This window comes from Cornus florida, unplaced genomic scaffold (genome assembly GCF_030987335.1).
Source record: "Cornus florida cultivar Cherokee Brave unplaced genomic scaffold, ASM3098733v1 CherokeeBrave_3.0.0_Hap2_Chr11, whole genome shotgun sequence".
Lineage (NCBI taxonomy): Eukaryota > Viridiplantae > Streptophyta > Magnoliopsida > Cornales > Cornaceae > Cornus > Cornus florida.
Window position 1 is genome coordinate 66,424,766 of NW_026775581.1, and position 72,089 is coordinate 66,496,854.

At 37.4% G+C, this 72,089-nt stretch overlaps 1 protein-coding gene and 1 pseudogene across 1 annotated transcript; both read left to right on the forward strand.

Moving 5' to 3' along the window:
- The first annotated feature begins 6,820 nt into the window (after window positions 1–6,820).
- On the forward strand, window positions 6,821–9,131 carry LOC132285027 (L-type lectin-domain containing receptor kinase S.1-like). Its single transcript, XM_059787186.1, has one exon. It carries the CDS (start codon window positions 6,925–6,927, stop codon window positions 8,914–8,916), a length of 1,992 nt encoding a protein of 663 aa, XP_059643169.1. The 5' UTR covers window positions 6,821–6,924; the 3' UTR covers window positions 8,917–9,131.
- A 3,223-nt stretch (window positions 9,132–12,354) lies between these two features.
- On the forward strand, window positions 12,355–26,583 carry LOC132285685 (L-type lectin-domain containing receptor kinase S.1-like; annotated as a pseudogene).
- Window positions 26,584–72,089: the final 45,506 nt, after the last annotated feature.

The following is a 72,089-nucleotide window of genomic DNA, read 5'->3' on the forward strand; positions in this document are numbered from 1 at the left end:
AAGGTGTGACAAATTGAGACTCTTGATTTATGAAATTTTAGTTAGCTTATTTTTTTACCTCCCCCTTAAATAAATAAATAATCACTATTTAGAGTATTTAGATTGGCACTTGAAAATGAAGATCAAAGATAGAAATAAATCTCAAAACTGAACTTTTAACCTAGCTTGTACAGGTACTTTTAATTCTTTTTATAAAAAAAACAATTTCCCTTTCTTATAATTAGTCAACCACTTATGCTAATAATATATGTCGGCATTAATCAGTTTTGCTAGGTTAGGTTAAGTAGGCATGTGATGTTTAGAAAAGAGGCTATAAAGAGCATATCAATTAATAGAATTAGAAACATCAACTGTAAAAAGTAATGAAAAAATGATGAGATTAGCTACTTTGTTAGGCACCAAATGCTTAACTAGAAATCAAAATCCATTTAAAGCAAAAGATAGTTGGCCCTGTAAGTATAATTAATAGTACCAATCATCTTCTCCATTAGTTGATTTCTTTGCCAAAAAAATACGTGACGTTTAATTAAGCTCTGTTTAGTTCGCGATTTATTTTTGACTTTTTATTTTAACTCGAAACAAAATAAGTGTTCCATTATAGAATGTTTTGAATAGTAATCGATATTTGGTAACATTCATTTATTGCAAAATTTCTGGAAGCAAAAACATGAAAGCCATGTTTTAAAATGTCATTTAAGAATTTTTTATTTTTTTATTGTTCATCACTACAATATCCGTTGTTACAGTACTGAAACACGTAAAAATATTCAATTAGTGTTTCGGCCACTATTCACGAAACGTTTCGACACGGTGTAAAATAAAACATATTTTACCAAATATTTTTTTTTACTGCTACAGTACCCAACAAAAATAAAATACTTATCAAATAGACCTTTAGATTGACATTATTACGATCCGGAGATGATTAAATTAAATCAAAACTCGCATATTTTGTGTGGTGACAGATTGTCGCCCCAACTTTGTTTTAAAGCCACATTGTTGGATTGGACCATGATCGATACTTTCCCTATTTGTTCCAATAGAGCCAACAGTGAACATGGTTTGGTCATTAAAGACTCCTCCCCAAATTGATCCAAGAGTTGCTTCCAAATTGACTGGTCATCCATGAGTAGGACACTAGGGTCTGATGTCCATTACCATGATGTTTCGGTGAAAGGGATGGAATGCTTTGACCACCCACCCCTTTTGAATGGCCCTTGAAGCAAACTATAGCTGCAACCCTTTGCTTCTTACCACTCACGCCACACATACTCCACCATAAGTTGTGTTGATCAAAATTATTGGTCCATTCAGATCTTCCAATTTAACCGGGACAAGTGATATTAAAATAATTCAATTGAGATAATTTCAGAGAAAAAAAATTATAATAATTCAACTTAGACAAAGCGAGTGTGAGTGTGTGTGTGTAACTTAAATGTATTAGTCTGATGGCAAAAACTCTCAACTCACTATTTAGAGATTAGCAGTTTTAATCACTCTCGTCCTGTTTAGTTAGATGGAAATTGGTAGAAAGAAAGGAAATGAGTTTTTTTTTTTTTTTTTTTAAAGAATTTATAAGTTTGGTTAGTAAGAAAAAGAAATATTTGAGGAAAAATTATTTTTCATACATTAACTCTTTTGTAAAATTTTCCTCTAAAATACAGTACACTGAAATTTTTTGATTTTATGAAAAAGTTTTATGAACTTACAATAATACCATTTTTATGGTAAGTTTTAAGTTATTAAAATCATAAAGTGCTAATTTCAAATATTTTTCTTGTAAAATTTTCATGCTAAATAAATCCATAATAGATTTTTTTTTTTTTTTTTTTTTTTCCTTCACTTTCTTTCACTTTTACTTTCCACAATCAATTTTCATAAACTATGGGTCTGTTTGGCTGGGCTTCCTATAGCCTCAGAATGGGCTTCTAATCCCAAAAAAATCCTTTGTCAAAAATAAAGAGCGTTTGGTAAAGTTTCTGAAAATGGACTTTTAAAAAACCTCAGTGGTTTAGAAGCTCGATTAACCAAAGCCAATAAAACATGCTTCTTAATCGACTTCCTGCAAGCTACCCACTTTTTTATGTAATAAATATAAAATTTCTATAGTGTCCATTATTTGACCTATTTCCATTTATGAATTTCATTGCAAACTTTTATCTTTCTATTTTTGTATCATTTTCCTCCTTCGTTCTCTACCCAAAAAATAAAAATAAAAATAATACTGAGCAAAATTTCACATAACCTTATTGAAAAAAATATTGTTGAAAAATGATTCAACAAAGGAAGAACAAAAATGGAATATTTTTGCTGCCATTTCTCTCTTTCGTTTTATTTTTCTTTGGTTTTCTTTTTCCATCTCTTTCGACTTCTATCATATAATCAAGGACAAAAAAAAATTCTACCATGTAAATTGGGTTAAATTTGTATACCAGATCTTTACTATAACAATTAATTGTTGCTGCATCATTAGCAATTTCACTCCGTTACTTTAATTATGATTTTTTTTTTCTTCCCTTCTTTATATATTCCAATTCATGGTTTATTAAGGATGTAATTGTTAGGTTAAATTATATTAATAGTTAAAAGTGCTTCAAAAAATTTACCCATCAAACAATTTTTTTTGTTTTAAATTCCTTTCATCAAAATGCATTCTTTAAAGCCGATTCATTAGAAGGAATTTTAGAAACTAAAAGCTACCCCAAACAGGGCCTATATTTTTCGGTAATTGCCTTGTTCTCGTTCACGTGGAATGAAAGGCTACACAGACCAATAGTAGATCAGGCACGGATCTAAAAAATTTTGTGAGGAGAAGCAATAGTGAGATTTTATAAGTATATAATTCAAATAGACAAAAAAAAAATAGTAGAGTTTAATACTAATAATAATAATAATAAATGTCAGTGTATATGAGTTCTAGACTTGACATGGCTATTGTTCATCAAATAAAATATATATATATTTTTTTCAACTAGTTGACTAATCCAATTCCCACTACTCATTCATAGATTCAACATCTACTCATCAAACAATTTTTTTTGTTTTAAATTCCTTTCATCAAAATGCATTCTTTAAAGCCGATTCATTAGAAGGAATTTTAGAAACTAAAAGCTACCCCAAACAAGGCCTATATTTTTCGGTAATTGTCTTGTTCTCGTTCACGTGGAATGAAAGGCTACACAGACCAATAGTAGATCAGGCACGGATCTAAAAAATTTTTTGAGGAGAAGCAATAGTGAGATTTTATAAGTATATAATTCAAATAGGCAAAAAAAAAAATAGTAGAGTTTAATACTAATAATAATAATAATAAATGTCAGTGTATATGAGTTCTAGACTTGACATGGCTATTGTTCATCAAATAAAATATATATATATTTTTTTCAACTAGTTGACTAATCCAATTCCCACTACTCATTCATAGATTCAACATCTACTCACCCAAAGTAATTAACATTTTCCAAATCAAAACGTTGAAAGAGATCATAGAAAAATATTTGGTGAAATGTGAGCGGCCCAAGTATCAACCAAATTGAAAATTTCAAACCCTCTAACCTTGGATTGGAAGGTTGACCTTTCAATGATTGACCAAACTAGCCCCTTTTATTTGGGCTTGAAAACGTTGCTTGAAACAAGTTAAGCTTCAACTTCAAGGCTTCTTTGTACCTGAAATAGTCGCACGTTTTGCTTGAATTTCTAAAATAAAAAAAATTAAAAAAAATAGTCACACGTTCCATTATAAATGAATAAAGAAAGTTGGGCATTAAGTCCATTGGATGATTAAATATTGTATAGTTGAATTTAAAACTGTCTTTATGTCATATTTGTTTACTTCTCGTCTCAGAACTCAATGAAGGTAAAGGTTGTTCAATATGACACCTAATTAATCAGTATAACGTGACTGAAATAGTCTATATATATACATATTATTGTGAAATATAAATACTTTAGAATAAAGGTTTTTCTCCTTAGGAATTTTAAATTTTATGGATTTTCTAAAGAAAAATAATAAAAAATCTCTACGTTTGAAATTGTTTACACATGGGCGTGCGCGTTTAGGAATTTTAAATTTTATGGATTTTCTAAAGAAAAATAATAAAAAATCTCTACGTTTGAAATTGTTTACACATGGGCGCGCGCGCAGATATATATATATATATATATATATATAGACTATTTCATATATATATATATTTTTCTTTTTATAAGACAAGAAGGTTAGAAGTTATATTAATAGATGTAGTCGAAATTTGACACTTCAAAATTCACCAGATGCACTTAACCAATAAACCATCAAAGCATCTGCTCAGAAGGCGGATTCAAGGGTGGGCTCAGAAAAAAAAATAATAATAATAATAGTATTAACCCACTCCAAAATAGATTAGCCCACCCCATTATGCATTTTTGAATCCGCCCTTGCTCTGTCTTGCATATTAAATAAAATGTTCACTAATACTCCCTCGTTCTTGACCATATAAAAAGTAAAAAAAAGTATAATTTAATGAAACTATAATTATGATCTTAGTTTATGGAAGTTGAAAAAACAAAAAGAAAATGATGCAGAAGTCACTCAATGGATCATGTGTCATAATTACACCGTGGTTTTAGTTAAGCTTTAATTATATCTGGAATGCTTGTCCTTTTAAGCAACTAAATAACATAATACAAAGAAGAAGAAGAAAAAAGTGATAAACCAAAAGCTAGATGGTTAATTGCTTTATTTTGAGAGGATTTAAGTTTTTAATTGGAAACCCGAAGCCCCTTCTTACCTCATTTCTTTATACAAATAATGAATTAATTCAAACACAATCGGTGAATTTTAAGGTATAACTTAATTATAATTCTGTTGGAGTTGCCAGAATATTTTTTAATAGTTTTCTGATGCTAGTGGGCCAGGAGAATTTTATGTATTCGGTGGTGGATTATAAAATATTTTAAGAGACCGAATATCATTATTGAAAAAAAAAAAAAAAATGGGGAGCCAAGGTAACAAGGAATTTTTAGTATGATTTCTTGGTCTAGAATTTTAAATCCACAAGGACCTTCTCAGGTATAGTTTATACTGTTAAGTCTGTTATACATCAACAATAGTGGTTGTATTGGGCTTTGCTAATGCTCGGCCCATTTTATTTATTTATTTTGTAAATAAATACCCCATTTATATTTGTACCTTTATTTTAATATATGAACTCAGATCCTCTCTTATTTAAGGGAATCATGTGTACTCCTTCTATACATACCGCTGCAACACAGTTACATCACATTGTAATACGGCTGCATCACAAAATGCAACACACAGATAATAATTTTAAAAAAATAAATATGCAATCATTTATAGCGCAGTTAAATTGAAATTTTAACACATTTATGTAATTGTATTGTTGTTTTAAAATTATTACATTAATGATGAAAAGCTATTGTAATAAATATAGGATGTGACAAAATTTTCTTTTGACATTTAACTCTCTAAATTATTTAATTTGTTGTAAAATTTTTCAAATTATTAAGTCATTGTTAGAAATTTAACATAAATTAAGACATGTGTATCAGCCTATCTGGTATTAAAAAGACAAAAAAAATTAAGATCTAAAAGAGATGATGTATACATATTTTTGAGAGTATGATTTTGATAATAAAAATATATTTAATGTAGTATTATTTTATTTTATATAGTGCTAAAATACTTTGTAAATAGTGACTTAAAATTAAAATATCAAAAAAAATAAAACATCTAAAACATCGTTCTTGGAAAAAAAAAACCTTACAGAAAAACACTTTCTGTTTTAACAAAAAAAACAAGCGCATGGGCACAAACATTATATGTTGCGCCACTCTAATGTTTATATAACTAAAATGACAAAAATGACCCTGAACAGTTCTCTTACATAAGAAATTTTGTATTTGCATCTCTCCTTTCCTCTCTCCTCTCTCCAAAAGAAGGTTGAATAAATCATTCCAAAAGACGATGAAATCAGCACAAAGATAAAAAAATTTCCAAGTGATCTCACTCCATTGTTATCACTGATGCTTTGCTTTAATTTGAGAGAGATATGTGTGGTTTATTTGCGGTACAAGAACATTGAATAAATAAATAATTCAACAGATGAATAGCAACACTTTATTCAAGTTATTTAACTTATTTGCAATATTCTACCAAGTCAATTCAATCCATAAAAAGAAAAAAGAAAATCCAATTGCATAATTGAGTTATGCATGCACAATAAATCAAAACACTTTTTACCATTTTAGTCATTGTTCAATGCAACAATGATATATATCACTTCATGTACTTGTATCACTAATAAATTCAACATTACTATTGTATAAGTACATGGTCTCACTTTCTTTTCTTTTTTTTTTTTGAAAATTGAACATGGTCTCACTTCATCTCTCTTACCTCGCAACTTGAATTGAAATTCTCAATGTTCAAGAAATTTTTTTGTTTTTTTCATTCAATAATTGTCTGATGTATATGATATCGGATTTTGCATCCGTGGTGATAAACTATGGCATGGTCTAAAAAAAAAATAGACACCATTGTAGTTGAAAACAAAGAAATTAAAATAATAAAAATAAAAGAGTGTTTCAAGATTGAACATTTGGATTTTGAAACTTAAAAAGTTTAAAGTTTGGGATTCGAATTTTTACTGTGTGTTGTTTATGATTAGTTTTTGTCATCCCTGTAATTTACCCGACCCGAGATCCCTTTCTAATCTCCGACGATCAATTGAGTTGTTGAGTACTGTAAAGTTTGTGCCGTACACCGGTTAACTTAACATAAAAATATTGGACTTTTCTTTCCACTTCCTTTACACGAGAATATGAAATTTTACCAAATAAAAAACATTATCAGAAACTCAAAATGTGTTTGTCCACTCTCACAACACTCCCACATTCCATCCTCTCAGATCTAAGCTGCCGGAGATGAACACTCTCTCATCAAATTCTATCCAAATGTTTCGCCTTCTGCTTCTCCTCCTCCTTCTAACACTCCTCCCTTCCTCTTTTGCCCTCGATTTCCTCTTCAATTCCTTCAATGCCACCGCCGATCTCAACCTCAACCTCACCGACGACGCTCGGCTCGAGTCCTCCACCATCAGACTCACCAACGACTCCAACCAGTTCTCAATCGGCCGAGTCTTCCACCAATCTCGAATCCCAATGAAACCCACTTCCAATTCCACCACCATCTCTTCTTTCTCCACCTCCTTCGTCTTCTCCATCTTGCCGGAGATCAGCTCCAGTCCCGGCTTCGGCCTCGCCTTCGTCCTCTCCAACTCCACCTCACCCCCAGGCGCCCTCTCCGGTCAGTACTTCGGCCTCTTCTCCAACGCCACCGTCACCGTCGCCCCCCTCCTCGTCGTCGAATTCGACACCGGCCGGAACCCGGAATTCAACGACCCAGATGACAATCACATCGGAATCGACCTGAACAACATCGAATCGGAGGTCACAGTTAGTGCTGGGTACTATAACTCCACCAATAGTAGTGATCTCATCCCTGTAGATATGCGAAATGGGCAGAACATACATGCCTGGATTGAATTCGATGGATCAAATTTTGAAATCAACGTCACAATCGCTCCGGCTGGGATGGCTCGGCCTTCCCGGCCGTTGCTCACCTACAGAGATCCAATCATAGCAAACTATGTCTCCGCAGATATGTTTGTTGGGTTCTCTGCTTCGAAAACCACTTGGATTGAAGCACAGAGGCTCCTAGCTTGGAGTCTCAGCGACACTGGTCTTGCCAGAGAGATCAACACTACCAATTTACCGGTTTTTGAGCTTCAATCAGCGTCCTCTTCGCTCTCTGCCGGAGCAATTGCCGGAATTACGATTGCATCTGTTGTATTCATTGTTTGCTTATCTGGGTTTTACTGGTTTTGGCGAAAGACTAAGAAAGAAGAAGAGGATGAGATTGAAGATTGGGAGCTCGAATACTGGCCGCACAGATATTCATACGAGGAGCTCAGTGAGGCCACCAATGGCTTCTCCAAAGATGAGCTTCTCGGGACTGGTGGGTTCGGCAAAGTATACAAAGCAACACTACGCAACAACACAGTCGTCGCCGTCAAGTGCGTGAGCCACGATTCGAAGCAGGGTTTGAGAGAATTCATGGCGGAGATTTCGAGTATGGGTCGTCTTCAACACAAGAACTTGGTTCAAATGCGAGGTTGGTGTCGAAAGGGCAACGAATTGATGCTTGTGTACGATTATATGCCGAATGGTAGCCTGAATCGATGGATATTCGACAAACCCAAGACGCTTTTGGGTTGGGGTGATCGGAGAAAAATCCTCGCCGACGTAGCAGAGGGTTTGAATTATCTCCACCATGGTTGGGACCAAGTGGTGATTCACAGAGACATTAAGTCGAGCAACATTTTGTTGGGATCTGACATGAGAGGTCGATTGGGTGATTTTGGGCTAGCGAAGTTGTATACGCAAGGGGAGGTGCCGAACACGACGAGGGTGGTGGGGACTTTGGGGTATTTGGCGCCGGAGCTGGCTATGGTGGCGGCGCCGACGGAGGCGAGTGATGTTTATAGCTTTGGGGTGGTGGTATTGGAGGTGGCGTGTGGGCGGAGGCCGATAGAGTCGTGGGCGGAGGAGGAAAAGGCGCTGTTGATTGATTGGGTGAGGGGGAAGTATGTGGAGGGGAGATTGTGGGAGGTGGCGGATGAGAGGATTAAAGGGGAGTGCGAGGTAGAGGAGATGGAGGCGGTGTTGAAGCTTGGGTTGGCTTGTTGTCACCCTGACCCACTCCACCGCCCCACTATGAAGGAGGTGGTGACGATTTTGGTTGGGGAGAAGGCGGCAGCGCCATCGCTACCGCCGAGTGTGATGTCGTCCGAATTGAGGAGTGCCAGTGGTGGTTACGGCGGCGATGATGATGAGGCGCTACAAGTTCAAGTGTGAATTTAGGTTTTTTTTTTTTTTTTCAAAAATAGTTTTTTTTTTTGTATATATTTTAAAATTTTGATACGGGTGTGTTTGGATAGAAGGATTTTATATAGGTTTTCGGTTTTTTTATCTCCTCTATTCAACTAATCTTTCATTAAAGATCAGTTTGTATAATTCTGAACTATTTGATAATTGGAATATAGACCAGAGAAAAAGTGTTTGTTTATGTATTTTCAATCAGTATTTAAAGTGTTTGTTAATGTATTTTCAATCAGTATTTCTGAATTGTTCCGCAAATTCTGCATTTTTAAAATGGATTAAGTGATTTTTTTTCCACGAGTGTTTGGCAAGGAGAGGTAATAAAATATATAGAAATTAGGAGTCGAGTCAAGTTATGGAATATATATATATATATATAAAAGGTGTACCTAACATGGAAAGAGAGCATTTTTTGTCAGCCCTAAGCAAAAAGGGGTTTGTTATGAGATATAGCAATGCTAAACAGATCCTAAAATTAATAATAGAAGTATTTAAAAAAATATTATTATTAAAATATTTAAAATAAAAGTATTTTAATGATAAAAAAAAAAGTACCAGCAAAAGTCTTACATTTATTTTATGTTTAGAGCACCAAATTAGGGGATGAATTGAAATTCAAAGTGTCAATTCTTTGCTCCTTAACGAAATATAAGTAATTTTATGACACGTATTATTAAAACAGCACACTTGAAAAGACACACTTTGTTGTACTTATTTTGAATTTTGAATATTTTTATTTGTTTTTATTTTTTCTAGGCTGGCTAATTAATTTAATGCTGACTATGGTTTGATATTATTGAAAAGCTATAAAGTCTATTGTGGTGGGCAAGGACCAAACCTCCAAAGTAGTACTAACATGTTACCTGCACCAACCAGGAAGCAGAAGACTTATGGTGGAGCCTTAAACTGGTGTTGACCCATGCACACACCCTATTACCACTACTACGTACCATTATCAAGGACATTTCTTATAGAAGTTATGGGGCAATAAATATTTATGTTGAGTCATCATCATAAATAGAGGAAGGGCTCAAACTTAAAGTATCTAAAATAGGTGGCATAAATCAAGAATAGACAGGTTGAGGATAAGAATAATAGTTCTTCCAAACAAATTCCATTTTGACTTCTTGTCATATTATGTGTCACATTGCACTAAAACGTGTTATTTTTGTTGGCTAAATAATTTCTTTAATACTTTCTAACCCTACTTTAAAACTTTTGAGAGGATGGAAAAGTCATTCCGAAGAAATTGTTTACATAATTCGGTTCAATAGTTGATATACAAGTAAATGTAAATGTTTTAATTTTGTCTTAACTTTATTTAACTTTCTGTTTACCTGTTTATTAACAATTGATCAGAATCATACAATAATTTTTTCATATTTGGTGACAAAAATGTACATGAGATATTTTTGTCAAAAGCGATTTTGTATAATTAGGCCCATGTATTATTTATAGAGAACGATATTATATATTATTAGACTATTTTCTAAATTTTTTTTGGGTACTAGTTTAAATTTTCTCAAAAAAGTTAATATTAAACATGGTTTTTTTTTTTTCTTTTCTTTTTTTTTTTTTTTCCTCTGAGGTCTTGGATCCAAAATTTCATGTTTTCTACGCTCTTTTCTCTATGTTCTTAGTTCATCATATGTGAGGGGTTGCAAGTGTGGTGTCAAAATTTTCCCCTTTTTTATGGATGAAATATTTTGAAGAAAATCAAACTAGATGCTGGATTCTTATTTCCTGTAAACTTTACTTTTCACGCTAATCGAATTCCTAAATCTTTTTAAAATTTTTTATTTTTGTTTCTTTTCCTGTCTAGTTAATTCACACTAACCAAATAAAGCTTTAAGGTCACATTGCGTAGATGGTCTATACTTCCAAAATAGTGAAGAACTTTTTGAGGATAAACGAGTTGCAATATTGTCACTGCTCATTGCATTTTCATGTGAGTTATCAATCATATAAGCCCCACAATAAAATTGTTCTAAGATAATTGACCCGTGACATTGTCACTTCTCACAAGTCACAACACTCTCGTATGAACCGTCGATCATATTAGCCCCACAAAAGAATTATGAATAGTGACAATGGCTAGGGTAGGCAAGAATACGAATGTTGTAGTAATAATAAAGCACAAGACTATGTATCATGAGCCAATTGTGACAGGTTGGCTTTGTTAAATGGCGCAACTTGGACAGGATAAACTTGTTGAGACTTGAGATAGCTCCAGCGTAAATCTAGATATAAAATTTTCAACTAAATTCCGTACATGCCAATCCAACTTTAATCCTAAGTCCATTCGACCTTGTTTTAACAAGTTTGGATTTACTTGTGTTAGAGTTGGATTAAGCTCTGTTTGGGCTCAGTTACTAATAGCACATGTTTAGGTAGAGTTGATTCAGCCCAACAAAAACAAAAAAAAATACAAGAGCAACATTCACACAACGATTACAAATGGGGAGAATCTTGTATAATGGATGAGTACCAAATGGAAAACAAACACTCCTACTAATCTACACAGGAAATTATGCTTATCATCTTTGATATACCATACCTGGGAAGAGAGGAATGCAAGAATTTTCAAGAGCAACATTCACACAGCGATTACAAATTGGGAGAATCTTATGTTGTGGATGAGTACCAAATGGAAAGCAAACACTCCTACTAATCTACATAGGAAATTATGCTTGTCATCTTTGATATACATACCTGGGAAGAGAGGAATGCAAGAATTTTCAAAGGCCACAAATCCTCGCAGAGAGAGTTGTATGTGCAAAAATATGCTCCACAATAGTAGGTATTTTGAAGTCAGGCTGTCTGAGAGATTGCACTTCAACATAATCGATCCTCATAGATTGGAATTTATCTCTTTCATGTTGTAGGTCTCCTCCTCGGCCGCCGGACTGAGGCCTCAAGGCTTAGCCACTTCTGTGATCTCATCGGAATGTATTGATGTTCACCATTAACGGCAGTTAGTGGTAGTTATCTTGCTTTTATGTATGTTTGTCCTTGTTTGGGCCTATATTGCAGCCTAGGGCTCGCTTTTTCTTTCTGGGCTAAGTCCCTCCTTTTTACACTTCTATACTTAATGAAAATCGCTTAAATTTTCAAAAAAAAAAAAAAAAAAAAAAAAAAACTTCAAGAAATTCACCTAAGTATTTTTTTAGGGTAAATTACATTCATATCGTTAGGTCATATCTTAGTTAGATAAAGATTTTAATTTTAATTTTCATTCACATTTTAATTAGTAGTTTAACATTTCACTTACACCTTTGAAATGTTAGAGGACTATACTAACATTTTAAGGTGTTAAATGACTATAGTAACCTTTTTGCTGGGTTGGTTAGAATTCTCCACCTTTTAAAAAAGCCGATTTTGCATATTGGGGGAGATAAAAAACAAACAAAAAGCATCATGTATGTGTTTCAACTTTGGACTTTTCTTCCCAATTCTTTACACGAGAGAGAATTGAAAGAATATGAAATTTTAGCAAATCAAAAACATTATCAGAAACTCAAACTGCGTGTCTACTCTCACACCATTCCCACATTCCATTCTCTCAGATCTAAGCTGCCGGAGATGACCTCTTTCTCATCAAATTCCATCCAAATGTTTCGCCTTCTGCTCCTCCTAACACTCCTCCCTTCCTCTTTTGCCCTCGATTTCCTCTTCAATTCCTTCAATGCCACCGCCAACTTCAACCTCAACCTTACCGACGACGCCCTGCTCGAGTCCTCCACCATCAGACTCACCAACGACTCAACCAGTTCTCAATCGGCCGAGTCTTCCACCGATCTCGAATCTTAATGAAATCCACTTCCAATTCCACCACCACCTCTTCCTTCTACACCTCCTCCGTCTTCTCTATCTTGCCGGAGATCAATTCCAGTCCCGGCTTCGGCCTCGTCTTTGTCCTCTCCAACTCCACCGCACCCCCAGGCGCCCTCGCCAGCCAGTACTTCGGCCTCTTCTCCAACGCCACAGTCCCCACCATCGAACCCCTACTCGTCGTCGAATTCGACATTGGCGGAACCCGAAATTCAACGACCCAGATGACAATCACATCGGAATTGACCTGAACAACATCCAATCGGAGGTCACTGTTAGCGGTAGGTACTATAACTCCACCAATAGTAATGATCTCATTCCTGTAGATATGCGAAATGGGAAGAACATACATGCCTGGATTGAATTCAATGGATCAAAATTTGAAATCAACATCACAATCAATCCGGCTAGGATGGCTCGGCCTTCCCGGCCGTTGCTCACCTACAGAAATCCAATCATTGCAAACTATGTCTCTGTAGATATGTTTGTTGGGTTCTCTGCTTTGAAAACCAATTGGATTGAAGCACAGAGGCTCCTAGTTTGGAGTCTCAGCGACACTGGTCCTGCCAGAGCCATCAACACTATGAATTTGCCAGTTTTTAAGCTTCAGTCATTGTCTTCTTCGCTCTCTCCCGGAGCTACTGCCGGAATTACGATTGCATCTGTTGTATTCATTGTTTGCTTATATGGGTTTTACTAGTTTTGGCAAAAGACTACGAAAGAAGAAGAGGACGAGATTGAAGATTGGGAGTGTTAACGTATAATAATATATTATATTATATAGCTATTGTAATAGTGAATATAGCCGTCGTAGGCAAGCCTATTTATATGTCATCCTTTGTATCATTTTAATTCAATTCATTATATTCTTTCATATTATATCTTTGTCTCTCTCTCTCTTTCTATATTTGTGTCGATGTAATTCAACCACGTTACCAAGGGTCAAGTCAAGATGACTCCACTATAATACTCTCTCTGAGTAAGAAGACAAACGATCACCACTTACACAAAATCCACCTCAGCAAAGAAAGCAATAGTCGACCAGTGGGCGACAAAATCCACCTCAGCAAAGAAAGCAATAGTCGACCAGTGGGCCTCGAGCCCTGGCCCAACTTAACAATCGGTCGATGGGCCTTGAACCTTGATTCGACTTTTTCACAAATCGTCGATCGACAGGCTTTGAGCCTCGATCCGGCAACTAGTGGGCCTCGAACCCTAGCCTGTAATACCCCTAATTTTAAAAATGATAGTTCTGGTATTTAATTAATTATTTAATTACATTTTTATTGGTTTAAATTGCTTAATTGTTTGTTTATTTGAATTAATTGAAATAATTGTCCTTATTTGAATTATTTGAGTTGATTTCTTTAGTTGTTTTTTTATTTTTTATTTGTCTTTAACTGAGTTATTGTAATTGTTTTATTTTATTTTTAAAATAAGTTACTTGGCTTAATTAGGGTTTTAGTCATTAGGGGTCATGTAATAGCCGACTTTTAATTAGCTTAGGATTAGGATTAGGGTTTTCAGTGAGGCCTATAAATATATGTATTAAGGTTCTGCCTAGGGTTTTAGAACCCTATTCACGACTGTGGAGGCAGAGAGAGAACAGAGGAGGATTACAATAGGAATCGCCGTAGAATTTATGAAGACGACGATGCAAGGTTTCAAACTGAGACCTAAAGGCAAGTTCTAGTCCTAACTCTCTTCCTTTGACTTATGTTCTTTACATGTCTAATGCAACTTTAGGACTAAATAAAGATTAGAATCAAACTGGATTGCATGTTTGAATGTTTAAAAACTGGTTGTGTTTACAAGCTATGTATTGGTAGTTTTAAATTCTTTCTTGCGTAACTCCTAAATTAATTCATGTAAACTGATGTATAAAGAGTTGAATTAGTCTATAACACACTGGGAAGCATTAACATTAACCTGGTTCGCATGGTTGATTTATTTAGAGCAGTATGTGTTCTTGAATGGTAAACTGCTCGTTCTAACTTCTTGTTGCATAATTCGCGTCTCGATTGAAGTCGGTGAATGAATAATGTATTAAATTGTTTTTGGATCACACTAGGACATAATTTTAACCAATAGCATCCTTAGCAATTGAGGACGGATAAATTGGACGTCGCCAGAGGTGACACAGGTGAAGGAAAACAAGCAGATTAGGAAAATTGGGCAAAGAGGCGGCTCCATCAAGTGTGGAGGCAGCTCCACATGGTGTGGAGCCTGCTCCACTTAAGGGGGAGGCGGCTCACCTTGTGGGGGAGGCGGCTCCTTCCCCTTCTGTTGTATTTTTGACGTTTTGGTTGATTCCGGGCTTGTTTTCAACGCTACAAATGTATTTAGGAGCTATAGTTGGGAAGTTTAGCTGATGTCTAAGATCAAATTAAATCTTCAGAGGGCTTGTTAATGCATAATAAACCAATTAATATTTATTGCTTGAACAGTATATGATTTTTAAGTAAATTGGTAAACTGTTCTTGGAGAATGAGGATTTAAATTGCATAACCATATGTGTAGCAATTTATCTGTGAATAGAGTTATTGTTTATTCATGTTTCTGTGGTAAATTATAAGCATGTTAGATTACAGAATGATTATATGCTTATAATGGATAAATTGACGTATACATATGTTAAATGTGTTATCAATTCTTTGATAACTGTGTAGTGGTGTAAAGCAAGCATACTCAATTACATATTTTGATTCTGCTTGCTACAGATTAGTTGGTATTTACATTCATTATCTGTATTATCAACTACTGGATGTATGGATGGTATGCACCGGTATGGTACGGTGGCATACTAGGGACGGATTAGTTTCAAAAAACTAAATCCTACTTACGCTGGAATAAGGGAATAGATTATAAAATAAATCATACTTATATTTAAGTCAAAGAAGCTGCACAAACTGAATGACTTATATACTTATGGTACCGCGATATGAGCTTGACTCTTAGGATCGACGGTTAGGGAGCGTATATAAAGTAGGATGCGTAGCTGGCTATGTTGGTTGAGGTATACTCTATTAGGCTTAGGTACTTGTGCCCACTCAGATGCGTTTTGCATGTTGCCTTCTATTCAGGTTGAGACCCCCTATATAGTCCAGTGAGAGTCCTGTAGTGTGATACCCCTCGGATCCGAGACACGGGTTGATCAGGCCCAGGCCCAAACCCGAGGGATATCAAACAATTAATACGTTATAACGAACACAGATTACAAAAGAAATAAGAATTAAGTTTTAAAAGCTAGAAGAATCTAAAATATATAATCCTTTAATAATTAACTACTTAAATCTGATAATCTAAAACTCCATAATTTAAACAACTCGGGAATCCATCTCCAGTGGACCTCTAATAAAATCCCAAACTGAAATGAAAGTAAAGCTGAAGATAAAATCCAAATCTATTATCTGGAAAGAAGTCCTACATCGTTAGTAGAGTGGAAGATCGTCTCTACTTAGCATGAACAAGCTCAAGCCTGGAACTGAAGTACACCTGAAAAATAGAAGTAGGTCAGGCCCACGAACAAGTTCTATCCTACTCCAATCCAAGCAGAGACTCGATACGCATGTACATACTAAATAGTTCAACAATAACTAATAATCCATACATAAATATATCCACACTACTGGACTCTCGCTAGACTATAAAGAGGGTCTCAACCTGAATAGAAGGCATCACACAATACGCACCTGAGTGGGCATGAGTACCTAAACCTAAACAGGAAATACCTCAACCTTCACAGCCAGCTACACATCCAATTGCATATACGCACCCTAACAGTCGACACTGAGACTCAAGCTCATGACACGGTATCATAAAAATATATCTAAATTCCGTTCCTAACCATCCACAAGAAATCCAGTAAGTCATTTGGCGCATTCAACCGTACCGACTTATATATATAAGGAGGATTGTATTTAATAACCCGTGCCCTTATTCCAAAGTAGGTAGGACTTAGCAATTTGAGCTAATCCAAACCTAGTATGACACCGTCCCATACCGGTGCATATAATCTCATCCATCCAATAGTTGACAAAGTATTTACAATAACAATATCAACAAGTCCCAACTAGGTATAGGAAAGTAGTTATCAAACATGCTTTAATTAAACCAGTTGATAAACATACTGACCATATGAATGTCAATCCCGAGAATTCTAAACTAAGCATGATAAAGTAGTTTAATAGACATGCTTTAATTAAATTAACACAGAAACCATAACCTGATTATACCAGACTGTAACTGTATTATAACTCCATTTCCAGTTTCCATATAACCAACAGAGCATAAATAGATATTGTTTAACTCAATTCCATGGCATGCAACAATAACTATAAGTAATTTATCATACTTGTAGTTTTCTTTCCAACAAGTTTATGCACTCAATTTTACAATAAAATCTTAGCACAACATAGATTTAAAACATGTATATTTTTTTTTATACTTGCACAGACATATTCAATTAACAGTGAAATAAACTCTCACAGAAATTTCTAATAACATTAAGAAATTTAATTAACCAAAACCATACCTCTCTGCAGAACACCTAAACTAATTCCATACAATTTTAACGTTAGATACTCTGAGTGCGACTTTATAATATTCTGTTCTTGCCAATTTAACTTTACTCTAAACCATCTATCACAGTATTTAATTTCCATTAAAAACATAGGAAATCAACCCCAATGAAGCCTTATCACTGCAAATGGAGAATAAGCAAAATAGAAAGTAAAACACCAAAGAGAACACCCATGGAGCAGACTCACCACCCTTAAATCTTTATCCCCACACCAGTCTACTATTAAACCATTCATTAAAGTATTGAACTCTCTTAGGAAAAACTTAGAAACTTCATAACCAAGCCTCTGTCTCACTGAAAATCAAAAGAGAAGCCAACAGAATGGAAAAAAAATGAGAAAACAAAGAATGGAGCAGGCTCCAAAAACACTTGGAGCCGCCTCCAAGTGACTTGGAGCAGCCTCCAAGTCCAAAGGAGCCAGCTCCAATCCCAAAAGGAGCCGGCTCTCTCCCTCCTCTTCTTCGTGTTCTCTTTTCTGGCATTGTCTACTCCTCCGGCACTTCACTGTGTAGGTTCCTAGAAACTGTACCTAGATCCCAATATGTTCCAACCCTTGTTTCAGTCCTTATTATATCACTAATATGGATTAAACAGAGAACTAAACAAGAAAGTTTCAACTTGGAACAGTTTAACACATGTATATCAGATTCTGTTTCAATTAAACTTTTAATCAAGAAAACAGATAACGTTTTTTCTATTTTAAACATATAAATCATCCTGAAACTATTTAAGCATGCGAAGAACGCGAAGTCTAAAGGAGAGAGTTAGGACAGAACTTGCCTTACACCGACGTTCGTCTAAATTTTTCGGCGAAACTCTTCTCTATTTGCTCTCTGTTTTCCTGCTGTCTCTAAAATTGCTCTCAGACTTACTATGTCGTAATCATCTTTTTAAAACCCTAGGCAGACATCCTAAGTGAGTATTTATAGGCCACACTAATCCTAGGTTCCCTCAACCCTAATCAGATTTGCTCGGCCCATACAGAAATTTAAGTTAAACAATGACGGCTACTGTGTATACCTAAATTTAATGTTTTAATTGGTTTAATTGGAATTAGTTGTTGGTTGACTTGTTTAAACAATTAATGAAAAGAAAACAATTAAAGCATTAAATAAAATTAAAGTGTTAAATAAAATAATTAATTAATACCGAGACTATCCTTTTGAAACTTAGGGGTATTACATTCTTCCCCCCTAACAAAAGGAATTCCGTCCTCAGAATTCACTCTTACCTTCGTCCAAAATTTCAGGAAACTGCGAGTGAATGACGTCCTCCTGTTCCCAAGTAGACTCAGCCTCATTGTGATGACTCCACTGGACACGGACTAAAGGAATAATCTTATTACGAAGAATTTGATCCCGACGATCTACAATACGACACGGTAGCTCCAGATAAGTTGCATCCGATTGCAACTCAATCTTCCCAACATCGATACGCTGATACCGATCCTCATCTTGCAGAAATTTCTGCAACATGGAAATATGGAACACATTATGGACACGATCCAAATTATCCGGAAGTGCCAACCGATAAGCGACAGCTCCAACTCGATCCGTAATCATAAATGGACCGACAAACCGCGGTGACAACTTCCCTTTCTTCCCAAACCGCATTACACCCTTCATATGTGACACTTTGAGTAGAACCTGATCCCCAACCTGAAACTCCAAAGCACGAGTGCGACGATCAGCATAGCTCTTCTGCCTACTTTGAGCAGTTCGCATGCGATCTCAAATAAGAGCAATCTTCTCAGAAGTATTTTTGATGAACTCAGGACCCAAGAATCTACTCTCACCAATCTCTAACCAACAAACAGGCGATCGACACGGTCGGCTGTATAACACCTCAAATGGTGCCATCCCAATAGTCTTCTGGAAGTTATTATTATAAACAAACTCCACAAGCCGTAGGTAATCCTCCCAGTGGCCCTTGAAATCTAGAACACATGACCGAAGCATATCCTCCATGATCTGATTCACCCGCTCAGTCTGTCCATCAGTTTGAGGATGATAGGCAGTACTAAGGTGCAACTCCGTACCTAAAGCCTGCTGAAAACTCTTCTAGAATCCAGACACAAAGCTCGAATCCCTGTCCGATATAATAGATAATGGAATGCCGTGCAACTTCATAATCTCGGCAATGTAAAGTCTCGCCAACTGCTCCGAAGTGTAGTCAGTACGAATAGGCAAAAAGTGAGCTGATTTCATCAGTCTGTCCACGATAACCCAAATAGAGTTGTGATCCTTGAAAGAGTTTGGCAATCCCTCTACAAAATCCATAGAAATGCTCTCGCATTTTCACTCCGGTATTGGTAGTGGCTGTAGAGCTCCTGGCAGCCTCTGATGATCGATCTTGACCATCTGACAAGTACTACATCGTGAGACAAAAAGAGCAATGTCCCTCTTCATACCGGCCCACCAAAACTGCCGCTTCATATCCTGATACATCTTATCGCCTCTTGGATGAACAGAGAACTCAGAGTGGTGAGTCTCAGTCATCACATCCTTTCTCAAATCATCAGCAAAAGGTACCACTAACCGTCTCTTGTACTCAAACCTCCATCAGCCCCCAACATAGTAGAATGGAACCTCTCCGGAAGCTATTTTTGCAACCTTGCCAATGCACTGCTGATCCGTGAGTTGTGCCTTCAAAACCTTGTAAATGATAGAAGATGTAACTACCATACAAGCCATGAACGCATCCAACAATTCATCCACCATCTTCAACTCATTCCACTCAGTAGTGAATAGAGCAGAAAGACTACCAACAGGTCGGCGACTAAGTGTATCCGCCACCACATTCGCTTTCCCTGGATGGTACTATATAGAAAAATGATAGTCTTTCACAAACTCTAACCACCTACGCTGTCTCATATTCAGCTCCCGCTGAGTGACCAAGTACTGCAGACTCTTGTGATCACTAAATAACCTGAAGGACTCACCAAACAGATAATGCCTCCAAATACGTAAAGCAAAAACCACAGCTGCCAACTCCAAATCATGCGTTGGATAATTAAGCTCATGAGGCTTAAGCTTCCGAGATCTATAAGAAATCGGTCACTCCTCTTGTATCAAAACACATCCAAGAGCCTGCAACGAAGCATCCGTGTAGACAAGATACTCTATCCCGCTCAGTGGAGTAGCCAGAACCGGTGCAGAGGTCAACTTCCTTTTCAGCTCATCAAAAGCTCGCTGACAGTGCTTATCCCACACGAACTACACACCCTTCTTGGTTAGATGAGTGAGTGGTCCTGTTATCTTAGAGAACCCTGGATGAATCGACGATAATATCATGCCAAATCGAGAAAACTCTGAATTTCAGTAGGTGAAGTAGGCTGTCCCCACTCTACCACAACTGAAACCTTGGCTAGATCAACCGCTATCCCCCTTTCTGACACCCCGTGACCCAGAAACTTCACTTCCCGCTGCCAAAATTCACACTTCTCGAACTTGGCATATAACTGGTGCTCACGAAGCGTCTGTAAGACTATACAAAGATGTCTAGCATGGTAGTCCTCAGACCTAGAATAGATCAAGATATCATCAATGAAAACAATGACAAACTGATCCAAATTAGCCCTGAAGACCCTGTTCATTAAGTCCATGAACACTGCTGGTGCGTTAGTTGTCCCAAATGGCATGACACGAAACTCAAAAGAACCATATCTCGTGAGAAACGCGGTCTTAGGAACATCCTGCTCCCTAACTCTTAACTGATGATATCCAGAACGCAGATCAATCTTGGAGAAGTATGTGGCTCTCCGTAACTGATCAAACAAATCATCGATCCTGGGTAGAGGGTACTTGTTATAAATAGTAACCTTGTTTAACTCCCTGTAATCTATACATAGGCGAAGCGAACCATCATTCTTCTTCACAAACAAAAACACTTGGAGCCGCCTCCAAGTGACTTGGAGCCGCCTCCAATTCCAAAGGAGCCGGCTCCAATCCCAAAAGGAGCCGGCTCTCTCCCTCCTCTTCTCCGTGTTCTCTTTTCCGGCATCGTCTACTCCTCCGGCACTTCACTGTGTAGGTTCCTAGAAACTGTACCTAGATCCCAGTATGTTCCAACCCTTGTTTCAGTCCTTATTATATCACTAATATGGATTAAACAGAGAACTAAACAAGAAAGTTTCAACTTGGAACAGTTTAACACATGTATATCAGATTCTGTTTCAATTAAACTTTTAATCAAGAAAATAGATAACTTTTTTTCTATTTTAAACATATAAATCATCCTGAAACTATTTAAGCATGCAAAGAACACGAAGTCTAAGGGAGAGAGTTAGGACAGAACTTGCCTTACACCGACGTTCGTCTAAATTTTCGGGCGAAACTCTTCTCTGTTTGCTCTCTGTTTTCCTGCCGTCTCTAAAACTGCTCTGAGACTTACTATGTCGTAATCTTCTTTTTAAAACCCTAGGCAGACATCCTAAGTGAGTATTTATAGGCCACACTAATCCTAGGTTCCCTCAACCCTAATCAGATTTGCTCAGCGCATACAGAAATTTAAGTTAAACAATGACGGCTATTGTGTATACCTAAAAGAACTATAAAACAATCATGTTTAAAAATCTAATTAACTAATTTACTTTAATTACCCATTAACCAAATAAACTAAATAAAACATTTAACAAATAATTAAATAACACACTTAAGCAAAAAAATGAAATCAAATAAACAAGTCAACCAGCAACTAATTCCAATTAAACCAATTAAAACATTAAATAAAACAATTAATGAAAAGAAAACAGTTAAAGCATTAAATAAAATTAAAGCATTAAATAAAATAATTAATTAATACCGAGACTATCCTTTCGAAACTTGGGGGTATTACATATAGTGTGGATATATATATATATATATATATATATATATATATATATATATATATATATACGGATTATATAGCTATTGTTGAGTTGGTTAGAATGTATATGCGTATTGAGTCTCTGATTGGATTGTAGTAGGATAGAACTTGTTCGTGGACCTGACCCACTTCTATTTTTTTCAGGTATTCTCCAGTTCCAGTCTTAGTCCTGATCGTGCTGAGTAGAGACTATCACTCACTCTTCCGACGACGTAGGACTTCTCTTCATGGCTTAATTGTGGATGTTCTTTTAGTTATTTATATTTCAGTTGGATTTTCGTATTAGGGGTCCAATGGATGGATTCCTGAGTTGTTTAACTGTGGAAGGATTTAGATTTCATTAATCCTTAATAGTTGGGGTTTTTATATTTAGAGATCTTTCAGCTTTTAATATTTATTCTTAATTCATTTTATATTTTGTGTTTGTTTTAAATATTAATTGTTTGATATTTCATCGGGTTTGGGCTTGGGCCTAATTAACCCATGTCTTGGATCCGAAAGGTATCACATGGCCCAACTTAAGAATCGATCGACGGGCTTTGAACCTCGATCCGACCTTTTCACAAACTGTCGATTGACGGGCCTTGAACCTCGATCCGACCTTCTCACAAATTATTGATCGACGGACCCTGAACCTCGATCTAACCCGTTCATAAACTATCGATCGACAGGCTTTGAACCTCGATCCGACCTAGCCATGAACTGTCGATCGATGGGCCTTGAACCTCGATCCGACCTAGCCACAAACTGTCGATCGACGAGCCCTGAACCTCGATTCAACCTAGCCACGAATTTTCGATCAAAGAGCCTTGAACCTCGATCTGACCTAGATACGAATGATCAATCGATGGACTTTGAACCTCGATCTAATGTAACCTTGAAGTTACCAATTGAAGGACTTAAGAGGTCACGAGCGACAGACAACCTTAGGCCAGAGCAATGAAGAGTTATGGTAGGATTTTTCAAGGGACAATGGGATATAGAAAGGATTTTGGAATGGCGGATGGCAAATTAGTAATGTCTTGCTCACTAAGGCAAGACCCAATTTAAGGATAAAAACAAAAGACAGCTGGAATAGTACAATTGTCTTTACAGCTTGCCACTTTTGGATCATTCAACAAGAAAGGTACACTTGGCAGTAGCTCCAGAAATATAGGGATTAGGGCAACATGTCCCAAGAGAAGCATGATCCTGACCCGTCCTCAGACTGGAGGCCCAATAATGTACTACCTGAATGACCTAAGGCTATAAAATGAGGCAGTGACAAAAAGGCAAGGGTTGAAGAGAACTGACGGTAGCTTCTTCTCTACCATTGCTCCAACCTTCTCACTAGACTGATTTTCTCTCCCTTCTTCCACTTTTTTTTACATTCCTTATATTGTTTAGTGGTATATTCCCAAACTTCTTGACTATTCAACAACCGACGAGAAATCGGTATCTATAATTTGATAATCAACATGATATCAGAGCCACCGTCAGAAATGGTGGCATAAACCTCATCTCCGGCGGCGGTCCAAAACTTTAACGTACCGGATCTCCGAATCATATTATTCCATTGCTTTCTGTCGGATCTCTGGATCTATCAAATTCCACTGAAACACTGCCCCACCATATTATATATATATATTACCACTGCCCCGACGATCTGAACCATCGCTGCGCTAACTATCAACTCAGATCCCCGTCGCCCACCTGAGAACCATGTTGTTCGCTGATCATTACTGCCAAACTCATAACCGACCGACTCTATTTGAGCCACCGCAGCCCAACCTGTCACCAACTCATAGCCATCACCGCCGCTGCACCAAACAACGTCCATCATATCCGATAGTATTCGAGCACTGCCGCCGTCCGAGGCCGAAATCACCGGTGCCACCACGGATCTTTGCCGCCATGGAGCTCTGCCAACGTCACCATCGATCTCATCTGCCAAATTGAAGCCGATCTTTGTCACCACTGCCGACCTCTTCACTCGGCTGAGCATTCCATCAGCCGAGCCACATCGCCGAGCTCTATCTTGTCACTGCCGCCTCTGCTGTTCATCGCCGACCTTATAAACCTCATCGCCGCTGATCGACCTCATCGCCCTCTTTATTGCTGTCTCCCTCAGTTCGAAAACTCTCTTATGGTTCAGTGAATCATTTATCACCAACCCACATCGTCGGCTTCCACTTCATCGCCAACCCGATCTCAACAATTCGAGGATTATTTCTCTCTCATCTTTCTTTCTTACTTCTGGTTCTGGACTCTCGCCCTCCTCTCAACCCAAGTATACCCATCTTCAATAGTTTTTATCTCATTTAAATTCTTTCTCTCTAGATTTTCTTTCCAAGTCACCTTTTCTCTTTAAAACTTTCTCTCTCTGTAAAACTCTGTTCGCAATCCCCTTTTCCCCTTTTCTCATTTTTCACTAAACCACTCACCACTCTCTCTCTTCCTTTTTTTTTTTTTCTCTCCCTCAAATTATTATCTTTCCCATTCCTATTTTTTACTTTAATTATGTATCGGAAGGAGATAGGAGAGAGCAAATAAGCGTGTTGAAGTGGTGCGGATCTTTTATCCATCAATCAAAAGTGTTGGCAGGCTCACCTGTCTGCCACAAAACCAAATATATATATAATTCCTTGTTTGGACTATTCTAAACCCAATTTTTCAAAATCGACCCAGTTCAGTATTCCGGCCCAGTTCAATTTTGGACCAAATCAATATTCCGCTCGCCTAGTTTCTCAGTATTGATCTGGCTCTATCATGCGTTTCCAAGCGCCCTATCATCGACATTTCTATCACGCGCTTCCAAGCGCTCTATCATATGCCTTCGTGCACCTCAAGTGGTAATCCCACTCTCATCGTGCTCTTAAGCACTCTCACGCGCTTTCAAGCGCTTTATTGTGCCTTCGTGCACCTCAAGTGGTAATCCCGCTCTCAATGTGCTCCCAAACACCTCAAGTGGTAATCCTACTATCGTCGTGCTCCTAAGCACTCTCAGCATGTCAAAACTTTACAGTTTCTTCACCTTATATGGTAATTCCACTCTATAATTCCACTCAAATATTAGCTTTCAAGAGCTCATGGCTACCACATCTGCCATAAAGTGGTCTTTATGTGCCTGTGCGCATCTCAAGTGGTTAAAACACTCTATCAAGTGGTAATCCCGCGCTGTCATACGCATCCATGCGTCGCGTAAGTGGTAAATTCCCCTCTATGATTCCACTCAAATATTAGCTTTCAAGAGCTTTCTTAAGGCTACCACACTTACCATAAGTAGTTTATTACGTGCTTCTAAGCACCTCAATGTATCGAATTTTCACAACTCCGGTGCCGCCTTCCACTGCAGTTTTTCTCTCCAAACCCAAGTTGGTTTCTGCTCTACCACCTTGAGTTTGAGGGGGGATGTTAACATATAATAATATATTATATTATATAACCATTGTAATAGTGAATATAGCCATTGTAGGCAGCATATTTATATGTCTTCCTTTGTATCATTTTAATTCAATTCAATATATTCTTTCATATTATATCTTTGTCTCTCTCTGTCTTTCTATATCTGATAATCAACAGGGAGCTCGAATACTGGCCGCACAGATATTCATACGAAGAGCTTAGTGAGGCCACCAATGGCTTCTCCAAAGATGAACTTCTCAGGACTGTTGGGTTCGACAAAGTATACAAAGCAACACTACCCAACAACACAATCATCATTGTCAAGTGCGTGAGCCACGATTCGAAGCAGGGTTTGAGAGAATTTATGGTGGAGATTTCGAGTATGGGTTGTCTTCAACATAAAAACTTGGTTCAAATGCGAGGTTGGTGTCGAAAAGGCAACGAATTGATGCTTGTGTATGATTATATGCTGAATAGTAGCCTGAATCGATGGATATTCGACAAACCTAAGAAGCTTTTGGGTTGGGGTGATTGGAGAAAAATCCTCGCTGACGTAGCAGAGGGTTTGAATTATCTCCACCACGGTTGGGACCAAGTGGTGATTCACAAAGACATTAAATCGAGCAACATTTTGTTGGGGTCTGACATGAGAGGTCGATTGGGTGATTTTGTGTAATACCCCTAATTTTGAAATGATAGTCTCAGTATTTATTTTATGTTTTTATTGCATTTTTATATTCATTATTTGCTTATTTGGTATTTGTTGATTATTTGGTATTTGTGTAATTATTTAATTGTTTAATTGATGATTGCTTATATGTTTTTTTTTATTAGGTTAAATGTCATTTGTTGCTTTAATTGAATTATTTATTATTTGATGATGTGTAGTTTAAATTGGTAGTGTAGTTTAAATTGGTAGAATTTAATGATTTATTTTATTTTAAATAAGGATGGGCTTGGATAGTATGGATTACTTAGATGGGAGATTAAATGGGTACAGTTAATACCATGGATGGTTATACATATGTATAAGGGTATATATATGTATATAAGGTTAATTTAATTATAAATTATTAATAATAGACGTTGTGGGTTAGCAGACTTAGGGATATATATTTTAATTATATATATATTTTCCTTCTCTTAGTACAATTTGCCTTAGGTTAAATAATATTGCTTATAAATATATCAGTATATGTCGGCTTAGGGTTAAAACCTTATTCACGTACAAAGAAGTCTGAGAGAAAACAGAGAGGAAAATTAGGGTTTGGCTAAGACTAAGGCTGAATCAAGGAGAGAACGAAGAAATGTTATTCATGGGTGGAACCAAGGGCAATAGAGGAGTTGAGAATAGTAGGAATTGCCAGAAAAGTTTAGGAAGACGACGTTGAGATTTTAATCGAAAATCTCAACGGCAAGTTCTATCTCTAATTCTTTCTTTCAGACTTATGTTCTGTGCATGCCTAGATAAACTCCAGGGTTTTAATCAGACATTTAAAACTGATCATGTATGCATGCATATTAATTCTGAATTTTAATTTTATTATGTGTTGTAAAGTGAAATTGATTTATCTTATGAATCGTTGCCTCTGTTGTATTGTAATTGTTGTTAATGATTCATACTAAGTTTTTATGAGTTCTGGAATAAATTGGGACATAGATGAAACCCTAGAAACCTTAGTAAAGAATTACAGAGAGGTTTAAACATCGCCGGAGGCGAGAAAGATGATGGGAAGCAGGGACAGAGTCGGCTCCCAAAGGGATGGAGCCGGTTCCCTTTATTTTTTCAGCCCGTGGCTCTCTGTGAGTGAGAGAGCCGGCTCTCCATGTGGGAGAGATGGCTCCATAAGAGGGAGAGCCGGCTCCCTCCCTAGGGGAGGCGGCCCTCTCATTGGCAGTACACCTAAGGGTGTATTTTGGTGGTTTTTGGAACTTCTGGGGCTTAAGCGTGATTCTGGATTAGTATGGGGTTTTTAAATGAACATATTAAAATCCCAGGATTTGTTAGACTGTGTTATTGTGCTAATGTTTTAAACAGTATGAAAGTTTAAACAAGTTTGCATGTTAATTGCTTAATTTTATTTTAGCAATTTAAAGGACTGTGACATGATTTTTAAATCTTGTATTGGATGCATAGTATGGTCATATACATATCAGATTTTTATTATGCTTATTTTGGATTATGATTGATGAACTATTTATTTCTGTTATGTCAATTATATGGACTTTGTGGATTGTATGCACCAGTATGGGATGGTGGTATACTAGGAATTGATTAGTTCAAAATATTAGATCCTACCTACTCTGGAATAAGGGAACGGATTAACTGTAAGGTTAAATCCTACTTATATGTCATGTCAAGGCAACGAATAGTTGAGCGGCACTACTTTGGTTTTGGATGGATTTTATATATATAGTTATGGTACCACGGTATGAGCTTGAGTTTTAGGATCGATGGTTAGGGAACGTATATGCATTGGGATGCATAACTGGCTATGATGGTTGAGGTATACCCTGTTAGGTCTAGGTACTCTTGCCCACTTCAGGTGTATTTTGCATGTTGCCTACTAGTCAAGTTGTGGCCGCCTTGTAGTCCAGTGAGAGTCCCTTAGTTTGGATATATATATATATATATATTTATGGCCTAGATTGTTATTATTGAGTTATCTAGGATGTATCTGCATATCGGGTCTCTGTTTGGATTGTAGTTAGAGTAGAACTTGTTTGTGGGCCTGACCCACTATTATTTTTTAGGTATCGAATGATTCCAGTCTTAGAGCTTGTTCGTGCTGAGCAGAAACGGTCATTCATTCTTCCGACTAAATCTCTTGAAGTTGTTGAAGTTATCCTCGGTAATCCATAGAAAGTCACTTATATGGGTTCTTCACCTTCAGCCGAAGAAAATGATGTGTGAATTGATGTCATCTGAATAAATGCAGATACGTTCACTTGGATCCATTCGGATATACCAGGAATCAACCCTTTGGTCTCGTACCATAACCTAAGGGTGGGTCCTTCATTCAGACCATTCAAACAAAAACATAGAAGGTTCACTCCTGAAAGAAATCAAATTATTGTTGACGAAGTAGATAGGTTGCTTCATGTGGGCTTCATCCGAGAAATACATTACCCTCAGTGGCTCTCAAACATAATGGTCGTTTAGAAGAATAATGGAAAGTGAAGAGTTTGCATAGATTTCACCAACCTTAATAAGGCTTGTCCCAAAGATAGTTCAGATGGTGGACGCAACAATAGGCTATGAAAGTCTCACATTCCTCGATGCATATTCCGGATACAACCAGATTCCCATAAATCCCGAAGCTGAAGAAAAAACATCCTTCATCACAGAGAATGGAGCTTATTGTTACAAAGTAATGCCCTTTAGACTTAAAAATGCTGGGGCTACTTACCAACGTCTTGTCAACAAGATCTTTGATGAGATGCTGGGGAAGACAGTCGAAGCTTACATTGACGACATGGATGTCAAGAGTGAGAAGAAGGAAGATCACCCCAGGCACCTCCAAGAAGTCTTCGACACTCTGAGAAAGTATAATATGATGTTGAACCCTTCTAAATGTTCATTTGCAGTCTTTTCAGGACAATTCCTCAGTCATATTGTCAACAAAAGAGGAATAGAAGTAAGCCAAGCTCAGGCCCAGGCTCTAGTATAGAATTAGGAGTTAAAAACTCGTACAGAAGTACACATTTTAATCGGTAGAATAACAGCTCTCAGCCGCTTCATATCTCGATTGTCCGATAAGTGCAAACCTTTCTTTGATGCCATACAGTCGAAGAATAGAGACATATGAGGACCTTAGCAACAAGAAGCTCTTACTAGATTAAAGTGTTACACGACTAAACCCCCAATTTTGTCTGCCCTAAAGCCTGATAAAACCCTCATCATGTATTTAGCAATCTCAGGCATAGCCACAAGTGCCGTATTGATCCAAGAGGAAGGAAGGAATCAGCATCCGGTCTTCTACATAAGTAAGACAATGACAGATATTGAAACAAGATATGCTAAGGCAGAGAAGATCATACTAGCCTTAGTATATGCAAAGAGAAAACTTCGGCACTACTTCAAATCTCATCGCATAGTGGTCCTCACAAACTATCCTATGCGAGCCATCCTCTCCAAGTAGGATCTATCAGGAAGAATTACAAAATGGGCAATCAAGCTTAGTTCTTTTGACATAGCTTATGAGCCCAAGGTGTCACATAAAAGACAAGCCATGGTCGATTTCTTCCTAGAGTATAAAGACAAGCTCGAAGAGATAGAACTTCCAGAACCACATTGGGAGCTCCATGTAGATGGTTCCTTGAACTTGACTAATGCAGGGGCATGGATCATCATCACAACTACAGAAGGAACAAAATTACAACAATCAATCCATTTGGATTTTCTAGCCACCAATAATGAGGCCGAATATGAAGCCTTGCTAACTGGGTTTCAACTGGCAAGCCAACTCCAGGTAAAGTGTTTAAAAGTTTTTAGTGACTCACAACTCATTGTGAATCAAGTAATAGGAAAGTATCAACCAAAAGAAGAAAGAATGAGGGCATACAAGGAGGCTGATGAGGGAGCAATGCGTGGATTCGATCAAATCAAATTTCACCAAGTACCAAGAGAAGAGAATTCTGAAGCAGACAAACTAGCTACAAAGGCCTCATCCTCAGATGATGATTTGCTCTGGATCATGCCATTGACACTATGGAAAAACCTAGCTTGAGTCCTCAGCTGCCGGTAATGGTAATCCCAGAGGTTCCAAAGGAGCCGAGTTGGATGGATCCACTGGAAAGCTATCTCAAAAATGGAATTCTTTCGAATCAAAAGGATGAGGCCAGAAAAGTAAGGTTTATAGCAGCCAAATACTCCATCATTAATAACCGACTATACCGAAAGTCATTCTCAGGCCCGTATTTGAAGTGCTTAACTCCCACGGAGTCCCTCGAGGTATTAAAGCAGGTACATAATGGGGATTGCGGCAACCACTCTGGTGGAAGGTCCCTCACCCATAAAATTTTAACTCAAGGCTATTTCTGGCCGTACTTGGCTAGAAACGCCGAGGAGTATACCAGGAGGTGCTACAAATGTCAACGTTATGACCCAATAAGGCACCAAACGGTTGAAGATTTGCATATAATGGCAAATCCATGGCCATTTACTCAATGGGGAATAGATATGGTGGGTCCTCTACCTAAAACTCTGGAGTAAAAGGAATATGTATTATTGGCCACGGATTATTTCACAAAATGGGTAAAAGCAGAGGCCTATTCAAGTGTGACTCATGAGCAAGTGAATTCTGTGGAACAATATAATCTGCTGATTTGGAGTACTGAAGGTCATCATGATGGACAACAGAAAGAACCTGGATAACAGGAGCACAAGGAAGTTCTTTGCCGAGAATGGAATCAAATAGAAGTTAGCCGCAATAAGCTGTCCACAAAGGAATGGATAGGCTGAGATAACTAATCGGACCATCTTCGACTGTCTAAAGAAGAAAATGGAAAAACTCAGGTCTAAGTGGTACGAAAATCTTCCTAATGTACTCTGGGCTTATCGAACCACTCCGCGAAGGCCAACAGGTGAAAGTCCCTTTGCTATGGCTTATGGTTCCGAGGCTGTCATCCCAACAGAGTCAATTGTCCCAACTCTTCGAACGCACTTACTACTTGAGGGGGACAACGATCAACAGCTCGAACACAGCCTTGACCTTTTGGAAGAAAAGACGGCTGCTACGGCAATAAGGCTTGCTTCATATCAATAATAATTGCAAAATAGTTACAATAAGCGAGTCAGGTTTGTGAGTTTTGTAGTTAGAGATTGGGTGTTGAAGCAAGAGACAGCACACTTGAAGAAGTTACAACCTAATTGGACTGGACCCTACAGAGTTATAGAAGTAGGAGGGAAAGAAGCTTATAGGATAACTAAAGCCGATGGGCGAGTGATTGCACGTTGATAGAATGCAATACACTTCAAAAGGTATTATCATTAGAAAGTTAAATCAAGTTTTCTATTTTTCTTTATACAAATAAAGGCCACTTATGGCCCACCTAATAGAATTATTTGCTTACTATATCTTTTTTGCATCATCTTTTGTAAAAATGCGATGTAGTGATATTTCAAAAGATGGAGAACCTTAGATACACGAATGGATCAATGGTCACGTGCATCCAACGGTCTCCATTACTACATAAAGAATATTCAACCCATGCAAATATATTGTTTATTCTTTGGTGTTTTTATTCGATGTGAGATATTGTTTTTATATCTTCTTTTGTAATAGGGGGTAGGACTGGTACCCTAAATAGATATTATGAAAAGAAAATATTTCCTCCTAAAAACAATATGTATGTTGTCCCACATCGGTAAAAAATAACTTGCAAAATCTCTTTAAATAAGGAAACACTTAAATATGCAAATATATTGGAAAGTGGGCCCACTGGTGGCAAAAATGGCCAAACATAAATTGTGTCTAAGCCCTAGTACCAGTGGGCACTCTTTGCAATAATCTATTCTTTTTCAAAGCTCAAAACATTTGGCCCCCCATATTCTACTTAGTTCAACATCGACTAAAAATAAAAAGCAAATATGATTAATATAATCATATCGTAATACAATTAAACGCCATAAAATGAGTCTCCGAGACAAATAGACTTCCAACCACATGTATGGAGGACTAACCAGTCTCGGTGACTCATTTTCTTGGCCTCTTCCTCTTTTTCACGCCTCGGATCTCGAGAGTCTGAAGACATATAAAAATCCTCTAAGGCATATATGACTGCCGAGGGACTTAAAACCTCAGACCTCAAGAGTCCGAAGGTAACGAAATATGCTTCTGAGACATAAATGACTATTGAGGAACTTAAAACCTCAGACCTCAAGAGTCCGAAGGTAACAAAATATTCTTTTGAGGCATAAATGACTGCCGAGGAAATTCAAGCCTCGGATCTCAAGAATCCGAAGGCATATAAAAAATCCTCTCAGGCATATATGTAATACCCCTAGTTTCAAAAGGATATAATTGAAAATTAATTGTTTTATTTTCTTATATTTTAGTTGATTAATGGTTTTATTTAATTGGATTGTTATTTAATTGACTTGTATGTTTAATTGATTATTTAATTGTATTTTTGTTTTCTTTAATTGAATTAAAGTAGTTTTTAATTGTTAAAATGTTTTGTTAGTTTATTTAAATAAGTTAATTAGTTTTATTAGTGTATTTAATTGTAATGTTAAACTAGGATTCTAGTTTTGTATATCTCACGCCGACTAGACTGGAGCTTAATTAGGTTTTCCATCATAGGTTAGGATTTGGCTAAGGGTTTATTGGTGCCTACATATATACTGTTATATGTCTTCAAAAGGGTTTAGAACCCTATACACGTACAAAATGATAGAGAGAAAATAGAGAGAGATAGAGAGAGGGATTGTGAGGGAAACAGAGGGGTTCCTGTTAAGGTTTTGGCCAACGAAGTGAGCTGGACCAAAGGGGAGGGTTGAGAGTTATTCGAGGGTCAAAACCAGAGCAAAGGAGTCCTAGACGACAGTCATGATCGCCGAACAAGCTTAGGAAGACAGCGACAAGGCTTTTTATTCAAAAACTACAGAGGCAAGTTCTATTCTGTCTCTATCCCTTTGTCATGTGTTCTGTGCATCCCTAGATGATCTCTAGGATCTTAATCGGATATTAACTGAATACTACATGCTTAATAAGTGTTATATTGCTTGTCTGTATGTTTTTAGATTCATCGGTATTGTTTCTGCAAGTTGAAATAAATTGCCTGATACTAAAACGTAATAAAATCGGCAATGATTTTATGGTTCTTTTTAATGCAAACTGGTTTGAATGAATAACTGGGATATCACTGGATGTATATTAGACTATTAGGATCACTTTGATGAAAAACATAATGGGTTGTAGCGGCCGGAGATGAAGAAGAAAGGCTGTAGAAGTTGCAGAAATAGCAGCAGGCTCTCAAAGGAGTGAGAGTCGACTCTAGGGCAAGGAGAGCCGGCTCCCGTTGTGGGAAAGCAGGCTCCCCTTGTGGAAGAGCCGGCTCTAGGCTAGGGAGAGCTGGCTCCATGCCAAAAACTACACATTATGTGTAGTTCTGTTATTTTTTTTTGAGGTTCAGGGGCTGCGGGGTGAATCTAAAGGTGTAAAAGGGCTTCTAAATAATTTTAAATAACCTGTTAAATTCCCAGGATGGTTAGTCTCTGCAATTAAACTTAATTGACTTCAAGAAATTTAATGGTTTAATTGTATGTTGTCCATGGAAGTGAAGGATTTAAATGTACGTTGCTGTTCTAGTAAGCATTAATGGTTGGTATAATTATGCTCTAAGTGTAATTTAATATGACATGCTCTGATAGGTATCGGATTTGTAATATATTAGTCCCTGGATTTTTTATTTAATTTATCGCATACTGTAATCGGATAGGGAATAGTTAATTGGTTGTTGTAACTCAGGCAAGTTAAAAGGATTGGTATGATTGAAATCAAATATAATTGATGGTAGTATGCGTAGTGGTTTTTCTGACTTATGTTATATCATTCTTTAAGTTATAATTGACACTTTACTGATTGCTAATGTTGTCAACTGCTGGACTGTATTATGGGTTAATTGAAATTTAAGTTAAATGAATTAAATCATCAATTACATGGATGGATTCTGAATTTTAACTTGATGAACTATTAAACTTTGTCTCGTTAATTACATGGATGGATTCTGGATTTTTTTTTTTAGTTAATGAATTGTTTAAATTCTGTATTTATCAACTATATGGATTATGTGGACTTTATTTGATGTACTGCTTATAATGTTGCATCATTTACGGATTATTTGCATGGTATGCACCAGTATGAGACGGTGGCATATGGAGGGATGGATTAGGTCACAACGCTAATTCCTACCCATTCATAAATACAGAATGGATTAACTAAAACAGTTAAATCCTATATGGTTACATGTCCTGTCAACTAAAACAGTTGAACGACATATTGGATGGTTGTCATATTTCTGTATTAGGAAGGATAGGGATTTGATTAAAACACTTAAATCCTAAATATATGTTGTGTTCTGGCGACGAATAGTTGACCGGCTCAGCATTATATTTGGATAGAATTTATATACATATAATTTATGTTAGTATGTGCGGCTGAACAAGCTGAACAACTAACTGGAATTCTTATGGTTGGATAGGATCGGACTTTAAATATTTATGTATGGTACCGCGATATGAGCTTGAGTCTCAGGATCGTCGGTTAGGGAGCGTATATGCAGTAGGATGCATAGCTGGCTATGGTGGTTAAGGTATACCCTATTAGGCTTAGGTAGTCATGCCCACTCAGGTGCATTTTGCATGTTGCCTTCTATTCAGGTTGAAACCCTCATCATAGTCCAGTGAATGTCCTGTAGTGTGGATATATATCTATTTATAGACTATATGGTTATGGTTGAGACATCTAGGATGTATCTGCATATCGGGTCACTGTATGGATCATAGTTATGATAGAACTTGTTCGTGGGCCTGACCCACTATTATTTTTCAGGTAATGAACGGTTCTAGATCTTAGAGCTTGTTCGTGCTGAGCAGAGACGACTACTCTTTCTACCGACGACGTAGGAGGTTTCTTCATGGTTTAGCATTGGACTGTCTTTTGGTTGTTCGTTTTCCAGTGTTGGTTTTTATTAGGGGTCCACCAGATGGATCCCCGAGTTGTATTAGAAATGGAGAAGTTAAATGTATCAGAATAGTTTAATATTTATAAAATTTTATTCTGAGGATTAAGTTTGGTTTATCGTTTTGGTTTTCTTTCAGCAATTTTTATTTATTCCTTTTTATCATAATTATATTTTGTGTTCATTTATTGCTAATTGATTTGATATCCTTGGGTAATCGGGCGTGGGCTTGGCCAACCCGCATCCGGAAATCTGGGGGTATCACAATATACGACTGCCGATGAACTTAAAACCTCGGACCTCAAGAGTCCAAAGGTAACGTAATATTCTTCCAAGGTACAAATGACTGCCAAGGAACTTAAATATCGGACATCAAGAGTCTGAAGATATACAATTGGGTCTAAACCCAAATGGGGGCAAATATTCTTCATGGATGTCCTACTCTCACGCCCTAATTCTTCACCCAACAGTGCTAGGCCCATTAAAAAAATTGTCCCACATCGAAAACAAACAAGAAAAGGGAATGTTATATATGGTTGCATCCTATAATTGTTGACCGCCAAGAAAGGTGCCCCCTGATAAATTGATCTTGAAGCGAAATTGTTCAATCAGAGACCTACATATCAGGGGAAACTCTTTCTTGAGCCTATTTTTTAAAAAATCTTCGGGCCACAACGAGTCCGAAGGTTTCAAGGGCAAAATTTCCCCCAAAGCATAAAGTAATTGCCAAAAAATAATAATCTTTGGACCTCAAGAATCTAAAGGCTTGTAGTCTTACAAAAAATTAGGTATAAGCCCGAATGGAGGCAAATATCCTTCACTCGGCGCCCTACTCTCAAGCTCGATGAATTTAGCCAAGACAATACTAAGTCCATCGAGTAATTTGTCCCACATCAAAAAAAATACAAGAACAAGAAAGCACTGATATAGTCATATCATAAGTTGATACTCAATAAGAAGGGTTCCCTTGATAAGAAAATCATTGAGTGAAATAACAACCTTCGGTTTGCGACTTAATTATCATGGGAACTCTTTTCTTGTTACCCTTCATTTTTTATATCTTCAGACTATAACAAGTCCGAAGGCCCAAAGGAGAACAAATTTTTCTCTAAGGCATGAAAGATTGCCGAGAAGAAACATACAACTTTGAAATACTCAAAGATATAGAAATTCTTCAAAATATATATACACATAAATGCAGGGAATAAGCAAGTTAAAGCAGACATAGTCCAAAAAAATATTGTTTACAAAAACATTGGTTCAGATAAATAATACAGAAGACAAATTCATTTCCTTTTGGGATCAAAAGGAGCTGAAGCGAAGGCATCAATCACATTCGGACCAAAGGCTGTAATAGGAGCAACTGAGGAACTTGAAACTGGAAGATCCCCTTGATGACTCTTCACTATCTCGACAAATAAAACTTCAGCCTCTTGGGCCTTTGGACCATTAGCATAAAGGAAGGTCACCTCCATATCTTATTCAAAAGCATCCGGCTCCTTCAGCTTATCACCTGTACCTTGAGCAAAACTGAACCAAAAATCCCTTGCACTAGACAATCGCACCGAAGAAAAGTGACGATCCTACATCTATTTCCCAGCAGTTATACAAGTATTAATTGCATCCTTCCATCGTAGGTTCTCAGCTTCCAATTCTTTTACTTTGGCCTCAGATGCTGCAAGATGACCCTTGTATACATCTCTTGCATCATATACCATTTTGACATCCATAACTGCGTTAGAAATCTTCTCTTCAGCAGCGGCAAGATCCTTTTTCTAATTTTTTAAGTCACACACAAAGTTATGGTGTGATACAGGTTCTACAAAATCAATCAGGACATAAAAAAAAAATGTAGTGATAAGTAAATGAAGAATAGGGAAAGAAATGAGACAAACCGCTATAGCACTAATAGGGGCAGAAAGAAGAAACTGTTCCAACCCTATGTTTCCTATTATTTCTTCATCTTTGGGCAGCCATATCTCTCAGGCAATTGCCAATGCTACAGAAGGATCTGTAACTATTGAGTCTCTAGAATGAAGGACTGATTTATCATTTCTAGAGAAAGTAGGCCTCCAAGGTTCCCCTATCTCTGCCAAGACAAAAGCCCTAACCTCCTTTTTTGGTTTAGCTTCATCAACTTTCTTCCTTTTATTCCTTGAGAAAGTAATACCCTTATTTTTGGTGTCTGAGGAAGGGTTCAATCTAGGTTTTTTCTTTAAAGGAAGTTCCTCAACTTCCTTCTCTTGCTCAGTAGAACGTACAACAGCAAGAGGTTTGCTCTCTGCAACCTTCTTTTTAAGAGCTTTAGCCCTCTTCTTTTCCTCATCAGTCAGAGGAAAGTTATCGTAAGAAGGGAGTGATAAATCCATACGCAAGCACCTTAAGATTTGATGAAGAAAGAAGGTCCTCTGCAAAAGGAAGATTGTTCCAAACTTGTTCCTCGAGGAAAGCAAGCCTTTTTTTAGCCACAGAAGATGAGAACGTTGCTGAAAAAATACCAAAAAATTCATAAATACGACGAAAAAGTAAAACCTGACATGGGAAACAACCAGAGCACTCTGGATGAAATGAAGATAAATCTTCTATACCTAATATCCCAAATTTTGAGGAACAGGAAGTTAGCTTGATTGAGACATAGACCAAAACCCCCTAACAATAGTCATTCTCTCTTTCTATTTCTTTTCGGAAGTGGGAAGGTCTGTGCATATTCTTTATTGAAGAGAAGAAATGAAATAATAATGACCAAGGTCGGTCTGAAGTCTGGAAATAGTATAGGTGATCAATAAGTCAGTAAGATTCAGGTCAAGTCCTTCTAACCTTCGACATACAAGAAGAGCCAATACTATTCTAAGAAAGTAAGGGTTTACTTGAAAGGGGGCAATACCTAACTTATTGAAGACTAAGTGATAGAAAGGGTGAAGAGGAAAACGAAGGGTAGTAAGATGGCCAATAGATAAGAGTAATTCATTCTCATTTACCCCTTTACCATAACTGAAATAGGCATCATTTGGGTATTCAATAATCTCTACCCCCTCAGGAATCTCAAACTCCACCATTATAGAATCGATGGTAAACTTGATGCGCCGAACTGATAAAATCATTTCTGTTTCCTTTTTGGTAATGTAATGACCCTGGATTTTTTGACCCAGTGTGTCCTGTGATGACCCAAATTGGATCCAAGATGCAGAAGCTAGAAATAAGACAATGGTCACCCAAGGCACAACACACCTCTAAGACCCTAAGATGACCTTCCATGAGGTCACAGAACCTAAAGGAATAAGTGCGGAAGCAAGACAAAAACAAGTCCTTAGAGATATACATCATCCCTAGGGCACAAGAATGGACTCCCAAAGAGTTTTGAGACTCAACGGGAACAAAATGATGAGAAAGGCATCAAAACCCTACAAGAGAAGAACCAAGGGTAAAATGGTCATTTTATCCTAAGAGGAAGGAATTTCACTTTTACCATGTCAAATTAGATCTAAAACATCCTAAAACACCCTTTGGTAACTTCACATGAAGTCCCAAGGCCAAAGGAAGAGAAATCCCAGATGAACCCTATCCCAGTTCAAACCAAATCTGACACCCTCTCACTAAAATAAGGATATCTTGAGCTATGAGAAAATTCTGAAACTAAAACTGGTACCATTGGAAAGACAACAAAAAATTAATGAAGTTAGACTTAAGAATCACCTGATTCAGAGTCCGGGTGGAAAAGATATCAAGTCCTGAAGTCGAAAGAAGGGAAACCCTATCCCGGTTCGAACCAAATTCTGACACTACCTTACTAAAACTTGAATATCTTGAGCTACAAGAGAAATCTAAAGCTCTAATTGGTACCATTGGAAATCTCGTTTCGACGCGGTCAATTTAGACTCAAGAACGGACCAACTCGGAGTTAAAACGAGTGAGATATGGCCCGCTGAAAAAAAATGTTTGGAACAGGAACAGTGTTCGCGGGCGCCTGCCAAGGACCCGCGGGGGCCTGCCAAACACAGCAGATTCTCGTGGGTGCCCACCAGAACACTGCGGGGGCCCGCCAAATGAGGCAGAGGGGTGGTCTGGAACCTCAAAAATTGCAGGAACAATGTTTTTAGCAGATTTTTGAGTTCGGAGCGCTGTTTTTTAGGTCAAGATGACATTTTTCGGAAAAACACGAAAGGAAACTCTCCCTAAAATCATATTTTCTATGTGATGGAGTTGAGAACGGAATTTATTTCCCAAAAGAAATCCCCAAATTACCCTTAAATCAGTTTAGGCTCAAAACGGTTAAAATACAACTTTACACCAAGCATACATTTGACCCAAAATGCACTTCTAAGCTGAAACGAACATGCACGCACATATAATAGGTGATTTTGAGATTACGGGAATGGTCCATGGCTCTCGAAAATAGCCGAGTCAAAATCCAACCCCCCCAACGGCCAAAAAGGCGAAAATGAACTTAAAATGGAAATTTTGAAATCCAAAATCAACAAATGACTTCAAATGACCGTTTGGCCCTTGACCACACTTCATACATGACTAATGAGATCCTACGAAAGAATAAAAATGAAATTTCCTCACCCAATGCAAACATGGTGAAACAAAAACTCAATAATCTTCAATATTTTCATAATATTCTAAGAAGTCAAAAATTACATAGTATACGAATTACATGCCATTGGCCTCCGGCCTCATCTCATACATGCCAACTACGTTGTAAAGAGTATACTCATGTACACATTATATATATGGAATCAAATATATACATTTTGACATAAAAGGCTACAAATGGCTTTTCAAGCCAACCTTCACAAGAATGGAAGTCTTCAGGTCCACAAATCATCTAAGCATGATAAAAAAACTCAACCTTGATGCCTGTACCTGAAAAATGTCCCCATAATGTGGGTGAGTAACATAAAGCTACTCGTACGAGATGAGCATGCATGGACCTAACTTTTTACAATTTTATCACCTTAAGGTGAACCATGTTAAAGAGTTCATGCCACCTAACGTCTATGTCAAGGGTGAGACTCAGGGAGCATCCTAAGCTACCCTAGATCATTTCTAACATAATTCACATTGTCCATGCAATTCAAACAACATAGAAGCATGCTATACAAGGTAACAAGACATAGATTCTCAAAGCCATCAACCTGAAATCTAAAATACGAATCAACTAAGATGGTTCATGCCACCTAGCATCTATGTTCCAAATGAGTCTATAAGATCATTCCTAAGCTACATTTGAACATAAAAACACAAATCACAATATCAATGCAATTTAACCAACATTGGAACTTCCAATACAACGCATAAAGCACGAATTCTCAAAATTAACATCTTGAAACTTAAGATGGAAAATCAAATATGGAACAATAAGTTACAACATCATCTAGTTATCAACTTGGAATTGAAATGCGAAATCAAACAAGGTGGATACTTGGACATCACGCCGGATCAGACCGACACCAAAGTTACTTTAGGGTTACTAGCCCACGGGTAACTGCCCTATGTGCGCACTAGACTACATAAAGGGACTATCCCCCGTACTAGAACCACGTCCTAGCCGTACCTAAACAACGACATCCCCAAGTTTCCAAAATCAACAAGTTGTGCAACAACGTATATATCAACATGTATATACAAGATAACCAACTATTAACCACGCACAACCAAATTTGTAAACACATACAATACATGCTCTAAGTCTACCACTATTGTGGCATGGAAGATGTCAAAAATAAAGTGTGCAACTCATTACACAAGACAAGAATATATTCCATAAAGAAAACATGATCTTATGAATATAAATATAACAATAATTTTACTCAATGCTCCAAACATAACCAATTGAATATACAACAAGTCTAAGTCCATAATCCTAATATAGAAGCAACTTCTAAAACATGCTTGAATCCGTGGAACAAGAAGATATAGTTTAATTAAATGAAAATAATTAAACTCTCTAGATTTCAATTCATTTCCAAATGGCTCAAAATAATATATGTTAAAAGACATATCATGGTCATTACATATATCAAATCAAAAGTGCAAAATGGGCAGGATACCATCATGTAGAATTTAATTAATCCTAAATTAATTAAATCTCTAATTTTCAAAAGTCACTCAAATGATCCCAAATAAATATATAACAAGCACTAAGTCATAGTCATACCATATATCAAGTCCAAAATTGGTTACAAGCAATACACAATTTACTAGAATTTAAATCAATTTAAATTCATCAAATCTCTAGATTTGAAAACCTATTCAAATCATTCCAAATTAACATACAACAAAGATCAAGTCATGGCCATGCCATATACTAAGTCAAAAATGAGTTATAAGCAAACTACCATTAATCATAATTTCTCAAATTAATACAACACAAGCATACAAGTCATATAAGGATCAAAAACATGCAAGATAACAAACATATAACCCTATAACATCCCCTACCTCACTAGAGAAGTGTCTCTCTAGAATCCAAGGCAAAATCAACACAAAATGGTAAACCCTTCTAGGGTTATGAAGAGAAGGATGAGGGGAACAAAAAGTGTACCAAGCTTCATGGTCTAAGGTGAGTGGAAAACCCTCAAAAATCAAGGTCAAAGCTTAAGGCTTCAAGCTCCATCCATGGAGGCTAGGGTTTGTGATGAGAAAGAAATGACATAAGGTGAAAAATGGGTGAGTAGAGGAAATAGAAATCCTCCACTCACTATGTGTTCCTACACCATGGTCAACACACACAACTATGGTCAATTGTACAAAAACCACTCCTTAAAACCATAATCCCAAAGTGTCCCAAAAGTAATTTGCAAGACTTATTCCCAAGCCTACACTTGTCACTCACCCAAGGCTCCATCCTAGGCTTAATCTCAAACCTACAGTTGTCAACCATCCAAGCCAACAAGTGCACCAATCCTAGGCCAACAAGTGGTTAAATTTCACCCTCCACATGTCCTCATCCAAGGCCTCAAAATGTTTCCACACACATGTCAACAAGTGGACCAATGAGAGTGTGACACTTGTCACACTTTTCAAAAATTGCAAAAAGGTCCTCTTCTAAAATATCTTCCAAATTAAATTACAAAATGGTCTCTAAGACGAAAAATAATTACTTTACAGTAATTACACAAACCCCCAAAAGTTTAGAAAATTACAAAAAAGTATGCATCCACACCTCTAAGGAAGAAAGGCCACAACTAGCATGTTTTTCTACAAAAGTGAAAATACACATAGTATGGAATTTAAATATCGTGGATGCATGCAAAACCGGAATCAAACATGAACACGAAAAGTGAGGTTATGCCAACAAAGTGACAACCGAGAAAAAGACGAAATATGAATAGTGTCACAAAAGTGAAAATGTGAAAATGACTCGGTCCTTAAAGGAAGTCGTCAATCCATGGAAAAGTGTCTCAGAAACCATCCCCGAGCACTTAAGATAACACTAAGTGACGAGAAACCGAACTCAGAAAGGAAAAGATCAACGAAAAAATAATTATTTGTGAAAATATGAGGAATGGAAAGGAAAGAAAATGACCGGGTCATTACAACCTTCCCACCTAAAAAGGAATTTCGTCCCCGAAATCCAGCCCCAACAAAACAAAAGGCGAAACCAAGATAACTATGAAGTACATCTCCGAGTATCCCACACAACATGCTACGAAAACAAATCCCAAAACCGAAAGACGACATACAACCCAATGTCATTCACACCCACGTGCTCACGACAGGAAAACCTCTTCAAAAGAAAAATGACCTCACGGCCACACGACAAGTCAAAGGTCACACACAGAACTCAAGGTCAAATAAAGGAATGGAAGACCACAACCGTAAGCATCCCTTCTGATGAACTATCATGCGGATTTGAAAACAATCACCAAGAGAACTCCAAGATAACCACGTATCAAATAAAGGTACCGAATAAGGATGACATAGCAATACGAATAGCGACCAGGACCCGCCCACGACGTATTCAAATGTGTGGTAGCAATGACAGTACCTAGTGCCCGCCCACACTTACTTGTCAATAAGGTAGCATCGACGGCAACTAGCACTCGCCCACAACACACAACTTTATACGTTAACATGACAGTATAAGGCACTAATTCATAACCTGCTCCCCACTAGGTGTACCCATGAAACCTTTCGATACAAATGACATCAATGTCAAAAATGATCAATACCAAAAGCACCACGAAGGCTAGACATTTTGTGAGAGTTGAGATATGGTCCAAAGACGTCCGGCCGGACTATCCTGGCTAATCCCAAACTCTGACAACAATGCCATAGGTACCGCTACGCTTAAGGCCTTAAATCCTCAATACAACAAAGCTGACAACTCCAATGTTTCAAAATACTTCCATTACAACATCAATCAAGAGTCCCAATCCTGAAAAACAAGTCAAAACATCCAGAAACCAAAATGAATCTCATTACAAGACATTTCATCAAAAGTCCTACATATCTCCCTGAAACAGATTAACTACAAGACTACACCGAAGTCAAACATCAGATTCACATCCCTATCACGGAGAACTAGATCCTCGAAACACAAGTCCACCAAGTGGCACACATATCAAAATTCTGACAACAATCAAAATCACAAAATGAGTCTCTCAAAACCGTACTTGGCAACACCAAGTTAAGTCAAAATTCCTCAATTTCTATCCATAAACAATCACTGGAACTACGATTCCTCAAAACTATACCTAGTCACAACTAGGATGAGACGACTCCACAAACAAGCCATATCCAACAACGATATTTCAAAACTCTTCCTAAGAGTCAACCACATCAAGGTTTCCAAAACTGAAACAAGTCTCCAAAAGACATACTCAAAAGAGCATCGAGCTCACCTCACGAATCAAACAAATCCTCAATGTTATGGACACAAGTCGCTGAAAAATGATCTCACACCAATCCACTCACTTTGAGCACCACAACCCATTAACAACCATGGCAAAAACTTCCCAAGGGAAGACACGGAAGAAAGGGAACCACTAGTCCTAAGAAGGACAACACCAAAACTTTGTCTCTGAAACGAAAGACACAAGGTCAAAGACTTCACCCCCTACATGGAAGTAAGTCGACCAAAATTAACCAAATCCTCACCAAGGACTCAAGACAAGAAAAGTGATCCTCAGGGACCAGCCAACCTCAAAGATGTGCACAACGCAACGAAGAGAAGAGACTCACTCCTTGTGAAGTCCCTTACTCGAACCAAGAAAAGAGAATAAATGTCAACACGACGAGTACGAAAGGGGAACAAAAGGAAGAACTAAACATGGAAGTCATGCAAATAACAAGGAAATGCAACTACCAAGAAGGTAAATCTACTCACATAGATGAAATCGAGGTCACATGCAGCACGTCTCCACATAAGCACAAAATCATATCAGAAAAATACAGTAACAATATGGCATCTCTAAGCATATAAAGAAGGCATGCTAATGCCACACCACAACAAAGCAAATGTGGATACACCTCCACCTAGTTACGCATCACAATATCATAAATCATACTACTAACGGTAGAAACCGAAACTGTAGAAGATAAAAATGATGCAATAATGAACCCAATGGATATCGTGTCCTAGAATGTCTAGGTAAAAGGAAAGACCAGTCCTAGCCATAAACTGTTTCCAAAAACCTAATGTGAAAACAACTTGTCTCAAAACAAATGTGAGCCCTTACCACAATGGTAAGACTCTAACAATCCAACTCCGAATCTAGAGGTGACATTACAAGTGACACTAACATTGCAATGCTCTCTCTACCCAAAGTAACAATCAATTGACTTGATCCCAAAAGCGTTATCACGCAACAAAACTCTAGGAAAATGGCAACTATAACCATACCAACAACAACCAAATCAATCACTACGACTGATCCTCAAAATAAACATCATCATCATCGTTCAAAAGATAACGCCTATCACAACAAAACCAACACTGATTCTATCCGAACTGCACTTGTAGCTAGCCAGTACGGTTGCATGACAATGCCATGCACCTACCCACGAAAGTACCAGCCCACAAAAATCACAATCCCAGAGGAATCTTTACAAAACAACCAAGGATCCTAAGAGGTCCATAACCTCATCATGGCACAAAACCAATAAATCTAGCACTACGGCAATGCCAAATGACTCATCTCCCGTGAGCCTAAACAAAAGGTGTCACACCACTTACCTCAAAACCAATGCTAGGTCGATAACAACCTACACTACCACGAAACTGTGACTACAATCACCATCAACCTCAACTCTTGCCTCAATGGCCAATCCCGTGTTATGCCAAATATGCAACACAGTTATGCATATACAAATCTAATCTAGCATACATCATATGTCATGCTCTTTACAATGGAATCCAAACAAGCTATACAGTTAGCATACCACATATAGCACATAAGTATATAAACATGTTATCATGAAACATAGAAGCACATAGAGCATGGCAACAAAAGCATGATATGCACCTAAAACCCGTCGTCCAAGGTATTCAAACCTATGAGCTCTGATACCACCTGTAACGACCCTGGATTTTTCAACCCAGTGTGTCCTGTGATAACCCAAACTGGATCCAAGATGCGGAAGCTAGAAATAAAACAATGGTCGCCCAAGGCACAACACACCTCTAAGACCCTAAGATGACCTTCCATAAGGTCACAGAACCCAAAAGAATAAGTGCTGAAGCAAGACAAAGACAAGTCCTTAGAGATATACATCATCCCTAGGGCACAAGAATGGACTCTCAAAGAGTTTCGAGACTTAACGGGAACAAAATGATGAGAACCTACAAGAGAAGAGGTAAAGGTAAAATGGTCATTTTACCCTAAGAGGAAGGAATTTAACTTTCAACAAGTCAAATTAGATCTAAAACATCCTAAAACACCCTTTGGTAACTTCACATGAAGTCCCAAGGCCAAAGGAAGAGAAATCCCAGATGAACCCTATCCCGGTTCAAACCAAATCCGACACCATCTCACTAAAACAAGGATATCTTGAGCTATGAGAAAATTCTGAAACTAAAACTAGTACCATTGGAAAGACAACAAAAAATTAATGAAGTTAGACTCAAGAATCACCTGATTCGGAGTCCGAGTGGAAAAGATATCAAGTCCTGAAGTCGAAGGAAGGGAAACCCTATCCCGGTTCGAACCAAATTCTGACACTACCTTACTAAAACTTAAATATCTTGAGCTAAAAAAGGAATTTGAAGCTCTAATTAGTACCATTGGAAAGCTCATTTTGACGCGGTCAATTTAGACTCAAGAACGGACCAACTCGGAGTTAAAACGAGTAAGATATGGCCCATTGAAAACAAATGTCTAAAGCAGGAACAGTGTTCGCGGGCAACCCGCCAAGGACCCGCGGGGGCCCGCCAAACACGACAGATTCTCATGGGCGCCCACCAGAACACTGCGAGGGCCCGCCAAATGAGGCAGAGGGGTGGTCTGGAACCTCAAAAATTGCTGGAACAGTGTTTTAAGCAGATTTTTGAGTTCGGAGCGCGGTTTTTGAGGTCAAGATGACATTTTTCGGAAAAACACAAAAGGGAAACTCCCCCTAAAATCACATTTTCTATGTGATGGAGTTGAGAACGGAATTTATTTCCCAAAGTAAATCCCTAAATTGCCTTTAAATCAGTTTAGGCTCAAAACGGTGAAAATGCAACATTACACCAAGCATACATTTGACCCCAAATGCACTTCTAAGCTGAAACGAATATGCACGCATGCATAATAGGTGATTTTGAGCGTGCGAGAATGGTCCATGGCTCCCGGAAATATGCGAGTCAAAATCCGACCCCCCCAACGGCCAAAAAGGCGAAAATGAACTTAAAATGGAAATTTTGAAATCCAAAATCAACAAATGACTTCAAATGACCGTTTGGCCCTTGACCACACTTCATACATGACTAATGAGATCCTACGAAAGAATAAAAATGGAATTTCCTCACCCAATGCAAACATGGTGAAACAAAAACTCAATAATCTTCAATATTTTCATAATATTCCATGAAGTCAAAAATTACATAGTATACGAATTACATGCCATTGGCCTCCGGCCTCATCTTATACATGCCAACTACGTTGTAAAGAGTGTACTCATGTACACATTACATATATGGAATCAAATATATACATTTTGACATAAAATGCTACAAATGGCTTTTCAAGCCAACCTTCACAAGAATGGAAGTCTTCAGGTCCACAAATCATCCAAGCATGATAAGAAACTCAACCTTGATGCTTGTACCTGAAAAATGTCCCCACAACGTGGGTGAGTAACATTAAGTTACTCGTAGGAGATGAGCATGCATGGACCTAACTTTTTACAATTTTATCACCTTAAAGTGAACCATGTTAAAGAGTTCATGCCACCTAATGTCTATGTCAAGGGTTAGACTTAGGGAGCATCCTAAGCTACCCTAGATCATTTACAGCATAATTCACATCGTCCATGTAATTCAAACAACATAGAAGCATGCTATACAAGGTAACAAGACATAGATTCTTAAAGCCATCAACCTAAAATCTAAAATACGAATCAACTAAGATGGTTTATGCCACCTAGCATCTATGTTCCAAATGAGTCTATAAGATCATTCCTAAGCTACATTTAAACATGAAAACACAAATCACAATATCGATGCAATTTAACCAACATTGGAACTTCCAATACAACGCATAAAGCACGAATTCTCAAAATTAACATCTTAAAACTTAAGATGGAAAATAAAATATGGAACAACAAGTTACAACATCATCTAGTTATCAACTTGGAATTGAAATGCGCAATCAAATAAGGTGGATACTTAGACATCACGCCGAATCAGACCGACACCAAAGTTACTTTAGGGTTACTAGCCCATGGATAACTGCCCTATGTGCGCACTAGACTACAAAGAGGGACAATCCCCCGTACTAGAACCACGTCCTAGCCGTAGTAAAACAATGACATCCCCAAGTTTCCAAAATCAACAAGTTGTACAATAACGTATATATCAGCATGTATATACAAGATAACCAAAGAATTGTAACATAGAAAAAAAGTTCTATGAAGGGAAAGTCTGGCATGGAAAGAATTGTAAAAAAGGAATAATTCTACTTGTAAAGAATGTTGTATATGGAATGAATTGAATGATAAGTAAGGCGAGTTCTACCATAATTCTACCACCTTTTTGTATATAAATAGAGGGTTGGCCCTCCAATAAAGATCATTGAGCAATATACGATTTTCTCTCAATAGTTCTTGTTAATGTTTATTTTTCTTGAGTGAGTTGTATTATTTCTTTAATTCTTCTTTTACTAGGAGAAATTTTGCACCTACACTTTGGCGCCGTCTGTGGAAAACGTATAGAAATTTACTCCCATAATTGATTCACAACCTTTTATGCTACTACGATCTAGAATGTCAATTGGTGGATCCTCAGCAACAGTTAATCAGCAGATAGAGTTGATGCAAAAGATGCGAGAAGAGTTCTTGCACCAATTTGAAATGCTTCGTCAAGCGAACGAGGCTAGCACGGCTCAGATTACGTTGCTTCAGCAAAGAAATGATGCCCTTCAAATGGCGATGGTTCAGATAGCACCGCAACCACCACCTAGTGACACGACAGCTCCTCCCCCTAACCAAAACATTCCTCTGGGTAACGAACCTCAAGCCAATGAGGTTCAGCCTAATGAGGCTCAACCTAACGACTTTCAGCAAGTGCAGAGGGTAAGAACCGAAGTGGTCACTTCGGATAATCATCCTCGTTGCATGTAAGACGAATAGGCCGAGTCCAGCCACAAGCTTACGATATGGTCTAATGGCATTCCGGATGGCGCTGGCATCTAGGAGGCCTTTAATAAGATGAGGCTCCTGGGGATTCAAACGCCCACTGAGACGGCCAGAGAGTATAAGAACTCTCTAGTAAGGACTCCATTCACCAATGATATATACCTTGTTAACAGACCTAAGAAGTTCACCATGCCTTCTTTCACTCAGTTTGATGGTACATGAGATCTTTCTTGCCACCTCAACCATTATTCACAAAAGATGGCTCTGGACAATCACAACGATGCATTCATGTGTAAGATTTTCCCGACTAGTTTAACGGGAGCCGTATTGGAATGGTTTAAGAATAGGGCACACAAATCTATCCCAAACTATGAAACTTTATGCGTTATGTTCCTAGCACAATACTACGGAAACAAGAAGCAGAAGAAGACCATTTCTAGACTCTTCACCATAAGGCAGAAGAGAGGAGAAACGCTACAGGATTACCTATCCAGATTTAACATGGAGGCCTCAAAAATAGTAGATTGTCATCCTGAGATTGCTATAAATACATTCAAGATCAGTATGATTTAGGGTACCAAGTTCCATACCTCCTTACTCAAATATTCCCCTCCAAACATGCAGACTCTTAATGCTAGGGCACAGATCTACATTCGACTTGAGGAAAATATAGCCCACCGAGCACATCATGCCACCCTCGTCACAGTGGAAAATAAGCCTCGGGAAAAAGCTTCAAGTTCAAAAAGTCAAAGAAGCCAGCATGCCTCAACACTGGTGGCTCAGGTACCTGAGAAGAGGCAAAGGACAGGGGAAAGGTTCACACCTCTTGGTACCACCTTGGCTCGGCTATTTCAAGAAAACAAGGTGAGATTCACAGCCCCTCAGCCAATGAGGAAACCCTTGAAGCAAAGTACAAGAGCAAGCATTACGCCTACCATAGGGATTACGGGCATATGACCAATGATTGCAGATCCCATAGGCGGCAAGTGGAAAACTTGATAACCAAAGTGAGTTGGTAGACTACTTCACACCAAAAGAGTATGTGAAGCCTCGGGAGGTTAATCCTCGGAAAGTAGAGGGAAATCAGGTGAAAGTTATCCATGCGATACATGGGAGGTCAGAAGACGACCAAGAGTTAGAAGAGGTATACCGATCCAGACTGAGGATGGCCTACAAGCTAAGAAAGCTATCCTCGGTAAATACTATCACTTCAGCTAGTATCAGTATTGGGTTCGGCGATGGAGATTTATCCAGAGTTCAGCTTCCCCACATTAGTCTTCTGGTGGCAAATTGTATGATCAAAAGAGTTTTGGTGAACCTAGGCAGTAGCACTAATATTATCACAAAGACAGTCTTTGAGCAACTGGAGATCCTATCATCATCAATTCGGCCCACCTCTAGTTCTTTGATGGGGTTCGATGGCACAAAAGTGGACCCCCTTGGGGTGATTGATTTATCCGTTATTGCGGCAAAAAGGACATTGAAGGAAAACTTTGTTCTAACAGAAATCTATCCTTCTTACAATCTCATTATGGGAAGAGGTTGGATCCACTGAATGAACGGGGTCCCGTTTACCCTTCATCAGGTGATGCGATGCTTGTCTCCAGACGATAAGGAGGTTATTAATCTTTGGGGAGATCAGGTCGCTGCCAAAGAATGCTATATATTGACACTGAATGAAGCAAAGAAGATAATCAAGTAGTCTCAGCCAGATGCGATCCCTGGAGGTACTTCTAAATAACAATTACAGAGCCATCTGCCCAAGTATCTGAAAGTGGAGGCGGAAGCCGAAGCTACAAAGCCTACCGAGGAATCTCTCGAAACCGTCGAAGTTGTCCTCAGTGATCCTAAAAAAATCACTTATATGGACTCTTCCCCCACAGCCAAAGAGAAAGAAGCGTTAGTTGATGTCATTCAACAGAAAGCAGATGTGTTTACCTGGGATCATACGGACATGATAGGAATTAGCCCTTCAATCTCATGCCATAGCCTAAAGGTGGATCCGGCGTTCAAACCAGTTAAACAAAGACACAGAAGGTTTGCTCCTGAGCCCATTCGAATCATTGCTGAAGAAGTAAGCAAATTGCTTCAAGCAGGCTTCATCCAGAAAGTGCACTATCCACAATGGCTCTCAAACGTGGTGGTAGTTTAGAAGAAGAATGGAAAATGAAGGGTGTGCATAGATTTTACCAATCTCAACAAGGCTTGCCGAAAGGACAGCTTTCCACTACCCAAGATAAATCAGATGGTCGACGCTACCACTGGCTATGAGAGACTCACATTCCTCGATGCGTATTTTGGGTATAACTAGATCCTTATGAATCTAAAGGATGAAGAAAAAACCGCCTTCATAATAGAGAAAAGCACCTACTGCTACAAAGTCATGCCCTTCGGACTCAAGAATGCTGGGGCAACTTACCAACATCTCGTTAAAAAGATCTTCGATGGGATGCTGGGAAGGACGGTTGAAGCCTACATCGATGACATAGTGGTTAAAAGTGTGAAGGAGGATCATCCCAAGCACCTCCAAGAAGTCTTTGACACTTTGAGAAAGTATAACATGAAATTGAATCATTCCAAGTGTTCATTTGCAGTCTATTCAGGGAAGTTCCTTGGCTATATTGTCAATAAGAGAGGAATAGAAGTAAGCCCAGCTAACGCTCAGACCCTCATACAAAATCAGGAACCAAAAACTCACAGGGAAGTACAGGTTCTAATTGGCCGAATCGCAGCTCTCAGCCACTTCATATCTCGATTATCAGATCAGTGCAAATCGTTCTTTGATGCAATAAGATCCAAGAACAAGGATATATGGGGACCTCAGCAGCAAATAGCTCTCAATCAATTGAAGTGCTAAATGGCTGAACCTCCAAATCTGCCTGCTCCAAAGCCTGGTGAAACTCTTATCATGTACTTAGCAATCTCTGGCATAGCCACAAGTGCCGTACTGATTAGAGAAGAATGAAAGAATCTGTACCCAGTCTTCTACACAAGTAAGATGATGACGGATACTGAGATACGGTACAGCAAAGCAAAGAAGATCATACTAGTGTTGGTGTATGCAAAGAGGAAGCTTCGGCACTATTTTGAGTCTTATAGCATCGTAGTCTTAACCAACTACCCCATGCGAGTTATTTTTTCTAGGCCAGACTTATCTGAAAGAATAACTAAGTGGGCAATCGAACTCAGTTCCTTTGATATATCTTATGAGCCAAAGGTGTCAAACAAAGGCCAAGCATTGGCCTACTTCCTCGTTGAGTATGAAGATAAGCCTAAAGAACCAGACCTCCTGAACCACAATGGGAGCTTCGGGTAGACGGTTCCTCGAACCTAACTAGTGTTGGGGCCGGAATCGTTATCACAACCCCTGAAGACACCAACCTGCAGCAGTCAATCCGTCTGACTTTTCCAGCCACTAATAACGAAACTGAGTATATTGAGGCTTTACTCGCCGTGCTCCAGTTGGCAAACCAGCTTCAGGTAAGGTGTCTAAAGGTTTTTAGTGACTCCTAACTTATTGTGAATCAAGTGACAGGCAAATATCAGCCCAAAGAAGAAAGAATGAAAGCATATAAGGAGGTTGTAGATAGTGCTACACGTGGATTTGATCAAATTGAATTCCACCAAGTACCTCGTGAGGAGAACTCCAAAGTAGATCAATTGGCCACAGCTATATCTTCCTCAGACAAAGATTTGGTCTGGATAGTGCCAATAGACATCTTGGACGAACCTAGTGTAAGTCCTCGGTAGGAGATAATGGTGATTCCGGACATTCCATGAGAACCATGTTGGATGGATCCGCTGGAAGCTTACCTCAAGCATAGAACTCTTCCGAACCAGAAAGCCGAGGCAAGGAAACTCAGGCTCATCACAGCCAAATATTCTATTATCAATAATCAATTGTACCGGAAGTCATTCTTAGGTCCTTACCAGAAGTGTTTGAGCCCCACTGAGGCCCTCGTAATAATAAAGCAAATTCATGAAGGGGATTGTGGCAACCACTCCAGCGGAAAATCCCTGACACATAAGGCCTTAACTCAAGGTTACTTCTGGTTATACCTGGCTCGGAATGTTGAAGAATATGCCAGGATGTGTGACAAATGCTAGTGACATGGCCCAATGAAACATCAGCCTACTGAGGATTTGCACGCAATGGCGAATCTATGGCCATTCGCACAATGGCGGATTGATATGGTCGGACCTTTACCCAAAGCTGTGGAGCAAAAGGAATACGTGTTGCTAGCCACGGATTACTTCATGAAATGGGTAGAGGCAGAGGCTTATTCAAGCGTAACCCTTGAGCAATTAAATAGTTTTCTATGGAATAATATAATCTGCCGATTTGGAGTGCCGAAGGTTATCATGATGGACAACGGTAAGAACTTAGACAACAGAAGAACAAGAAAATTCTTTGCCGAGCATGGGATCAGGCAAAAGTTGGCCACGGTTAGTCATCCACAAGGGAATGGGCAGGCTGAAATAACTAACCGAACCACCTTCAGCTGTCTGAAGAAAAAGTTAGAGCAGTTCAAGTCGAAGTGGTACGAGAATCTGCCTAAGGTACTCTAGGCATACAATAGACTATGGGTACGAGGCTGTCATCCCCACGGAGTCAGCAGTACCTACTCTTCGGACGCATTTGTTGCTCGAAGGGAACAATGATCAACAGCTTGAGCATAGCCTTGACCTCTTGGAGGAAAAGAGGGATGTTGCAGCAATTAGGCTTGCTTCATACCAACAACAGTTGCGTAACAGTTATAACAAGCGCATTAGGTTTAGAAGCTTTGTGGTAGGCAATTGGGTGCTGAAGCAGGAAATAACCCACGTAAAGAAGTTACAACCCAATTGGATCGGACCCTACAGAGTCACAGAAGTGGTAGGGAAAGGAGCTTACTGGTTAGCCGAAGCTGATGGGCGTCCAATTGCACGTCCATGGAATGCAATACACCTCAAAAGGTACTATCATAAGACAATATAGTCCACTTGCTTTTTTTTTTTTTTTACAAATAGACAATATATTTGTCTTTCTATAAATATGGCTATTTATAGGCCCACATAATAAAAAAATTCTTATTAACTATACCTCTTTACACCTTTTTTCTAAAACTTATTGATGTGGAATATTACTTGTTGCTACTTTCTTTTCCGTTATAGGGGGTAACACATATACCCTACTGTTGATATTACGACAAAAGAAAGATATTATGACGACAAAAGAAAGATATTACGATAAACGAAGATATATTTTTTTCGCTTTTTGGTTGTACTTTTGTCCCACATCGATAATTTATTATTCCGCAAGTCTTTTTACCAGTCCCATGCCCGAACGCCCGAGGATATCAAAATAAATGGTAAAAATCGAACACAGAATATAAATATGATTAACAAGAATAAATAAAACGCTGAAAAGAAACTAAATTGATAAACCAATAATTAATCCTCATAATAACTTTCATTAACAAACAATTTCTTCTGATACAAGAAATCCTCTAAATAATAGTACAAATCAAGAATCCAAACTATGTGGACCCCTAAAAAATCCCGACTGAACAAACTGAACTAAAAAGGAAAACCAAAAACAAAACATAACTAATAGTCCTACGTAGTCGGAAGAGTGAGCGACTGTCTCTGCTCAGCATGAACAAGCTCTAAGACTGGAACCGTTCAATACTTGGAAAATAATAATGGGTCAGGCCCACGAACAAGTTCTATTCTACTACAATCTAAACAGAGACTTGATTCGCAAATACATCCTAGACAACACAACAATAACTATCTAGTCCATACATATATATATCCACACTAACGGACTCTCACTGGACTACAAAAGGGGTCTTAACCAGAATAGAAGGCAACATGCAAAATGCATCTAAAGTGGGCATGAGTACCAAAGCCTAACAGGGTATACCTCAACCTATCATAGCCAGTTATGCATCCCATTGCATATACGCTCCCTAACCATCAATTTTGAGACTCAAACTCATATCGCAGTACCATAATTATATATTTAAAATCCATCCAAAACCAAAGTAGTGTTGTTCAATTGTTCGTTGCCTTGACACGACATATAATTAGGATTTAATATTATAATTAATCAATTTCCTTATTCTAGAATATGTAGGAATTAGCTTTTTGATCTAATCCGTACCTAATATGCCACCGTCCCATACTGGTGCATATAATCCACAATAGGTAGGGTTTACCTTCTTTGGTTAATCCGTCCCTAGAATGCCACCATCCCATACCGGTGCATTACATCCATCCAGTCTAATAATTGATGAAAATTATTAACATAACACATCAATTAATTCCATAAACAAGCATAATAAAAATTCAGATATCTACTCAAGCAAAATAATAACTCCAAGTAGAATGCATTTAATTTTTACAATCATAAATTAACATGTATCTCAAATAGATTATTTTAATCTCTAAGACATAGTTAAACTATTTAAATTCAATTAATTAATTGAATTAGTTTAACTCCATTATTCCTCCATTTAAATTGCTAAATAATAGCAATCAATTAATTCCTTCAATAACAATACGCAGACCTATTTAAAGTGTCGTATTGTTCAAGTCCATTAACATGTTAATGTAGATTATGCATTGTAGAAATTAGTCCCATCATCTCAACCATCTAATTCATCTAAATTGTCACAATGCCATTGGAACAACCCAAACTTCCAAATAGAACTTAAAAAAAAATCAATTTCTGCAAGTTCCAGCGCGAAAGCAAGCTCCCAAACTTCGAGAGCAAGCTCTGCCCTCTTGGGAGCTAGCTCCCCACAAGTGGGAGTAGGCTTTGTAATGCTGGGAGCCGGCTCCCTCCATGAGGGAGCCAGCTCCCTCTCCCTTGAGAACCATCTACCAAATTTTGTCATCTTCTTCGCCTTCAGTGACGTGCTAAACCCTCTGTAATATTTTATTAAGGTTCTTAGACTTCAATCTGTGTCCCAATTAATCCCAGAAGTTCATAAAACACAGTACGCATCATTAACAAAAATTTAGAATCCCTAATATAAAACGATTGATACAATACATCAAATTTTCCAATTAACAACACAGAATCCAGTTAAAATTCTAAATTAATATGCATACCAGAACAGTTTTAAAAATCTAATTAAACCCTGGAGATTATCTAGGCATACACAGAACATAAGTCAAAGGGAATAAGCAAGAATTAGAACTTGCCTCTAGGTTTCGAATTGAAACTTAACTTCTTCTTCCTAGTTTCTTTCCGGCGATCCTTGGCCGCCATCTAAGCCTCCTACTACTCTGGTTCTAACCCTCGAATAGCCTTCAACCTTCCTCCTTGGTTCAACCTAATTATTTTGCCTAAAACCCCTTTCTTATCTCATGATTTCTCTTCTCTCCTCTCTGTTCTTTCTCTCTGCCTCCACTGTTACGTGAATAGGGTTCCAAAACCCTTAGCAGACACAACCTTACATATATATAGATTAATACAACCTTAATCCCAACCCGATAATAAGTTGGCTAATCATAAAAGAAAAGAAAAGAAAATAAAATAAAAATATAATTACATATACATATACAGCCCTATACGTGCTAACATAATATATACATATAATTTATAATTATATATATATATATATATATATATATATATATATATATATATATAACTTATTAGTATAATATTACTATTATTGTCATAAAGCAATTAATTAATAATAATAATATTATATCCTCTTAAACATATATAATCAAGTATATATACAAGCAACCATGTATAGGTAATTATCCGTACCTATAAGCAACCCCTATTCAAGTAGTCCATGAGACCTAACTGTTGGTCCTTACTACAAAAACACTATTTAATAAAATAAATAAACAATTACTTCAATTACTACAAAAACATAAGTCAATTAAATAACACATCATTTAACACCTCAAAAAAAATCAAATAAATCACATAAGTAATTAAAACAAATAAGCATATAACATGAAACCACATAAGCACATAGCCACATAAGCACCTAAAATAAAATAAAATAAATAATTAAATCCCTTTTATATCCTTTTGAAAACTATGGGTATTACATTATTCCCCCCTAACAGAAGGAATTCCGTCCTCGGAATTCATGAAACTCTGAATTATTTTCTTTTAAAATCCATTTCTGTTCTCGTGTGGGCACAACCTCTTTATATGGGCTCCACCGAATTCCAATGGATCCAACAATATATAAGGTTCCTATAGTTAAGAAGCACTATAAATTTACAACTCCTAGGTTGTATCGAACAACAACCCAAACTTACCCAATATTTAGTTAAGGGTAACGATCCTTATTCCTCCAAGTTCCACATGATATACGCACAAAATTTCGATGCATTCAGCGCTAACTAGTCAGTAATGCTAATCTATAGGCTACTGCCTCAATTAATAAACACAATTCGTGAAAAGTCAATTTAATACGTAAAAACTGACCTTCCTCCAAAGAGCACATTACTTCCTATATGGAATACATCCCAAGCAACTGTTTCCTAATAAAAAAACTCTAGTGTACGAGTTCAACTATTTACAATATCCTACTGCCACCACCAAACCACACGCAATCCATTACAAAGGAGAGTATTTCCTTCTGATGTATCCTTAAATGAAGTTAAGGTCTTATTGTACAACCCTCGCTTCCATTTCAAACCAACAAGTAAGAGGTCTGCACAATATAATATACAAAACCTCCAACGTTGTCATAGCACCCTTCTTGTGCCAATAATATGACAGATAAAAATTGGAAAAGTAAAGTAAACACTTCCAATTAACTATGAAAACCTAGGGTATATATTCCAAGCATATCCTCCATGATCAAATCTACGTTCTCGATCAAATCTTTCGTCTAGAGATATGAAGCAAAACTGCTGCTCCAAAATCCCCATAAAGTTCCTTCTAAATAGCAATTTTCATCCATTATAATGGACATCCATATGTTATATGTGACGACCCTGGTTTTTAGACCAGCGTGTCCTATGATGAACCGTAAGGATGATCCGATAACGGATCCGAATACGGAAGCAAAAACAGAAAACAAGACTCTAAGAAGTCAAAGTGACCTTCCATCAGGTCGGGAAACTCAACAAGAACTGATGCGGAAGCAAAAGATTGAAAATATGACAAATAAGCCCCCAGGGGCAAAATAGTCATTTCTAAAAACAGTAGATTCAGGTGCCACCGAGCACATTACTAGAAAGACAACGAAAAACTAATCAAGATGGACTCAAGAATCGTATGATTCAGAGTCCGGACGAAAGAGAAACGGCATGACGAAGAAAAACGAGCACTTAAGGCAAAAAGGGTAAACTGATAATTATCCAGGAAGAACTGGGTGTAATCGAGCACACCGTTGGAAAGACGGCGAAAAATTAGTCAAGTTCAAAAAAAAATTCACTTGAATCGGAGTCCGGACGAAGGAGAAAAGCCCAAAAGAAGAATTGACGTCGCGGCGGCCCGACAAGGGGTCATGACAGCCCCATACGCACGCCCATGCGCGCGCCCATGCATGCCGCGCGCGCGCCGGGTGCACCATGGCTGGCAGCAGCAACCCATAAAGCTGCTGTGGGGTTATTTTTCAGAAAAATCCAGAACAGAGGCTAAATTTGGAGGCCTAGATGAATTTTTTTGCAAAAACAAAAAAAAGAAACCCTCCTCAAAATTGAGTTTTTTACATTACTCTCAAGAAAATTAAAAAAAAAAACACAATGTAGAATGCCCGAAATGCCCCTCCATGAAATCTGGTCATGGAGGTTCATAAAGCTGCTAAATTGAAAAACTGAGAGCTGAACTTCGTAAGCGATTTCCGACATCAAGACGACATTTTCTGGAAAAAAAGGAAAAATAAACCCCCCTTAAAATTATGTTTTCTATTCAACCATGTTGAAAGAATAAAATAAAACCACCGTGAAAAGTCTATAATGCCCTTAGATCAGAATATGCAAAAAAAATGCGAAATGAATTCACAAGAGGTTCAAAACACAAACGATAAGGTTTTGCCCGAAAAGGACCATGCACACAAACGTAACTTACCTATTTGGACGTGCTACAATGGTCCATGACTTAAAAATACCACCGATACAAAATCCGACCCCCCAATGGGCAAAAAGGCAAAAATGGAACTTGGAATGAAAACTCGGAATCCAAAAATACAAAACGGGATCAAATGACCGTTTGGCCCTTGACCACACTTCAAACATGATTTATGAGACCCTATAAAAGAATGAAAATGGAATTCCCACACCCGATGCAACCATGGTGAAGCAATGACTTGCGATTTTTCAAGGTTTTCATAATATTTCATAAAGTTAAAAAGTTGTATAGAATACAATACACACGTCATTGGCCTCCGGCCTCATCTCATATATGTCAAATACATTGAAAGGAGTGCACTTATGTACACATTACATATATGGAATTAAATATACATATTTTGACATATAAGTCTACAAAATGACATTTCATGCTAACATTTGCATGAAATGGAAATTTGAAAGCTATATGACATCCAAGGAATGCTAGGCTTTATGAACCAAGTCTTCATACCTGAAATATCCCCCAGTATCGTAGGGGTGAGTAACATAAAGCTACTCGTAGGAGATGAGCATGCATCGACCTAGCATTTTACAAATTTATCACCTTAAGGTGAAACATGTTAAAGGGGTTCATGCCACCTAACGTCTATATCTAAGCTACCTTAGAGTGTTTCTAGCATAAATCACATCATCTATGCCATTTAAACAATATGGAAGCACGTTATACAAAGCAACAAGATATAGGTTCTTAAAGGTATTAACTTGTAATCTCGAATACAGAAACAACTAAAGTGATCATGTCACCTAACGTCTATGTTCTAAATAAGTCTAAGGAATCATCCTAGGCCATGCTGAACAATCAAAACGCAGTTTACAACTTCAATGCAATCTAACCACATAAAAACATATTGTACAAGGCAACAAAATACAATTTCTTAAAGCTATCAACTTGAAATCTAAAGCACGAAAACAACAGAAGTGGGTCATGCCACCTAACGTCTAAGTTCTAAATGAATCAATAGGATCAATCATAAGCTTTATTAGAACGTCAAAACACGATTTTCAATATCGATGCAATTTAACGAACATTGAAACTTCCAATACAACACATAAAGCACAATTTCGCAAAGTTAACATCCTGTAACTTAAAATGGAACGACAATTAAGAAACAAAAAGTTACAACATCATCTAGTTATTAACTTAAAAATAAAATGCGAAATCAAACAAAGTGGATACTCGGACGTCACGCCGGATCAGACCGACAACATAGCTACTTTAGGGTTACTAGCCCATGGGTAACCTCCCTATGTGCTCACTAGACCATATAGAGGGACTATCCCCCGTACTAGAACCACGTCCTAGCCATAGTCAAACAACGACATCCCCAAGTTTCCAAAATCAACAAGTTGTGCAACAACGCATATATTAACAGGAATATGCAAGATAATCAACTATCTACTAAGCACAACCAAATTTGGAAACCTATACAATACATGCTCTAAATCCATAACTAATATGATATGATGAATGTCGAATCTTCAGTGTGCGATTCGTTACACGCTATGCATGAAAGATATTAAACACGAAGTGTGCAAATCATTACACAAGGCAATAATATATTCAATAAGGAAAACATATTCTCATGAATACAAACATAGCAACTATGTTATCCAATGTTCAAAACATAACCAAATGAATATACAACAAGTCTAAGTCCATGATTTGAATATAGAAACCACTTCTAAAACACAACTAGATCATGGAGCAAATTGATAGAATTTAAATAAATAAACACAATTAAATTTTCTAGATTTCCGATTCAATTTCAATTAACCTCAATTTAATACATGTTAAAGGGCATGGCAAGGTCATCACATATATCCATTCTAAAACTCAATTAGGTTGTTAGAACAACAAAGTAGAACTTTAATTAAATCATGCTAATTTAAATCCCAAGGTTCTAAAACAACTTCAAATAGTCCCAAATTAATATATACTAGTAAACAAGTCATGCCCAATACAAACATCAAGTTAAAACCTTAATTAAGCTAATGGGACCACAAAATAGATTTTAATTAATTCTTTTAATTAAAATCTCTAGATTTTCAAACTTAACCAAATGCTCTCAATTTAACATATCTTAGAGAATATGGCAAGGACTAATGTAATATCACATTACAAGTTTATTTCATTCAATTTAAGACCATGTGAATTAAACTTTCACTAAAGTTAAATATAAATTAAAAGTTGCAATTCTCATGCAATTAATCCCAATTTAATATATGTGAACAACTATACCTAAGCTTAATTTTCTAGCATGCCACAATTCAATTCCAAGTTGTATATCACCATGAGGATTAAATCTTAAACAAGGAATTTAATTAAATGAAAGGTTTGAAAACCTAACCGAATATTCTAAATCAAATATATGTGAAGCTATACGGCATGTAAGTCAAGAATATCAAGTCAGAATTTAAATAGAGTGAATAGTGCACTCGGGGTAAATTAATTAATCAAATTAATTAATATTTACTAATTTTCAAAACACCTCCAATTACTTTCAAATTCAACTATGTTGAAGAGCATGCTAAGGCCTAATATAATATGCTAACACATATTAATTTCAAACTAGTTAAGGCCATGAGAATTAATCTTTCACCTAAGATAAATATTAAATAAAATCTTTAATACTTATTCAAATATTCCAATTTTAATACACGACAATGAGCATATCAAGGAGCAATAAAAAATCATGCTACATGTTTAAACCAAGTCATGAGCAACCGAGAAAATTAGATCCCGTACAAGAAAAATAAATAATAAAATCTCTAGATTTTATATTTAATCATGTAAACAAGTAGTATAAGCATCACAAGCATGCTATATAACAAGAATTTAAACCTAGAACATCCCCTACCTCAATTTGAGATGAAAATCCCAAAGGCCCACCAAAATAAAAGTGCTCCGAATTCGACGATACCGAGAGGTTTTGTCGAGGACAACACCGTGAACAAGAATCCGCAAGAAGCCTCATGAAAATCTCAACTTGACTCCAAACCCGAGCTCAAAAAATCGTCAGAAATGGATTCTAATAAGGGCATAAGATGCGCGGCGTCAAGACAAGCATTAAACGTTAAGGCCGAAGAGTTTTCACTCGAGGGAGTGGCCGGAAAATGAAACAGAAGCATGGAAGCCCCTTGGAAGCGATGGCTGCCGGCTAAGAGAGTCTGATTTTTCTCTTTAAGTCCCTTATTTATAGAAAAACCCTAAAAGTGCCCCGAAAGGGCCCCGTCGGGTTTGGAAAAGTGGATTTTGAGCAAACGCACTCAAATGGAAAAACTCCATGAACAAAAAAGATTTAAAATGAGAAAATATGAACAACGGAAGAAATGGTGTCAAAAACTGAGTCCCGAGCAGAAAGTTATGCGCCAAACAAGTTCGGCGGCAATCAGGTCCAGAAATTCTGAAACTGGAGAAAAACGACCAGAACGGAATTCTAAGAATTTACGAGTCAACGAAAAGTGAAAATGAATCTCGTACAAGGATCCAGGCTCCAGACGAGACATTTTTGCAATAACTTTCGTTAATTGCACAATGACCCCTACAAAAAGGGTTAACTACGAAATTGCCCCAGAATGAAAATATCTTCCAAAAGATATTTTCTTAGATGCCCCTGAAATAATATATCTTCAAAAGATATTTACGAAAAACACCCCAATAAATGAAAAAGATTCTGAAGAATTGTACATCTATGCCCTTGTGGACACCGGGAGCAACCAAAGTACTTTCTTGCAAAAGTAAAGATACGTATTTTGAGGAAACCACTCAAGATGAAGGCACGTGAAGTCAAAAACCAACTCCGAGCATGAGAAGTGAGGTTGTGTCAAAACTGACAAATGGAGATAAGACAAAATAGGGAAAATGACAGAACAGGGAAAAGACGAAATAACGCATAGTGTCCGAAAAATGAAAAATGATAAAACGACTCGGTCCTCAAAGAAAGTTGTCAATTCACATGAAAGAGTCTCAAAAACCAATTCTGAGCACTCGAGATGACACTAAGTGTGATACCCCTCGGATCCGAGACACGGGTTGATCAGGCCCAGGCCCAAACTCGAGGGAATATCAAACAATTAAAGTATTTTAAAACGAACACAGATGACAAAAAGAACAATAAAGATAGAATAAAATTGAAAGAAACATTAATTATAAAATCCTCCATGGACAACTGAAAAATGAAACTCCAATCCTCCAAAACTTCAAGGTTACAACTTAGGAATCCACTGATGGACCCCTAACCAAAAGTTCAACTGAAATTGAAAACTGAAAATAGATAATGCTAGAAACATCGAGAGAAGTCCTACGTATTCAGATGAAAGTGAGACTATCCTCGACAAGCACGATCAAGCTCTAAGGCTGGAACCGTCCTGTACCTGAAAAGAATAATAAAGGAGTGGGTCAGACCCATGAGCAAGTTCTAATCTAACTGCAATCCATACAGTGACCCGATACGCAGATACACCGTAGACACCTCACAATATCTATCTAGTCCATACATATAAATATATCCACACTAAGGGACATTCACTAGTCTATAATAGGGGTCTCAACTTGAATAGAAGGCAACATGCGAATACGCACCCAAAGGTGGGCATGAGTACCTTGACCTAACAGGGTACACCTCAACCTATTATAACCAGCTACGCATCCACTGCATATACGCACCCTAACCAACGAGTCTGAGACTCAAGCTCAACTCGTGGTACCATAACCATATATATAAAGTCCGTCCAAATCCAGGGTAAGCAGTTCAACTATTTATTAAACTGACCTACAATAAACCAACTAGTTAGTCACTTCACTTATTCAGTTGATATGACTTAACTACCATCCGTTAATCCAGGAAGTCATCCAACTTAGTTACAGCTGATCTGACTTAGCCACAATTAGGATTCGATATCTTTCAATCCATACTATTAATCCATTAGGTTAGGTTTATGTGTTTTGAGCTAAACCGTCCCTAGTATGTCACCGTCCCATACCGGTACATACCATCCTCCATATCCATGTAAATTACAACATATATAACAGTTCAATAATTTACAGACCAAAAACAACCATCCAAACAATTACAGAAAACTATTTAAAGCTTCAGTAATTTAAATCCAAGCATTTAACCATATAGTTGCAGGAGACGATTTTAACAAATCAACAACTAACATCCAGAGCATGCATAGACCAAATTTGATATGTCAGGGACTCCATCATGCATGTGAATAGGTTAAATAATCCTATTATTAACCAATAAATTGCTAAAACAATTCAGAAGATTGTTTAAATATTTCAGCAGTTTAAATCCAAGCATTAACCATATAGTTGCAGTAAACAATTTAATACTTCAGCAACTAGCCTCCTAAGCATGCATAGATCAAAATTAATAATTAAATGACCGTATCATGCACTTGACTGCATTCTAAAACAAGTTTTATAAACACATTATGTTCTATCAAATTGCTGAATTTTAATTCAACAATTAATTCAACTTCCATTTGATAAGTGTCTTAATTTTTACACTGTTTGTCCCGACAACTTAGAATTAAACATTACTCAATTTAGGGTCTTAATAACACTCAAAATTTATTCCTTGATCCCTCTATAAAGTTCCAAATTCTTTCAAACAGTCTCCATGCTCCAACAGTGAACACAGTATGTAGAAAATTAAAAAAAAATCGTAAAATAAATCAAAAATACCAAGGGAGCCTGCTCCAGAATTTGGAGCAGGCTCTTTTCCAGCCTAGAGCCGGCTCTAGGACTCCCTAGAGCCGGCTCCACTTTGTTGTGGGAGCCGGCTCCCACTTCCATGGAGCCGGCTCTCACCTCCTGTGTGAGCCTTCGTCCCCGGTGCGTGTTTCAGCTCTTGTGCTCCTTCTCCGGCTTATTCCTAACCCTCTGTTAGTTTTTAAAACCAAACTTAGGACTCTTAATTTAGTCTAGAAGCATTCCCCAAGATTGTTTATAATAGTTTTGGAAGCAATTACAGAGTTTAATTAGGCCATTTAAACTAGCGTTGTTGAAGAACGGCACTGAAACTAAATTGCAAGATCAGTTTTATCCCAACCCCTCTGTTCTTTCTCCAATTTAAATTTGAAGTCTTAACTTACGTCTAGTATCTAGTCAGACCTTGGTTGATTTCAGTAAGATTCAAAATAAAAATTAGAACAGTGGGACGTTATGCCAAAACAAAGTCAAGAAAACATACGCGCTATAATTATTTTGTAAATAAATTTTGCACAGATAAAACGATCAAGCAAATTATATATCAAACATGCATGGTTCAGTTTAAGGCCAATTAATCTCCTAGAGACTGTCTAGGTGCACAGAACACAAGCCAAAGGGAAGGAGAAAGAGAAGAACTTGCCTGTACAGTTTTATAAACAGAACCTTGACACCGTTGTTCTAAGCTTTCCGGCAACCACTGACTACCTTCTAGCCTCCTCTGGTTTTGATCTAATCCACCAAACACCTCCCTTGGTCCTCTCTGTTAGTCTCATTGACAGACCGTTACGACACTCTGTTCTCTCAACTTCTCTCTTTACTGTATACGGGAATATGGTGAATAGGGTTTTAGAAAACCCTCGGCAGACGTATACCCATATATTTATAGAGTTATACCAAAACCCTACATTAATTAGAGCCCTAACTAAATCCTAACCAGCCCATAGAACTTAATTAAATCCTGTGTCGGCTAAAGAAACTAAACCCTCAATTTTGAAAAATCGTTAATTAAAATACTTCCTAAATTACTTCCTAAATTAAAACCTTTAATAATCAATTAAATAAATAGAATGCAATTTAAATAAAATAATTAAACCAAATAATCATGCAAAAATTCAACAAAAATAATAAATAAATGCCGAGACTATCCTTTTAAATTAGGGGTATTACACTAAGCGACACGAAACAGAGCTCAGAAAAGAAAATTAAACGAAAAAAAAATCATTTGTAAAATTTTAAGAAAAAGGAAAGGGAGGCAAATGACTGGGTCGTTACACTATAACACTACTATCAGTGCAATGTAAAACTGATATGAAGCTCCAAAGTGAACACTACTCGAACAATGTCCATAAGAGAACCTGTTCAATCCACCATTCTTTAACCTATATAAATTTTAAAATTCCAATTCAATGTCGATAATCCCTACCGACCATCCAATCCTGATTTGTACTACTCCCAATAGGAAGTGGCAAAAATCTCCAGTGAAATCCGATTATCAATTTTCAACCTTTCTAATAGGTGTTACTCTCATAGACAATCATGTACATGTCTCTACCTAAACCTGTTCACTAGAACTGACATTCGATGTCTTGATGTACCTTATAACCATATGAGTACATCGAGAAAAATTTATGAATGATACCTCTCATTCACTCCAACATCCTTTACAAAAACTACTAATCCTCCTCCAGTACCTTAAGCTCTAAATGAGTAAGGTAACACCCCCATTAAGGTCAGCTCTAATTTTTTATGTTGACTTCCTTAATTTCCTTGGTAATAACAAGTGTCATTATTATACATGCTATAAGTTCAACTGATTTCTCAACGACTACCCGAAGGTTTTAATTACCATATCGGTTGTTAAGAGTATCTACTTCCGTATTTACTTCCACCAGACGGAACTTAATGTAAAGTGTGAATCACCACTTCTATCCATCTAAGCCGTCTCGTGATCCATTCTATTTGTATGAACTGATATCTTACTAGTTCAAAATAGATAAAATGAAACTGATTTAATTTATCCGTCAACTAATGTCCCAACCAGAATCCTAACCCTTGTGTAACATCAGCAATCTTTCCACTAAATCCGTGGAAAGTGCTCTGTCATTTCCACTTCAGTATAGGAAATGACTACAAGGATCTAGTGATCTCTAATGGTCCATCTCGATTATCTAATAGATATTAGACTTGGATACAAAATCACTATGTCCCTCCTCCTACCTGTCTTCCAAACATCTGCTTCATACCGTGAAACATCATGTTTCCACTAGGATAAATTAAGTACTAAAAGTTGTGAACCTCAGTCCTTACATCCTTCTTCCAATTTGTCTATAGAAAGTACCGTTAGTCTGGTACCACCAGCTTTCATCTGCACCCATTGTGTAAATTGAAGCATCTTCAAAAGCTAACTCTGTAACTAAATTCTTGCATACTGATCTGCGATAAACTTACCAATATGGAAAGTCAATCGGTAATTTCATTTAACAAAAGTCAACTAACTACATCTTTTCTATATACACCATGCACCTCTTCTTTATTTAGGTGTTCAGTCTTACCTTCATGTCTTTGACACGTCCTACTTCTCTAACACAAGTAAGTGTTAATCTGACTTCTTGTCTAACTTCAAAAGAATATGGAACCTCTCCATCATCCAAACAAGTCATCAATTTCATAGCAATAGCTAATTGTTGGGAATTATGACCTTAAAAAAAATTCCATATTATTTATGCAAGTGAAAAGACTTAGTTTCCTCATCCTCATCCATGTGCAACACTGGTAACTCCTCCTAATGACACGCCCTTGTGAAAAGATTCTTGATTAAGATTAGACTAATGAAGATTTATCCAGTCCAATGTCCTCACTTGGCATCATTTCAATAAGTACTTAAATCAGTACGAAATCCTCCTTCCGACTTAGTGACAACTTCTGGAATTTCCAAGAAAATGTTCTGTAACTCCGGCACCTCCGACAAACCATCGTGGCGTTACAGTGGTCTTTATTTACCACAACCTCATGGATACCAAAATATTAACAACCACCATTATCATGACGTTATAATATTATACGAATCCATACCTAGTGTAACGTATATCAAACTAATCGTACTAGATTATTTGACTCATAGTGATGGTTTAACTATCTCATCCCAAATAGTATATCACAATGACACATGTCTAGGTCCATTAGATTGGCTAGAATTATGTATATCTACCAAATCCTATGACCACATGTTCACACTCCTAGCGTAAATAGCGCTATTACTCCATGTTATTAAAAAAAGTAGTTGGCTGATCACATACTTGTGTCCCCAACTAAACCATATTCCCAATCTTGAATAATTAACGAAAATAAAATACGTATGACAAAACCTAACAACATAAAATATACTCCTACTTAAGACATCGTTCAACCTAAAAAAGAAAGTCTCCTCCAAAATCAACTTGCAAAATTGTTTCACAAAATTTCCTTTTATAGTTACATAGGTAATCATCTAATCTCGAAACATATCCTTTAAACATAGCTTAAAAGCAAAAAATGTTTGCCTAAGCAAATACCAAGGTTTTAACCCTCAGCCTCCTTATACGAGGAATGCAAACTGTCTAACGTGGCTTTATAAAGCAACTTAGAACGTCACAACATACTACCAATGCTCTCCTGAATGTGACATAAAATCATTGCTTCGTTCTGATAAGAACTCCATCCGATCCCTAAACTCCTGAAGAGTATATCTCTTTTAAAGATGATAAGAAGGCTTAACTATTTGTAGATTGATCAATACCAATTCTACAAAAAATAAATAATAATAATCACTATACTACTAGCAATTAAGATTACCACACGCGGTCATTCATCTTCAAGAGTTAGTACCCTCTTTCTTGGATACGCTGCAATTTCCTCCATTAGGATCCTCTTCGGAAACCTACTCTTCACTTGTCTCTTTGTTGAGATCAACTAAAGTCGTGTTGGTCCCGATATGCAGCGACTTAACACGTACACCTTAATCCTTCATTGGCTTATACTTTCTAAGTAATGCCAACCCTGGAACTAAACCTTCGATTCCAAGTTCTGCTTTTGGCAAAGAACTCGATCACGTACTCCTTTACTCATTTGGGTCTCTATCGCTTTTACCCTGTACCCCATCATTTTCCTAGTGTTCAACCATTCTGTGACTATAGAATATAATTGACATCAGCTCCTCATGACGAACCGTAGATAGAGTACTACGAATCCTAATATTGGCTCTAACTTTTAAGAGACACAACGCGGAAGTCATATAATGAAAACACTTCTAAGGATACTTGAACCTGGAGTGCTCAGATACCAACTGTGATACCCCCGGATTTCTGAATGCGGGTTGGCCAGGCCACGCCCGAACGCTCGAGGATATAAAAACAAATGGTAATAATCGAACATAGAATATAAATATGATTAACAAGAATAAATAAAATGTTAAAAAGAAACTAAAATGATAAATAAATAATTAATCCTCAAAATAACTTTCATTAATAAACAATTTCTTCTGATACAAGTAATCCTCCAAATAATAGTACAACTCGGGAATCCATATGTAACACCCCCGGATTTCCGGATGAGGGTTGGCTAGGCCCACGCCTGATTACCCGAGGATATCAAACAAATTAGCAACTAACGAACACAGAGTACAATTTTAAAGTAAATAAGAATAAATAAAATTTGCTGAATAGAAAACTAAAATGATAATCCATTGAATGAAATCCCGAAATAAAATTTCATTAATAAACAACCTTTATGATACAACTGATCCTCCATATACAACTCGGGAATCCATCTAGTGGACCCCTAAATAAAAATCTCAACTGAAACGTAAACAACTGACATAAAACCAAATACTAAAATATGGAAGGATATCCTACGTCGTCGGTGGAATGAATGATAATCCTTGCACAGCATGATCAAGCCTAAGACTGGAACCGTCCGATACCTGAAAAATAAGAGTGGGTCAGGCCCACAAACAAGTTCTAATCTAACTACAATCCATACAGTGACCCGATACGCAGATACACCTAAATACCTCACAATATCTATCTAGTCCATACATAAATATATCCACACTAGAGGACCTTCACTGGACTATAATGGGGTCTCAACCTGAGTAGAAAGCAACATGCAAAAACGCACCCAAAGGTGGGCATGAATACCTAGACCTAACAGGGTACACCTCAACTATCATATCCAGCTATGCATCCCAATGCATATACGCTCCCTAACCAACGACTCTGAGACTCATGCCCATATCGTGGTGCCATAACATATATATAAAGTCCGTCTAACCCAAGGTATGCCATTTTATTGTTTATTGAATTGATATAAGAATTTTAATCCAGTTTAGTCATTCAACTTAATCAGTCGATCTGACTTAAACACAACCAACATTTAATCCAGGTAGTCATTCAACTTAATCAGTCGATCCGACTACACACAAACACAATTAATCCAGATAGTCTTTCAACTTAATCAATCGATCTGACTAAACAAGGTTTAGGATTCAATATTTTACAATCCTTCCCTTAAATCCAATAGGTTAGGTTTATGCGTTTTGAGCTAAACCATCCCTAGTATGACACCGTCCCATACCGGTTCATACCATCCTCCACAACCATGTAATTGACAGAATCTATTAATTCAACAATTAAAATTCCACATATATATATAATCGTTTAGCGATTTATAATCCAAAACCAATATCCAAGTATTTGCAATTAAATCCAAGCATTTAAACCATATAGTTGTAAGGAATGATTTCATAATTCAACCACTAACATCCAGAGCCTGCATAGATCACATCTAACACATCAATGACCCTATAATATATTTAAAACCATTTTATAAATATATTAAATCCCACTGGAATGCCTAAAAATAAGATTAAGTATTTAAAACTTCATCTATCCACTAACCGTATACAATGTACATAAGTGTTATACAGTTTGATTCGTTAATTTAGAATTAACCTTAAATCAATTTAGGGTCTTAATAACACCCAAAAATTAACTATTTAATCCCTCCATGAAGTCTCATTAAATTTCTAAAATTTAATCAAGCCATTTAGTTCCTTTCTTCTGTCAGTAGCATACACCGTTGTATATTTTTACACTGCTACATCCTTTGTCTTAGAGACTTAAACTATGCAACAATAAGTTTAATAACACTTATAATTAACTACTTAGATCCTCTGTTAAGTCCCTACAGTTCATTAGAATCACTCAGAAGCTCAAACAGTGCTCAAAACACCAAACAGAGCCCTAGAAAACACTTTCTGGACGTAAAACAAATTGGACCCGGCTCTTAGAATGGAAGAGCCGGCTCTTCCCCTATTAGAGCCGGCTCCAATTCCCTAGGAGCCGGCTCTTGCTGAAGGGGAGCCGGCTCTTGACTTTCTAGAGCCAGCTCTCTCCCTCTTGAGAGCCTCCAGTTCATCTCTGCTCCGTTTCCGTCAATCTGCTCCTTCTCCGATCAATTCCTACCCCTCTATTGGTTTCTTAAATTGATCTTAAGGATCTAATACCCTCCTAATAGCATCCCCAGAGTTTGATTATAGCAATTTAAATCAATTACAAAGCTTAAGTTTGCTACCCAACTTAACATGCTGTTAGTATGAACACTGGAACCATGTGCAAATTGAAACAGAACGGATTGCAACAAGTAATTAAAATAGAATAATAGCATCCCTATGAGTTTTATATACCCCAGTAGCATTCTTATACTTTGTTTACAGTAGTTTAAATTAACTACAAAAATTAAAGTTACAACATGCTTAAAAGGCAGAAAACTGGAACCAGTGTTACATGCTTTGTAACAGATTTGTTTTAAGGCAAACATATCATCAATGAAATATATATATAAACATGTAAGTTCCAATTACTGATTAGTTAAACCCTAGAGATTATCTAGGTGCACAGAACACAGCCCAAAGGGAAAGAGAAAGATAGAACTTGCCTTTCGGTTCCGATTTGAAACCTTTCAACGTCGTCTTCCCCCTAGACTTTCCGGTGACCACTGCAACACTGTCTAGCCTCCTATTACCTCTGCCCTTTCCTTCTCCTAGGTTTGGCCTTGAAACCTCAGTCGAGAACTCACAATTTGCTCTGTTCTCTCAAACCTTACTCTATATCTCTCTGTGTTTTGCAGAACCCTCCACATGTATATGCTATGTGA

Coding starts and splice junctions, on each gene's coding strand:
- LOC132285027 (XM_059787186.1), top strand. CDS start 6,925: ATGAACACTCTCTCATCAAATTCTATCCAAATGTTTCGCCTTCTGCTT.